Source organism: Cyprinodon tularosa, unplaced genomic scaffold (genome assembly GCF_016077235.1).
Source record: "Cyprinodon tularosa strain WSP-4 unplaced genomic scaffold, ASM1607723v1 ctg204, whole genome shotgun sequence".
Lineage (NCBI taxonomy): Eukaryota > Metazoa > Chordata > Actinopteri > Cyprinodontiformes > Cyprinodontidae > Cyprinodon > Cyprinodon tularosa.
Genome location: NW_024038751.1, coordinates 851,176 through 923,264, shown reverse-complemented (window position 1 = coordinate 923,264; position 72,089 = coordinate 851,176). Strand labels below are relative to the sequence as shown.

Sequence of the window (72,089 nt, the reverse complement as noted above, 5' to 3'; positions counted from 1 at the left end):
TTTATCTTTTGAGTTTTGGCTATTGAAAGTTCAAAATAATGCTGATTATTTATCAACCTAATAAAAGGATAAGCTTTTAAGGATTTGCATGTAAAAAAAAACACATTAAAAGTTGATAACCTGCACATAGCTCATCCACTAACTAGGTGCACATGAATTTCCATTTCCAAAATGAACAAAACAGCTGGCCGAATAAATCGTACTTATTTGCAATCAATAATAGGCAGGAGATATGCAGATCATCAGAATGAGCAAAATACTTGGAGGATGATATGTAAGTCCTTATCACCCACAATACAGTTCATCAAACTTAAAAGAGATTACGGCTGCAGTTTCTGCATCTATATTTAGTACGTCTGAGGGTCGGATGCAAAATCACACAAAAATGTCTGTAATCGTTGCAAGAAGAAAGCAAAGGTACAATGACAGACAAGAGAGAGATAAAATACTCCATGAGCAAGTTAAAAAATTTGGACTGTCAGAAATCAAAATGAGAGGTATCTATTTACCAATGTTATTTTTGGGGAAAATTTGATGCCACACTGGATTCTTCTTGAATCCGGATGGACCTCTTTTGGGCAACTATTGTGGTGTCACCCGGCAACGTTTCTGTGGTGTGCTGTGCAGCAGTGCAGGATGCAATTTAGCGGTGTGGGTGTCTATTCCTACTTTTAATAACAATTATCCTTTTAAGTGGTACCTATTTGGAACAGAATTCATCATTTATGTAACTTACTCCAGTACAGACGAGTATGAATGTGCTGATATTCTGCAGAGGGCTGAAATTCTTTTCCATGGAATTCAGAAGTATCATGGCTTATTAAACTATATGATGAAATAAAAACCTTTGTATGTAGCTATCTTAGCACCATTATTAGCACCTATTATACTTAAAATGCTCATTCTGCCGCAGCTATTTACACCTTATTTTCTTTTTAATTAATGTATACTATAGAAATAATGGCCATTCCTAAGAGAAAAAAATGTCTTCTGTTTTGTCTTTTACTGTCTTTTTATGGAGAACTTTCATTGGAAAACCTACAGTTTTTTTTCCAAGCCCACTGAAACACAAAAACCCCCCCACAGATTCTCCATTAGTTAAAAAAGGGTTTTTATGCATCTAGCGTAAGGTTTTTTTTTTACTCAAGTTTCTGACTGACATTGCTTAAGTTATATGTTGAGAAAATTCAAATAATCTAGATACCAGAGGCTATTACCATGATTTTGCTTCTAAATAATTTTAGAGGCAGTAGATTTTGATAACTTTTTTCATTTCACATGGACAGAGAACATCATTTCTCCTCTCCTCTGTCGACAGAGTTTGAGAAAGTTTGTTGGTTCCAGTAGCACAAGCAAAGTCTTGGTATGCCCAGAGTTTGAACCTGTTTTCCATTGCACATGCAATCTTGGTCGTCCAGGGTTTTATGTTTGTTTTCATTGTATTCATATAAATATATAATTTGAATGGCAAGATAACAAGATGACAGCTAAAAAGAATTTAATCACATGTTGGTCACTGGGCATCAATTGAGGTTTTTTTGCTCTATTGCTTGGTGCATGTATTTACACCGGCGATTTGCCATTGTCAGTGTAAGTATATAACAGTCAAATCAAAAAGTTCAACGCTCAACACTCCTCTAAATTATGATTTCATTAATAGAATTATAGTATTGTCTAGGAACATTTTTTTTTTACAATATTCAATTAATATAACTAGGTTACTCCTTATATTTTAAGAATTATTCTCAAATGATATGCGTTTTATTATATTTATTTTACAGGATATATTTAATGCATGGGCGTAGGTTTGCATAGGGACCATAGGGACATGTCCCTACCAAAATTCTGAACCGACCTAATTGTCCCGACCAATAATTGGATGTGAGCAACATGTTTATAATTTACAGCAGTAGTTGTTGCAGCAGTGGCTTCTTTTCCTCTTGCAGCTCCTCTGCCTGGTCTCTCCTGTCCCTTTCATGTAGCAGCGCATGGAACTGTGCTGCGCGTGTGCTTGGAGCACAACATTGAAAATTTATTCACACTAGAATGCAGCGTTTAATACAATTAATATTAGGCTACAAAACTAGTCCCAATAAAAAAAATGAATATCATGTACACTAAAAAACAAAAACTTTTTTTTTCTTTTATAAAACGAAATATTCTGAGTTAGCCAGGAGTTCTGAAAACTGCTGGAAAAATGGGCAAATAAAGGCTGTAAGCCATCAACATTTCTGATTCTTAGCCACAGCCAACTAAAAAAGAAAATTTGAGGGTTTCCTTTTTACCGATATTTAGTTGATATTACTGTTTTCATTGTTTGTTTTTATTTTTACAATTTTGATATAATAACTGATCTAAGTGGGTTGCTCTGTGGGGAAAGGCACATTTTTCATTTATATTACTGTATGTTTTAAAGTCTCTATACTCCAGTTAATGATGAATCACTCACTAAATTAGTTGACGATTATTGAAATAATCAATTAATATGATTCATTTTTTTCAGCCCCAGATGAAATACATGAAATATCGCTACACAGAGTAATTACAGCCCAGATGTTCAACTTTTATAGTGAAGTTAATATTTTAATGAATGTATTATTTTGCCTGATATAGAGAGAGAATAGTAGGTACAAATATTAGAGTGGGGTTTAACTCTGCACAATTCTATATCTTCAAAAGAAAATACTGTATTTATCTTCTCTCTTAGTCGTTCAAATGAAACCGTTTTCAAAGTGGAAAACAGTCCTAATTCCACATTCATCAGAGCCGGTGATACTTCAACATTGATAAACAGCATCTAATGAGTGTAGAGCTTATAACATTTTTATTAATGGAGCAAAATGTTGTTTTTCTCTTTTAACAATGAATTCCTCTTATCAGTACGGATGCTCACATCGAGCATAAAAAAGGGCATGTTGCATAGCACCAATGACACCAGACCAATAGTGTCCCTACCAAAGTTCAAATCAAACCTACGCCCTTGATTTAATGTCTTTACGAAAAATTATGGAAACAATTCTTTCATTAGTCTAACTTAAAGCAATTTAGTAGTGATCTGGAATTATTTCTGCTTGTGTGTGGAAATAAGATAATAAGACTTATAATGCCTCTCGGACAAAAGCACAGTGACAAAACTCAGTGAGTTCAAGCTACTAGCGGCAGCTTGAAATGGTGACTTGGATTGTAAAAATAATAAATATCTCACACTATTTGCACCAAACTTCTTCAATGAAATCAAATGAAGATGTTTAGTTAAAGCTGTACGTTTGTGTAGAATGAATGAAGAATGACAAAGTACACTGATGTTTTTACAAATTATCCCACTGTTTGTTTTTATGCTGAATTGATCTTTGACCAGGATTTGCATCCAAAATGTTGAAAATAAACATCTTAGATCTAAACAGTATTTGCTTCAACACTCTGCATCCTTGCTTTAATATCGGCATTTTAATTTTTAATGATCGCCTCCAAAACTGTGATGGCAAAGATTGAGGCTTTAGGTATTTCCAAGGTAATACATAACCCTGAAAAAATTACAAAGTAAACTCAAAAAAATTAGTCTCTCTAACAGTAAAATCCGTTTTATGTTTAACTTTAAGAGGAATTTGTGAGAGGTGTTGGGATTATATTTACAAATATATCTCAATACATTTTTGATGATGTGCAATCAAGTTGCCAATTTTCACAATGATCCTTAACTGCTCAGAAATGTGCATTTTGTTTGCTGTTATTTCATTTCTTTAAAAACTACCTCTATTTGTTTGTGCTGCTGGTTTTGTATTTTGAAAAGTGCAGTATACATCCTTCTTCTGCTTAACCTGTTTGCTGTTGTGCAAAAATAAAAATAAAAAAGCATTGATGTCACCCGGTGACGTGATGTTGAAACATGAAAAGCAAAGGTGAATAAATACCTTGAAAAAAAAACTACCATTTGTTTTATTATATAATACAGAAGGAATCAATAAAAACCTTAAAATAACATTGCAAAGTCGACTATTGTAGTGTTTTCTTCCAATAAATGTATATTTAACAGATGACAATAATCGAATGCAGTTAAGCACATTCCCGGTTTGTCCATCCATTCATACAAAGTTGCAACTTTGTACCTTGCATTCCTAACTTCTAAACTTAGGTATTTTTATAGAAATAGAAAGGATAGAAATTTTACTTTATTAATCTCACAATGGAAAAATTAACTCTCATTTAACCCATCCCCTTGGGGAGCAATGGGCTGCCATTTTGCAGCGCCCGGGGAGCAGTGAGGGGTTAAGAGTCTTTGCTCAGAGAGCCAGACTGCAGGCTGTGGTGATCAAACCAGGTACTTGCAACCTTCTCAGAGCACAAGAGCACTGCTCTAACCTCTAGGCCAAGATATATGTGGTCGACAACAAGGAACAAGCACAAATTTTAAATTATTCACTTTACTACTCAGACACATGAAGCTTAAGTAAAAATTCAATCAATTTATCTTTTAGGATCTCATTTTTTAGCTCCTGGCCTTTAGCTCCTCTGTTGACTCTCAGCATCAAAGTCTTCTGCTGGGACCCGAGCGCCACAGAATTCATTTCATTTATGTCAATATCTCTATATCTGCTTCTATCTTCTTGAAATCCACTCGACATCAGCAGATGGCCGCTCACACTGAGAGTGCGTCTGCTGGAGGTTTCTTCCTGTTAAAAGGGAGTTTTCCTTTCACCTGTCGCTACAAGCATGCTCAGTGCAAGGGCTTGCAGAGAGTCACTGCAACCAGCTGGTTTTCCTTAGATAGTAACATTTTGAGCATTCTGTCAAACTCACCTAACTGTGTTACATGTATAAATGCATTTAATTGAACTGAATAAAATTTTTCTACTTGCAGCTTTTCTCTCTGTGAGTCTCTGAAGGTTGAACTACACACATTTTTATTGATAATTATTTTACCCTACGTTAACCCCCATAAACCAAGTCATTAAAGATGTTGCTTTGCTTTAGAGAATTGGGAAATTGGTTGGCACCAACAAACACTGGGAGGGATTTATCAAGATCCAATTTTGCGTGCAGTAATTTGCGCTCGCAAACTGGAACTTTGCGCGAGGGGCTGAACCATGGTTTGCGGGTGATTTAACAAGAGTAATTGCGTAACTGGTGGAAGGTGCAAAACTGTTGGAGACACCCTATTTAAATGATGGTTTTGCGCGTTTTGTGGTTTGCTGCAATGTAGTTTGTAGTTTGTACAAACTAGTGCATTAAGAAATTTTAATCTTACAGTGACACCCTACCCCCTCCAAAAAAAAAAAAATATATATAAAAAAAATATATATATAAAAATATATATATATAAAAAAAAAAAAAAAAATATATATATATATATATATATATATATATATATATATATATATATATATATATATATATATTTGACATGGTCAAAAAAAATGTTTAATTGTGGCCACGAAGTAGTATTTCGTGCACGAAATACTACTTCGTGCGCACGAAATACTACTTCGTGGCCACGCAATAAGTTTAACGTGCGCACGAAATACTTATTAATAATATCAATAAATCCACCCCTGTTTTCAGGCTTATGTTAACTGTAATGACTTATCTTGGACAGGCTGCTATGTAAACGGGCCTTTAGTCCTTCGTTTAGCTTTGCTGCGGTTGTTTACACTACGCCTTTTCCACCAAAAATGGCGTCTTAGCAACAAATGTCACGTGACTGGCGGAGACCGACTGGGTAAGCAAATTGAGCGCGCCTTAGACCTTAGAGAAGATGCGCTCGATTTGCTTACCCAGTTGTCCAGGAATGATATTAATATTATTAATAAGTATTTCGTGCGCACGTTAAACTTATTGCGTGGCCACGAAATAGTATTTCATGCGCACATTATACTTGTTGCGTGGCCACGAAATACTGCTTCGTGCCCACGAAATACTACTTCGTGGCCACAATTAAAACATTTTTTTGACCATGTCATCAGAGGGGCTCCGTAGATCCCAGATCCCAGATGCAAAAAAGTGCAACGTTGCAAGGAGTTTTGTGATATCTGGTATTGCGTGGGTCCTCCTTGTGGCTGGCTCCAAATCCATTCTGAGTTCCCCCAACAGCTCCAAAATGTCAATGCTGGATTAACGAAATGTTTTGATGATCGTTTCCTCGTTCATTCCAAAAATATTCACACGGAGTGAAAAAATGCGTTCTCTGCGTCTCCTTGCTTCATTTCGATGTCTCCTTCTTGCGACAATAACCGCTGCCATGTGTGCGCAATTACGCATACAGACCATTTGCACCTTCTTTTGAAACGTGTTAAATATAGAGTTAGATACCGTTAGCAAAATTGCTTTCAGGTTTGATAAATCACTTTGCGAGTGCTAAATTGATATATTTACATGTTCTCCTCCCACAAGACGCACTTTTGAGTGTAAACGCCCCATATTGCATATTCATTGCAGAAAAAGTACCAAATGGATAAGAGGCGCTATTTAGCACGTTTTAAAGACCAAATCCTTTTAGCACGCTGTTGATAGATCAGTTTGTACATTTTTTAGCGTGCGCAGTGAAATAGCTCACGTTTTTATACACGCAAACCTTTGATAGATCCGGCCCACTGGACCTTAAGAGACAGGTATAAGGATTACCAATCACAAAGGAAGCAATGGTACAGTAGTGTGGGGTGGGGTATAAATACAAACAAAGAAGAAAAGGCATTTAATCTCTCATAGAGTGCCACCATGTGTGCTTCAGGATGTTGGTGACCTTTCTGCTCAACAGGTTTGATGTTGGTTCTGGCTACATCATAAGCTCATACTCCCCAAAGCTCCTGTGGAAGAGCCTATTGGCAAAATGTATCCCCCACAGAAAACTTCAATTTTTCCTCATGTGGGTGAATAAACACACACGCAGCTAAAAGCCATTTGTAACGGGTTACGCTCCCATCTGCTGTTGTTCCAACTGCTATTCACAGCCACCAGAGATTATGTCCAAAAAAGCACACAAAAATAAAGCCGCTTCTTACCATGTGCAGTCATGAAGGGTGGGAAGTGTGATACAAGACAGCAGGGAAATCTGTCACCATTTTTGCAATCAAACGCTATTTCATTAGGAAATTTCTATCGTTTTGCATGTATTTACCTGCTGTGCAGACTAAATTTCTACACAGAAATGCAATTGGTCCAGGTAATGGGCACTTATTGATTAAATACACTATGGCAAAAAATATCCTTTGTAAAGTTAACAGAGCTAATTCAGATGTAAAAATTATATCCTTGCAGGTCTGTCATTTTATTAAGAACGTTGGTTGAGCAGTACCTGCATTGGTGGCCTGATTAATTACCAATTAGGATCCAAATCAAACACTGGAACAGAGGAAAGCTCTTTCAGTTAATGCGTTTGAAGTATGTGAACAAACAAAGCAAGTGGTTTAGCTTAGCAAACAAGAAAACTGCTAATATGAACATTTTAACCATATTAGAAAAACTTTTAATCCCCCCCATCCTTACTTTGGACAACAGATTCTTCACAAATATCCAAAATATATATGAGGACATTTCAGATAAACCAGTTGAAGCCTTACTGGTTAACTTTGTCGACTTTAAACAGCTGAGAACAAAGTCTATATACATGCAGAGGGCAAAAACAAAACTACATCTAATGGAAAAGAGTACCAAGAAAAAAAATGTTGTCCATTTTGCAAAATAATGTTAATTTCTTGAATTAGGATCATAGTATAAAGCTGGACACCTGAAATGAATAATATGTTTGTAAAACAAGGAAAATTATCCAAAACTTTTAAAACTGTTTTATTAGTGTTTTTAAGAACCAAATCATTACCGGTGTATGGCTAGGTTATGGATTTTAGATGTGTAAGCTTCAGGATTAATCTATCTTGAGCAGACACAGTCATGATATGAATATGAATATCAATAGCAATGTTTTTACAAGCTGCGATGCTGTTAGAAAAAACAATAGTGAGCGCATACATTTTCCAATATGTGTCTCTAAGTTTGAGCTTAGAACTACAGATTTCTTTCTAAGGCAGATCTGAACATCCCTGTCTCTGAGTAAAATAAGTTTATTTTTAAAAAGCTGGTGTCCCAACACTATTGATCGAATCTTCTCCAAAAGAAGACTGGGCAAAGGAGAGCCCTCTTACCATGACAGGACACATGCTGTCAGGCATGTTATGGATTCTTGGGTGAAGTGAAGGATAATTTTCCTGTCTGTACTGTTGGATTGCTGGATGCCTGGTCTATTGTGAAATTTTGAAAGTGTCAGTCCAGCTATTAGCACTCAGATGCAGATGCTATTGCATCAGACATGCAAACTGGAGTTGATCCTTGCTGAGGGTTGCAGGCCAGTTGTGGATCCAGATCCAGTGGGTAGAATGGAATAGATCATTGCCATTGGGAATTCCAGTAAGATTTTAGTGCAGACAATTCAATCTGAAAAACTTACACGAAAAGAAAAGACAATTAGAATAATTGTATTGATACAATTGCTCTAGTCTTTGTTGCTCAGACCTTGGCAGGAAACATAGCGCTGAATGTTGTTTGATAACCATGAACAGGTGTAAAGAACAGGGATTGCCCCCCCCCAGGCCCGAAACTGGTGGTGGAGTGGAGATAGATGAAGTTTGTCAGTCTGTAGACTGCTGGTTGGCAAGACGCTATGCTTGAGCTTTATGGAAATATCCAGTGGAGTGAGCTGATACTATTGCTTCACTCAGGGACCTGAATGATGGAAGTCAAGCAAGGATAACACAGGTTGCGAGAACCTGTCCATGATTTGCAAGCATGAAGCGACAGTGGAAAGGAATAACTCCCATTGGGAAGAAACCTCTGGCAGAACCAGGTTCAACATGGCGGTCTTCTGCCGGACCGGTTGAAATGAGACAGGGAACGCAGTAAGAGTCCGGGAGGAATAAAACTCCCTATGAAGCTTAGCTAGGATGGTGGAGGAGGGGCTGGAGGAGGGTTGAAACGGGGTCACCTGAATTGAAGTCGAACATAGCGCAACCACTGCCTGCGCTTGGGTAGCAGATGGAGTGTGATTGACTTAAGATGAATCCTGGATGATGATTGGGTTTTCGTGGAGGTTTGGTTTAAAGGTGATTAGCTGGTGTCAGAGGTGGATGAAGGCGAGTAATCAGTTTATTCATTTGAACTTCCGCCTAGGCTCCATTTCAATCTGAAAAACTCACACGCAAAGAAAAGAAAATTAGAAGAATTTTATTTATACAATTACTTTAGTTTTTGGTGGTCAGACCTCGGGAGGAAATATTGCACTGAATGTTGTTTGATATGCATGAAAAGGAGTAAAGAACAGGGATGTTTCCCCCCCAAAAAATGCTGAGGTTGAGGCCAATATGCATGCACAGAAGGCAGAGACTGAGTTGAAAGCTAAGAAACGTAGAACAGCAGGAGGATTAAGAGGAGATGAGTCTAGAGGGCCAGTGCTGCGACGGCTTACCAAAAAGCGGCCAGTGGCCACGAAGGCTTACCAAAAAGGACACGAGCGGAGAACCCACTGCACATGCAGTGATTAGCTGAGGGCATCATACGAAAGCCACGTTGACCTGAGGATGAGAGACGGGGACGTGATGAACTAGACTCGACCCGCAAGTCGCAATGATCGAAGGATGGAACTTGCAAGCCGTGATGGTTAAGCGTGATGCTTCAATTGAGATGTACACGCCATGATGTGGCAAGGGATTTGAAGCGAAGCGCCTTTCGTGATGCAATGCATTGGATGAATGTGGACATGATGCACCTGGAACACTGAGGTGCCGTGATGCACCTGCTGTGAAAGGAAGAGGGGCCATTAGCACCCGCAGTGATGGAAAAAAGGCACCATAAAGCGCTCGCTGAATAATAGTATTGCAGGCTAACAAAGAACCCGAACAACCCCCTGTTCCTAAGGGGCGTGGGTGTTCTACCAGGTTCAATTTGCATATTTTCTAATCCAAAACAAGGCTTTGTTTTTGGTCCTCTCCATAAAGCCTTGAACTCAACGCTATTTTTGACATTTTCAATTGAAAAACCTTCTTGCATTGGAAGCAAAACGTCTTCAACAAAGTCCAGTGGATTGTTTTTAACTTTTCTTGAATGCTTATGACCTGGATGACTGAGAATTTTCAACAGAATCCTGGACGCAAAGTAAACGGGTGCTCTGTGCCCCTTACCATCTCTTCTCCTACATCTGTGATCTGGTGTCCAGGAGCAATCCGATGGACGCTACATCTTCATGGATCTGGCACTATGTAGCTCTGGGCATTGCTCGTGGTCTTATTTTTCATTCGCAAACATTCTTTCCATTCTTATGTTCTCTATGCAGTTGTTTTTTTCTTTTTGCTACTTCACATTGTGCCTTGCAAGGACATGGTGTGAGAATTCCTTTTTTTAATCCTCATCTACCGCTATGATTGCTATTATTATCTTTCTAGTGCAAGTGCAGTGCAGCCTCTGTCTGCCCTGTGTATATTGAATGGGTTGGTATGAAAACTATTTTGTTGCATTAATTTTGTTCTGTTCAATAACAAATAAAGGCATTCTGAGTTCAAAGTTGATGGTGAACCACATGAGTTGATCTGGGGTCAAAAAAGATAGCTTGCTTTTGGATTATTCTGATGGAATACCCATTTTATAAACTGCTTTTAGTTCAGAAGTCCTGCATTTTTTTGATAACATCATTCTTTTTTTGACGTGAAAGGAATGCACTTTTACAAGGTTCCCATGGACTAAGGGAAAGAAGCTCACAGACATTTTTACCTAATGTTCCACTTTACTTGACAGTGTGACCAAGGTAGTTTTCAGCGTATTCATCATTTGTTGTACACAGCCCCTGCTCAGATATTGATGTTGGTGTAATCTTAGTTACATCAGATCGAAGCTCACACTTCAAGGCAAAGTACCAATATCTTTTTGCTTTATTCAAGTCGCACATGTTTATGTATGTGATCAAAGGCAAGAGCTGTTTTTTTTTCTGATATTCCCAGGCAACAGTTTAAAAAGTAGATCCTTTCTTAAGTTTGTTAAGGATACTTGAGGATGCCACACTTGCCTCGACCTGCCTTTGTCTCGCCAAACTTTGCAGATAATTTCTTTTGACTCATCGTGTTTACTGTGTGGGTGGTGAGATAACTATGCATCTGTCATGATTTTGGTGCTGAAGACTGGCTTGATTGTTCATTCCATTCACCTGGCTAGCTGCTTAGCAGTTTCTCATCACTGTTCACCTGTTTCGCCTGCTCCTATCGCTATTTAACCTGCCTACTTCCAGTCATCAGTGCCAGATTATTTAAGCCTTTGGTGAAAGCTCTCTAACATACCTGGTTGTTTTCTGATAACCTCACCCTGACGCGTTCTGCCTCTGGACCTCTGAGCCTGCCTGTTCCCATTCTGATCTGTTTGCATGACCTGTCTTTGGACTCCTGCTGGATTCTGCCTGTTGACTGAACATGGATCTGCTTCCTGAAACCAACCTGGATTTCCTTTCGGTACCTCTTCGGATATCGTAACTTCTAGCCCAGACTACTAAACCTCTTCGACACCAGCTTTGGCTTCGCCCTCTGCCTTCCTTCATCTGCTTGGATCTGATCTCCTGACTCCTCTACATTCTTCAAGGCTTCAGTGTCTGGAACTCTCTGGCCATGGTTCTCCACGTCGTGTTGGCAGCCGTCCTGCTTGAATCCACCTCTTCCTCTGGGCACGGACTGAACGTTAAACAAGAGGTTCCTGTCTTTGACACCCAAGCTGTTAACTGCAGATCCTTAGTTTTTAAATAAAAGCCCTTTGATATATCTTACTGCATGTGTGTTTGGGTCCTTTGCTCTGAGCCATGACAGCATCACTATCCAGCCATCGTTTATCACAGTTCCAGTTGTTTTACCACTTTTTAACCATAGCTGTGGCAGTTGATCTCTAGCAGTTTTCAGACTTATAAACACTGCAAAACTTGACTGACCTTACTTGACTGTCATGTTGGCATATCTTTCCTAATTTTTAAGAGTGGCTTAGGTAAATGAACTCCCGTTTCACATTATATTAATGCTCCAAGCAGTAGTAGAGAAGTCAAATAGTGTTTTAGCCCTGGCTTTACTGAGAACTCCTATTTTAAATAAAGTAAATTCATTCAAAGAAATGTATTTAGCAAACAGGATTAATTTTCTGCTATAACAAACACAGAATTTATTTCATTTATTTTTCACATTTTTTTCCCAAGATGGCCTGTAAGTGTGGATGGTCCTATGTCAGACAGTGGGCATATGGCTTTGTTTTGACAGCAGGTATGTTTTATTGGTATATTATATATGCAGTTATTCAAGATATGTCTGAAAAAGCACTTTGGGTCCCCGTTCTCATTATAGCAGCCGGTAAATTTTGGTGACAGATGAAAAGCCTCAGAGTCTTTTGGATATGATGCTTCCACACCTGAATGGCTTCAATTTTCTGTGAAGCGTCAGTCCCCAGGAGTGAAAAATACGAGCAGGCTATCATGAGACTGCCACACCACGACTGCCCACAGCAGTAGGGACAGCCATTCAAAGAATTTATAAAACAAATATGTGCACTTAATTTTGCTCTGATAACACATTTATTTGATATTCTGCCCGTGCATTCCACCCCCTCATGTCACTGCAAGGGAAGCAGGTATACAGTAGGAACTGGGTGAATGGATGTCTCAAAACTAAGAAACTAATTTAAGTTTCTAATACATCATTAACACTCTGATGCTGCTGCAAGTTCACATAAACACAGAATTTCAATTGAAAGTTGAATGCCATGTCATATGATGAGGCTCTTTGAGCTTCATGGCACCTAATAATCTGCCACAGCAGATTTTTTTTGCAATTTGCAGCCTAAGCTGCAAGTCATTGTTTGTCGTCCCACCATAAAGCTTGGAGAAGAGGACATGAAACTGACTCAGCTGGAAGCCAAATGAACTTGTCTTTTTAATTTTCTTTACAGCTGGAATTACCGTTTCATGTTTCCTTTGAAATCTGCTTTAGATAATGTTCCCCCTTTTTTTTAGCAAAGGATTTTCTGAAGATCAGTCAGGTGAACATGAACCAGATTAGGTATTTCTGTCAATTAAGGAACCAAGATGTGCAAAAAATAAACACATTTTCTTCAAAGTGCTGCTTTTCAAATCCAAGAACCATTACCATACCATTGCTAAATATAAACAGTACATGTGAATAGTTTTAAAATGTTCTTTCATTTAGCTTTTTTGTTACACTAACATGTCTTACTTCATCAAACCAATTTTAATATCAGACAAAGAAAACATGAGCATATTTGAAATTTATTTTCTGATGCAGATTTTATTGTTCTAAAGGAAAAAATGTCACTTAATTCTGGTTCAGTTTTATCTATTTGATGCTAGATTACTGAATGACCTGCAGACTGATACTATTCCCTTAGACAATATCTGTCTTTCAACTTGAAGTAGGAGGAAAGATCCTAAATGCAATAATGTGTCTGAATCTAAAAAAAAAAGAAATACCAAATTATAAAGTAATTGACCTCTATCCACATAGAAACAGTTAAGAGCCATTATTAGAGACACTACCCAAAAATTGGGAAAATATAAAATGAAATTGAACCTTCCAAGGTCTACCTAAATTATCTCAAGAGGAAATGGTCCTCTTATCTAGAACTTCACAAAAGACCCTGAGACATCTAAAACTCAAGATAAAAAAGAGCCTTAGCAAACATGCTTTAGTCTCAGAGACAAAATATCTGTTTCTGCATTAAAAGAAGGTGAGAATCAACCTTAATGTACCAGAAGGATCCAATGATCCCTTTAACCTTTGGAAACAATTTTGTGAGCTGTTGAGGCGAAAGCCAACATTTTTGGAAAGAGAGGCTGTTGTTAAATCTGGTTTAAAATGAAGAAATTTTAAGAACATATTTTCAGAAAAAAAAAGCATGGTTGTGTTAGTGGGATGACGGTACTTTGGGCCTTGGAAGACTAAACTATGATATGAATTTTGCTTTCTATCAGAAATATTTAAGAATAATTCCCTGCCTTCGTTTGCTTTTATAAGAAGCAAGACAATGATCCAAACAGAGCAGGTTGATCTAGGTTTAATTCAAAGGAAAATGAGGGCTTTCGAGTTGTGTCGCCAATGTTCATACTTAAATTTGATCGAGCTAAATGACAACAATAAAGATGATCAAACCTTTCAAAAGTAGCTGCAATAAAACAAACATTTCAAAGACTGGGCTAAATGGTAATGTCTCCCCTTATATCAGGGTCAGTACTTGACAGCAGTAGTTAACATCAATAAGAACAATTACTTTTCTTCAAAGGGCCGAGTCAGTTGAATAGCTTTTGTTGTTTCAATAATTCAAATCATAATCTATACGTTTTTTTTTTACTGATTAGATGTGATATTTGTTATGTTAACATTTGTTTAATACTAGAAACAAACAACTCTGTAATAGGGCTGGATCTTTCCTGGCAATATTTCCTGGAGTACTGTTGGAAAAAATAAATAAAAGGATCTAAAAGAAAAGAGAAAAAAAGATTATTATTTAGATGTAGCTTAATATTGATATTTATTTCCAAAGTGATGCATGAGTCGTTAAAATGACTGGGAGAAAACATTCAATACGCTTATGAATTACCTTAACCTAGAATTAATAATAAATTACACTACCATAATACATACAAATATAAAGGTTGTTATAAAGGTAAAGGTTTACATACCCTCCCATTAAGGCAACATGATCAATTCACACTAGTCATTCCAATAACAGAAAACTGAAAAAATAATAATATGTACTTAATGGTAATTTATTAGAATAAAATTGTGATTTGGAATTTTTAATTCTAAAAAAATATTTGTAAAAGGAATTTTTCTTATAAATAAAAGTACCTATCTCACAGGGAACCTCTCAAGAGGTGCAGAAATCTGACTAAACATTTCGTGAACATTGCAGAAAACACCTGATTTCTGTGATTGTTTCAAAGGTGTTGCTCACCAACATTTTAGTTCAGGAGCTCCATCAGGAGTGTTGATTGTTGTACTTGATTTATGTATTAATATATGAATATTTATATATAAATATATATATTCCCCGGGCACCCAACGATGGCAGCCCACTGCTCCCCAAGGGGATGGGTTAAATGCAGAGTTAAATTTCTGCATGTGAGATCTATAAAGTTCAATTATTATTATTCAAAATTAATGGCATGATTTACATTTTTATATGTTTTATTTGTCATTACTTTTGTCAGTTTTTATTTACAGTATTTTACTGTCAGCTGATTTTTTTTCTGTGTTTAATGAAATGGTATAAAGCACAACTGTATGTAGAAAAGAACCTCGTGCTCATTGTTACACATAGTAAGGAGTGTTGATGCTGTGGGCCTATAACTCTTCCAAACACAGTTGAATCATTTTTATTTTATTACTTTATTTACTTGACACCTTCTGTATCATGACTGTTAAATAAAAGGACATTTGAAATAATAATATAATGCCTTTTACAAAAAAAATGCCTTTAAATAAATATTTTGAAGGGTGTAAAGGGTGGATGATGGAAAAAAAAATCAGTACCTGAGCTATAAGTAGAAGTTATCTCACTTTATAGTTTATTCCTAGATAGAGTTCTGGGATTAAATTATTAATACCCACTACAGAAGAAAAAGGACTGTCATCCCTCAAAGTTTCAACTTTCAAGCTTCTTCATAAACACTTCAGCAATATTCTAAAAATAGCTATCTCGATGCTCTATTTTTATCTCGTTTTCAATAAGAGGAAATTGATGTTATTGAGACAGAGAGGAACAAGCAGATCCTTAAATACCCTTTAAGTCACTCTTATTGTTTTGTTTGTGCACAGAGAGTGAAGCAGCCTCGGGGAAGGCATAAAAACGAACAAAGAACCCTGATCAGCAGCATGAACCTACTTTGCCAAACCTGTTGCAGCTGTGACTATAGTCATGACAGCAGCCATAATATTGAGCTGTTTTAAAAATCTTTCTTCTCCATCAAGTGTAAAAATGGTTATTATAGCCAGGATGCCAACCAAGGGGGATGTTGCAAATTCATATATACTTACATGTTATGTAAGTTTATATGAAAACAAGATTGAATTTATTGTCTTAATGTGGAAGCATGTGATTAAATAGCTTTTTATTCTAGAGGAACATCAATAGAAGTAAAGCTAAAAAATAAAACAAAAGAGTTGTGCTTCAAACTCTTTAACTAGATTCATTGCTCAGGGAGTTGGACTTTCACTCTAGCTTCCATAAGAAAAGTCTCATAAAGAAAATGAAACACTGTGGGACTTCTTCCATCATAAACAAGCACAACATTAAAGCATGCCCCTGCAGCTTGATGCAGTGATGCATAATCATCTTAGATGCACAGCAGTCGGTCTGCTAATAGGGGATTTTCCTATGCTGCCAATGGTTGAGTGCTGCTTCCTCACAATGAAGAGTTGGATTACATCCACATCTTTATAGCTATGAGTTTTTCCACTAGAGGGCAGTAAAAAACAAGAGGATTTGTAAGGATTTTATGCCCAATTTCTAAAACTCAAATCTGCTGCTGGTTTAAACCATACTAGACACATAACATTTTCTGTACACTTTGGCATTAGTTGATGGTAAAATGCGTTTGTTGTTTTAGACCAGATTACCGAAATCATTCCATTTGCTAAGTGGTAAAATATTGAGAGATAGATACAAACAAATGTTTTGATTACATATTTTTAGATACAGAAGATGACATATTTACTCTTTAGTGGAATTATTTTAATAATGATCTGACTTAGGTAAAATGTTTTGAAAAACATTCCACAACTCTGCTGTAATTTTATCCCAGAGACAGAACACTTTAAGCTGTATCTGGTTTTTAGACCAAAAGACACCCTTTACAACTCTTATTACACTTTTTCCTCAGAAATAAGATCAAGGCCATTCTTCTTCACAAATCTTTTTGGGACCCTCTTCTGCACAGTCTGATCTTTTTTTCTATCTACACTCTAGTTCTACAGTTAAGTTTAAGTTTCATTTAGTTTTTTTTCCCTCAGAACCCAGCTGAGACTCTTCTTGACCACGTGTTTGGAACAATCACGTGAAAAAGCTCTCCTCGTTTTATCTTCGGATTCTTAGCAAGAATTTCCTGACCTACTTCTCCTTTTGTCAGTCTTTAATTTATGATTCCTTCCATCTATCCATCGTTCAAAGCTTGTTCTGTCAGGGTTGCAGTGGTACTGGTGCTGATCTCCATGAAGGTAAAACCCGGAAAGGTACCAGTCTGTCTCAGGGCAACACAGAGCCACAGACATACAACCATGCACACACAAAATCACACCCAAGGACAATTTAGAGATGCTGATGAACCAAACATTCATGTTTTTGGACTGTGGGAGGAAGTCAGAGTACCCAGAGAGAACCCATGCATGCACGGAGAGAAGATGCAAACTCCATGTAGAAAGACCCCCGGCTGCAAGGAAACAGTGCTACTCTCTGCCTCTCCTCCCTTATGATTCCTACCAGTACCATATATCATGATGTGCCAATCTCAAAGCTCCCCTGTTCATATGATGCTTCAGGGCTGAAAAGCAGAAAAAAACAAAAACAAAAAAAAAACATGATAATACAGCATGGTTTTTCTAAACTGCAGAAAACTCTTCTGTGTATATGTATAACTGAGCTTTTCCTGACCTGTCTGTCACAAATGATTTGATGAGCACCTGATTATGGTTGATTTGAGGTTATATCTTCTCCCCCCCTCTAAAACAAATTGTGTTTATGTTGCTTACTTAATCATTCTGAGGTTTTTAAGTACAAAATAACAGGAACTGATGCCAGTAATAAGCTTTGCAGTAATGAGGTCAAGATTGTCCTGAGAGAACTAGCTCTCACCCATCATGAGATTACTTCTAACTTGTTACTTTGGTGATGTGTAACCTTTTCAAAAAGTCATCAATTAATACTCTTTAATCTGATATTAATCTGCACTTATAGAGGGCAGGTTTGTTTTATTAAACTTAAAGGATTTTACTCATTTTCTTGGCTCCTTGTTTCTTTATTTTTGTGTTCCATAATTACTTCTTCTGTCGCTCCATTTAATTATACAAATAAGGTGTATTCGGTTTAATTTTCTTAAGTGTGCAGATTCACATTTGGTCCAAATTTTTATGTCAACACCCCTTAATAACTGTATTTCAATGATGCAAAGTGTCTAAATGGGTTTTTGTTAAAGTGCATTTCCTTCCTTTTCAAAACTTTGAGGTGTTTCATGTTTTCTGCACCATGATTCATCTTTGATGTCGCATCTTTTTTGTACATTTCAAGTTTCCTGATAACTTCATTAAAGCTAAAAAGGAACATGAAGTCAGCCAGCTTTGCTGTAGCTGCATCCTGAAGGAAGGTTTCTAATATGCATGAATACTGTGAGAATCTTTCTTTAGAGTTGGTGCTAATTCTTATTTTAATTGAAAACTATGACAACTGTTAAATCGTGCTGATCACACAATTAAAAACATCTAAAGGGAGTATTGCCCTTGAATTATTTATAAAGCAGTGTATGGAGGATTTTACTTCTCTGTGTCTATAAAAGTGGCAACTGAATCTCTTTGCAGCTGCTGCAGTAAAAATAAAGATCATAGAGGAATCTAATGGATAAATATTCTTGATTACCTTTAAAGTTTCCGTTGCTTTTTCCTAAATCTTATCTTCATCCTGCCACTTTGTGAGTTCACACTGCGAGCCCCACCTGTTTACTGGATGCACCAACGAATGGATTCACACATTTCTCCATTCATGACATCTGTGATCATAGCAGGAGCCTTTTGAAGTCTGAGGCCTAATGTTTATGCTGTTCAAGTCCACATAACTAAAGGAGATACTTGGAGAGAACCAATTAGAATGAAATGAATTTGTCCTTATATACCCATGATGAATAGGCTGCAGGAGTTAATAGCTGCTGATTCTGATTCCCTTTTACCTTTTTAAACATGAAGAGAAATAATATTCAGTAGTACTAATATGTCTAATTTACCCTCTTTTTAAACAAGCCTTGAATAATACTATTATTACCACATCAAATAGAATTTAAACAGAGACCCAGTAAAGGAAACTGGCTACATATCCTGCAGATTGGGAATACATATGGAAGGAATTGGACATGTTGTTAATAGATCCATGAAAGCAAAAGTGAAAACCCCTCGAGGCCATCCGGTTGCTGGTATTCCACAGCTCCTAATTACTTGGCAGGCTGAAACTTTGCAGACAGCGCAGGCAAGACAAATGAATCCTTTAATCATGGTCAACAAAAGCAGAGGAAACGCACAGACCTCCAATTCCTGTGGGATACTTACAACTGAGCTCAATAAAGTATGTAGCAGTTAATTAATATGTGTAAATTTGATTATTGTAACTTAATGGGCACTTGAGAAAATCAGTGGTTGATGTCTGCAAGCATTTTAGTTATGGGTTCCTCACTTCTACTACTACTACTACTGGTCATCCCAGTTTTCTATAACAAGATGATTAACAGACTTTAAGAGGAAGGGATCCTAAAATGTCAAAGTTTTATATCCAGAATACCTTTTTAACTCATTGTATTTAAAGTTAAAGTATAATAGTAACGTAAATAATTTGCTCTTTGCAAATAGCATTGATCTATTTAAGGAAACTTAACTCACCAACTGTGTAGTCATACATTTAGCTTAAGATTATTTTATCAGTTTTTTAGTTTCCAGTTGTTGGTTTTAGTTTAACCCTGACCTCACATTCTGGTATGGCTCATGCTGAAGAAAAAAAAAAAAAGACAAGCTGTAGCAATAAAGTTACTTTTAGTGAGACAGGTAGATTAAATACATATAAAGTTGCAAAATTAAAAAGAACCAAAGAACTAGATGAACCTTAAGACTTTGCAAGCATAAACTCAGTGTTATTTGTTTTGTCTATATAGCATTGTCACTAAAATAAGAAAGTAATAGTGTAACATGGCATTTAATCTAAACGGTTGAGATTTGAGATCTCCAGGTTGAAAAGTTGGCATCGTGCCACCAGCTCTTCTCACAGATCCAAAAAGGCAGCAATAGGACATCATCATTGCACAAATATTAAACTTTATATCCAAATTGAGCTTAGTTTATATCAGATTTAATCAAATATTCTCAGTAAAATTATTGAATATTTGTGAAGTTAGGTACTGGCTACTTTGAAAACTGCTGTAAATTTCAGCTTCATCAAATAAATTGGGTATTTTAAGCCACTGTGCTTTGATGTGTTCCCTACTTAACTTCCTGCTGGAGATGGCTGTCAGCATGGGGGTGGAGGTTGGTTGATGACCCAAATGCAGAGATGAGGGAGGCAGAGATGAGTTCTTGCAGGTTTCATAAAATCTAAAAGATAAGAGAAACAAAATCAAAGAGTCAAACCATAAAGCCAGGAGACGTCAGGAGAAAACAGACATTGGGAGCCAAGTAACAACAAGGATCCAGCGCTGAGGAGCTGCCCAGGGACAGTATATATGGGACACAGACTGGGGTAATCAGCTGATATGAAGCAGGTGTGGATGGAAGTGACTGGAAGGGAGCTAGGGGAAAAGAGACAGGCACAAGGTGTCATGCTGCAGGTCTGGTGTCTGTGTCTCTCTCTTCTCTGCAGGGTGTGATGGGCAGGTGCAGCTCATCTCGGTTAATTTTGGAGCCTACTTAAGGAGCTGGGACCAGGAGGAGGGCGTCAGTTCTTTCTCGCTACCAGCGTGGTATATGACCGACCAGCTTCCTAGATTTGTGTTCAAACCTGATCTAATCCTGTGTCTCTGTTTTTCCCTCCTAGCCACCAACCCAGCCAGTTTGCCGCAGCCCTCCTCCAGGAGCCCACCTGCCTGTCCACCCTCCTACAAACCATCACCTGAGGAGTGCAGAGTCAGTTGCCCCTGGACCCTGGACACATCCTTCCTAGCTCAAGACAACCTCAAGCCCCGTGAGTTCAGCATCCTCCGCCTTCCCTCCACCTCAGACCGGTTGTTCACCACCACCCATCTTTTCCCTAGGCTGTACCAGGAAGATCCTGCCAGACTCCATTTTCTGTTCCCTGTTTCAATAAACATTTTCTTAAACTGATCTAACTGTCTCCGTGGTTGCCCTGATTCAGAGTCGTTCTTCTCACATCATGACAGAAAGAACTGACCATTCTGACTCTGGGGAGCAACTACGGAGCGCGGTTTCACACCAAGGTCTAATGTTAGGACAGCATGAGACCCTTTTACAATCCATGAATCAGCAACAGACGCAATTAATCCAGGCGATGAGTGTACTAACCCATGAGTTCCAAGATCTTAGAGGCCAACTAAATATGGTTCAGCCTACCTCCGCTCCCCCGCCTGTAGTCCAGCCGCCCGCTGATCCTGTTGCTCCCGTGTCGCTGACAGTTCCCTGCGTCAGGGTGTCCGCTCCCACTCCTGAGCCTTTTTCGGGTGATTTAAATAAATCCAGGGGTTTCTTGTTGCAGTGCTCCTTGGTTTTCTGTCGCTCTCCTCAGTCGTTTCCTGATGACGCGGGGAGGATTTCATATATTGTGGGTCTCCTTCGCGATAGAGCCCTGAGTTGGGCGGAATCATTTATCGATGAGACCAGCATACTTGACCTTAGTTACGCTGACTTCCTCACCCAGTTCAAAAGAACTTTTTCCTCCTCGTTAAGTGAGGAGGAGGCAGCGAAGAGGCTGTGGGCGTTGAAACAGGGAAGTCGATCGGTGGCCGATTACGCGGTTGATTTCCGAACCCTGGCTGCGCCGTCGGGTTGGAACGCTCTCGCTCTTAAAGCGGCGTTTCTAAATGGTCTTTCTGAGAGACTTAAAGACGAACTCGCAAGTCGGGACAAGCCCCAAAGCCTGGAGGATGTAATCGAACTAGCGGTACGGGTAGACGATCGGCTCCGGGAGAGAGCTCGAGAAAGGCGGAGTCAGGCTCCACCTCAGGTGCTGCAGCTCGCAGCTCCTGCTGAGATTACGTCATCTAGACCTCGTCCAGTTCCCTCAGCATGCCAATCAGCAGAAGAACCGATGCAACTAGGAAACACCAAACTAACTCCTGAGGAGAGGGACAGACGTATGAGAGCTAAACAGTGCCTTTACTGCGGTGCTTACGGGCACTTCCGGTTAACCTGCCCTGTTCGCCCAAAAGATTTTGCCCGCCAGTAGTCCAGGGGATCCTGGCGGGCGCCTGTTCAGAAAACCCCCCTCTTCAGTTAACTTTACAATCTGTGATTTGCTTCCAGGAATCAGAACATCCAGTTGCTGCCCTTGTTGATTCAGGTTCTGAGCAGAGCCTAATTGACCCAGCTTTAGTTAAGAAATTGCACATTCCAGTTCGTTTACTAACCTCCCCTATCTCAGTTGCAGCACTGGATGGCAGCCCCTTAGCCACTATTACTCATCAGACTATTCCCCTAAAATTTATTGTTTCTGGCAATCGTCATGAAAACATTTCTTTTTTTATTTTTCCCACCAGATTTTCACCTGTAGTTTTAGGTTACCCTTGGCTGACCGCTCATGATCCGCACATAAATTGGAAGGAGTCTCGGGTTGAGACATAGAGTTCCAGTTGCCTGGCTTCATGCCTCCACTCTGCTCTTCCTCGTTCCTCTGTTGATCCTGTCTCCTCCGAGGTTCCCCCTGATCTGTCTCTTGTTCCTTCCGAGTACCTAGACCTCCAGCGTGTTTTTAGCAAAGACTTAGCCTTGAGTCTCCCGCCTCATCGTCCCTACGATTGCCCCATTGACCTCCTTCCTGGGGCTCCCCTGCCGTCTGCTCGTCTTTATAAGTTGTCCCGTTCTGAACAGGATGCCATGGAAAAATACGTTGCAGAATCACTCAAAGCGGGTATAATACGCCCTTCATCCTCCCCGGTTGGGGCAGGATTTTTCTTTGTTGCTAAAAAGGATAAGTCACTACGTCCCTGTATAGATTATCGGGGCCTCAACCAGATAACAGTTAAGAACAAATATTCGTTACCCCTGTTGGCCTCAGCTTTTGAGACAGTTAGGGGCGCCACTGTCTTCACCAAACTCGACCTTCGCAATGCCTACCATCTGGTCCGTATCCGTGAGGGGGATGAGTGGAAGAGCCTTTAAGACTCCACTCGGCCACTTTGAGTACCTGGTCATGCCGTTCGGCCTTACCAATGCCCCAGCCATATTCCAAGCCCTTATTAATGATGTTCTCAGAGACTTCATCAACCACTTTGTTTTTGTTTATCTTGATGACATCCTTATTTTCTCTAAAGAACTCAGCCAACACCAGCAGCATGTTCGCCAGGTCCTCCAAAGACTCATGGAGAACCGCCTGTTTGTCAAGGCAGAGAAATGCGAGTTCCACCGAAAGTCCATCAGTTTCCTTGGTTTCATCTTCGAGGGTGGACAGGTGAAGACCGACCCAGCTAAGATCAAGGCTGTGGAGGACTGGCCTACACCTAGGTCCCGGAAGGACATCCAACGCTTCCTGGGGTTTGCTAACTTTTACCGTGTCTTTATTAAGAACTTCAGTGTTATTGCCTCACCCCTTTCTGCACTCACCTCCACCAAACAGACTTTTTCCTGGACACCTGCTGCAGAAAAGGCCTTCCAATTCCTCAAGGGGAGGTTCTCTCAGGCCCCTATCCTCACATATCCCGACCCAAAGGCTCAGTTCACTCTGGAGGTTGACGCCTCGGACTCCGGAGCTGGGGCCGTTTTGTCACAAATGTCTACCTCTGATGGAAAGCTTCACCCTTGTGCCTTTTTTTCTAGGCGTTTTTCCCCTGCTGAGAGAAACTATGATGTGGGAGACCGTGAACTTCTAGCTATAAAGCTGGCTCTGGAGGAGTGGCGTCACTGGCTGGAGGGAACAGAGTTACCCATCATAATCTGGACAGATCATAAGAATCTTTCATACATCCAATCCGCAAAACGACTCAACCCCCGCCAAAGCCGCTGGGCATTGTTCTTCTCACGCTTCCATTTCACTATTACCTACCGCCCAGGTTCCAAGAACGTCAAGCCTGACGCACTATCCCGACAGTTCTCCACCACCTCAGAGTCCATGGATCCTGAACCCATCATTCCCACGTCCTGTGTCGTTGGTGCCCTCACCTGGGAACTGGAGAGAAGGGTCAGACGGGCACAGGAGATCGAGCCAGACCCTGGAGGTGGTCCTCCCCGACGATTGTATGTACCATCTGCTGTACGCTCCCTAGTGCTCCGCTGGGGACACTCCTCCAAGTTCTCTGGCCACCCGGGCTCCAGCCGCACCATCGCTCTTCTCAGACGATACTTCTGGTGGCCGTCTCTAAACAAGGACGTGTCAGAGTTTGTCTCGGCATGCTCCATCTGCGCCCGCAACAAGGGGTCCTGCAGACCGCCTGCTGGTCTCCTCCAACCTCTGCCAACACCCAGTCGTCCTTGGTCTCACATCGCTCTGGATTTCATCACCGGGCTCCCCCCGTCCAGCCACAAAACTGTCATCCTCTCCATCATCGATAGGTTCTCCAAGGCTTGCCACCTGGTTGCTCTCACCAAACTTCCCTCTGCTCTCCAGACTGCCGGGTTATTGGTCAACCATGTGTTCAAACTCCATGGTCTCCCAGTTGAAATCATCTCTGACCGTGGCCCACAATTCATTTCCCAGGTCTGGCGTGACTTCTGCCAATGCTTAGGGTCTAAGGTTTCTCTCTCTTCTGGTTTTCATCCCCAGTCCAATGGGCAGTGTGAGAGACTCAACCAGGAGGTTGAGAACACCCTTCGCTGCCTCTGCTCCCACAATCCCACCACCTGGAGTCGGCATCTCCCCTGGGTTGAATACTGCCACAATTCGTATATATCAGCTGCCACTGGATTGTCCCCTTTCGAGGCATCCCTAGGATACCATCCCTCTCTTCTCCCCTCTTCATTCCCAGATTCAGCTCTTCCATCCGTCAGGTCACACCTCAATCGATGCCGTAAAGTTTGGGATCAGACTAAGGCCGCCCTGGAGCGCACGTCTGCCCAAAACAAGAGGTACGCTGATCGCAAGCGCCTATCGGCACCTACTTACACCCCTGGGCAGGAGGTGTGGCTATCTTCCAAAGACTTCCCTTTAAAGGCTTTGTCGAAGAAGCTGGGTCCTAAGTTTCTTGGCCCTTTCAAGATCGACCGCATTATCAGTCCCACAGCAGTCAGACTCAAGCTCCCAACTCATCTCCGTGTTCACCCTACCTTCCATGTTTCCCAGATTAAACCTGTATTTTCCAGTCCATTGTCCCCTCCTTCCAGGCCCCCTCCACCCGCCCGGATTATTGATGGTCATCCCGCCTTCACAGTGGACCGTATTGTGGCGTCCAGGCCGCGTGGTCGCGGTCTCCAGTACCTGGTGGACTGGGCTGGTTACGGGCCGGAAGAACGTTCCTGGGTTCCGCGCTCCTTCATTTGGGACCCGGACCTCATCTCTGCCTTTGAGGCATCATCTTCCGGACGGCCGCCAGGGGGCGTCCGTTAGAGGGGGGGTGCTGTCATGCTGCAGGTCTGGTGTCTGTGTCTCTCTCTTCTCTGCAGGGTGTGATGGGCAGGTGCAGCTCATCTCGGTTAATTTTGGAGCCTACTTAAGGAGCTGGGACCAGGAGGAGGGCGTCAGTTCTTTCTCGCTACCAGCGTGGTATATGACCGACCAGCTTCCTAGATTTGTGTTCAAACCTGATCTAATCCTGTGTCTCTGTTTTTCCCTCCTAGCCACCAACCCAGCCAGTTTGCCGCAGCCCTCCTCCAGGAGCCCACCTGCCTGTCCACCCTCCTACAAACCATCACCTGAGGAGTGCAGAGTCAGTTGCCCCTGGACCCTGGACACATCCTTCCTAGCTCAAGACAACCTCAAGCCCCGTGAGTTCAGCATCCTCCGCCTTCCCTCCACCTCAGACCAGTTGTTCACCACCACCCATCTTTTCCCTAGGCTGTACCAGGAAGATCCTGCCAGACTCCATTTTCTGTTCCCTGTTTCAATAAACATTTTCTTAAACTGATCTAACTGTCTCCGTGGTTGCCCTGATTCAGAGTCGTTCTTCTCACATCATGACACAAGGGGGCAACAGAAAGTGACTCAAGACTGCTTACGGTAAATATAACACAAATGGAAAATGAACCAAAGATCAACAAAACAGAATGACTTAGATTCCGAAAACTCAAAGTCCAAAAAGGGAGAACCATAAATGGGCCCTGGACTGGGAATAGGTAACTAATAAAAACTGGGTCACATATTGAAAAAAACATTTGTTTTTTGTTTTTTTTAAAAAAAGGTAAATTTATTATAAAAAATTGAAAACAAGCTCTATGCTAAATAAACTATTTATAGAAAACAAACTTCTCTCACTTCCTACTCTACTGCCACCCCTATTTGGATGGCATTATCATGGAAACCTACCACTGCCTTCCACTTTAGCTTAAGTGTTTAAGCAATTTGAACTATTCGGAATGATCCTTAGGCTGATTATGGAATCTGACCATTTTTAGCTGCTATTCCTTCACCTTTTTTTGCCACAACGAGCACTATCCTGTGTAGGAAAGGACTGCTCTGCTGTGCTGAATCTGGAAAGCCTTAGAGTCTAAGGCTTAGACCATCTTGACATTATTATAAAAAAAAAAAAAACTTAGTAACAAACTAGGTGTTAAAGATTCAGTCAACCTATTGCACTCTAATAACAGTATTTATAATTATAATGAGTGTAAATCAGCATAGGTGTTGGAGTTGAAATATTTGAAAGCCATACAGTGCAACTTTTACTCTATATGGTGTTATTGCCTGTTTTTTCTTCTTGAGTTTGACACTAATATGAGTAAAATTATCTCTGAAAAGTGGACTCTAGCTATAGAGCACATTTCATTCTAATTTAGAGTGTATATTTAACTCTATAAGTGTTAAGTGACACCTTTTTTTTACTGTGTAGTCAAAACAAGGACTACTGCCTTCAAAAAATATATATATTTTTATAAACTCATTGAGTTATGCGACTTCTGAAACATTGAGAACAGCAACAGTAATTTAATCTTCAAAATCCAAACTCTTTTAAGTCTTTTAAGTCATCTGTGTCTGGTTAAATTTTTTATTTTTTTTCACAATGAAGGAAAAAGACTTCAAATAGGCGCTGAAAACAACAGCTTCAGGCAATGCAAATTACTAAGCATCAACTAAACGCCAAGCGGACTCTGATTTTAAACTTCTTGATCTGAAAGCCACTAACACATTGTGATGAAAGTGTTTTTCTCTAACAAGAGCAATCATATTTGATTTATCTATTCTCCTCCTCTCCCACAAGAACTTTGTGATAGCTGATACATCCCATTTGAAGAACCTCTCTCATTAGATTGGATCTGGAGAGGGAAAACAAATTGCATGCAAAACAAGCTGTGTCTCTTTTGTAATGAATTATGCTGCACATCAGGCATGGTTTCTGGAGTCCCGAACCCCAGACGTCAACTCCTCGCATCTCCAGCCAATTGTGAATTGCTGCCATTGACTTGTCTGAATTTGCAAAATAAGCAACCTTTTAATTCGTCTAAGTTAAGATGCAGATCCTTGGCCTTCAGACTGCTCAGTCTGTCTACAGTGACAGCTCAGGGATCTGGATGCTGGCTACCCATTTAATCCTGTCAATCTGCTGTTGGACTGCACTGAACTCAGGACAAGAAGTTCTCTGTAATTAAGGTTTTTTATAATTTAAAATCAGAAAAATTTAAAATAAATGAATATGTACATTTTTTAATAACAGGGTGCAGTTTTCAGCAGGCACGTGCAGAGGGGGGGGGGGGCTAAGGGGGCTTGAGCACCTGCCCCTTTTGCTCCATGATCCCAATGTGCCCTTTTGGTCCCTTTTTTTTTTTTTTTTTTTTATTTGACACATGTACTGAAATTATTATTATTATATTTTTTTTTTGGCAAGAAAAACAATACAATAAGCCCTCCGGTCACATTGTTACCTTTGACCTTTTGCCGGTGACGACACACTTGCCTCTCGCACAGTCAGATAAGGCGGCTAACTGCGGAGCTAAAGGTAGCGAATATTCCACATTACACAGTGGCCGCTGCTCATTTGGCCCTAAGCAAGATCAACCATGATCGGACGGATGGCTATGTCTTCAGTCTGCACCGCCTCTCCAATGTCAACCTGAATAGACATGTAAGTGAAACCAAATGAGCCCCATGGATGATGCAGTATTGTTTGATCTAAAACACTGTTTACTCTTTGCTTTTAGTCTTTTACATTGAAAATTATGTTTTTTAATTCACAAAAAACTGTTCTGTAATGATTACAGAACAGTTTTTTTGTGAATTAAAAACATAATTTTTGGTGAAAATACTGGAGTAGGCTTCCTACTTGTCAGACAACGGAAAACTTTGAACGTTGTATAATTTCTCTACTTTAGCAAAGAGTAGCGGTTTAAACGGAGGAAAGTAGTTCTTTCTCTGAAGAACTACTGAGCGGGAGGAGACAGCCAGGTGAGGAAAAGCTGTTCTTATCTATCGATTCAGTATTTTTATCACACAGACAATACAGGTGCTGGTCATAAAATTAGAATATCATGAAAAAGTAGATTGATTTCAGTAATTCCATTTAAAAAGTGAAACTTGTATATTATATTCATACATTACATACAAACTCATATATTTCAGATGTTTATTTTGTTTAATTTTAATGATTACAAATGACAACAAATGAAAATCTCAAATTCATCACATCAGAAAATTAGAATATTGTGAAAAGGTTCAAAATTGATGGCCCCTGGTGCCACACTCTAATCAGCTAATTAACTCAAACCACCTGCAAAAGCCTTTAAATGGTCTTTCAGTCTAGTTCTATAGGCTACACAATCATGGGGAAGACTGCTGACTTGACAGTTGTCCAAAAGACGACCATCGACACCTTGCACAAGGAGGGCAAGACACAAAAGGTCATCGCTAAAGAGGCTGGCTGTTCACAGAGCTCAGTGTCCAAGCACATTAATAGAGAGGCGAAGGGAAGGAAAAGATGTGGTCGAAAAAAGTGTACAAGCAAGAGAGATAACCGCACCCTGGAAAGGATTGTGAAACAAAACCCATTCAAAAATGTGGGGGAGATTCACAAAGAGTGGACTGCAGCTGGAGTGAGTGCTTCAAGAACCACCACACACAGACGTATGAAAGACATGGGTTTCTGCTGTCGCATTCCTTGTGTCAAGCCACTCTTGAACCACAGACAGCGTCAGAAGCGTCTTGCCTGGGCTAAAGAGAAACAGGACTGGACTGCTGGTGAGTGGTCCAAAGTCATGTTCTCTGATGAAAGTAAATTTTGCATTTCCTTTGGAAATCAAGGTCCCAGAGTCTGGAGGAAAAGAAGAGAGGCACTTCATCCACGTTGCTTGAAGTCCAGTGTAAAGTTTCCACAGTCAGTGATGGTTTGGGGTGCCATGTCATCTGCTGGTGTTGGTCCATTGTGTTTTCTGAGGTCCAGGGTCAACGCAGCCACATACCAGGAAGTTTTAGAGCACTTCATGCTTCCTGCAGCTGACCAACTTTTTGGAGATGCAGATTTCATTTTCCAACAGGACTTGGCACCTGCACACAGTGCCAAAGCTACCAGTACCTGGTTGAAGGACCATGGTATCCCTGTTCTTAATTGGCCAGCAAACTCTCCTGACCTTAACCCCATAGAAAATCTATGGGGTATTGTGAAGAAGAAGATGCAATACACCAGACCCAACAATTCAGAAGAGCTAAAAGCCACTATTAGAGCAACCTGGGCTATCATAACACCTGAGCAGTGCCACAGACTGATCGACTCCATGCCACGCCGCATTGCTGCAGTAATACAGGCCAAAGGAGGCCCAACTAAATACTGAGTGCTGTACATGCTCATACTTTTCATGTTCATACTTTTCAGTTGGCCAACATTTCTATAAATCCTTTGTTTTTATTGGTCTTCAGTAATATTCTAATTTTCTGATATGATGAATTTGAGATTTTCATTTGTTGTCATTTGTAATCATCAAAATTAAACAAAATAAACATCTGAAATATATGAGTTTGTATGTAATGTATGAATATAATATACAAGTTTCACTTTTTAAATGGAATTACTGAAATCAATCTACTTTTTCATGATATTCTAATTTTATGACCAGCACCTGTAGGCTGTTGTTCTTGTGCTATGAGCTAGCTGCTAGCTAATGACTTTGCTAGCAAAGCAAGATAACTAAAAAGCTTCCCTGTGTCGTTAATGATAGCAGGACATTCTTCAGTATTACTTATGCAATAGGGGCACATCGCCCGTCAAAAACCTATCATCTCCATAATGGATGTATGTCTGATTTTCTAATTTCCTTTGCTGCATGATGTACATTTCATTTATTCTAGCGTTAGGTAAATGTATCTTAAAGGAGAACTCATCCAGAACTACCATGATAGATATATGATAGATATAATGTATGAAGCTGGTGAAAACAAAACTGCGCAGCTTATGCAAGGAGGATCGGTTGTCAGACCTTCTTTTGTTGGCAATCGAGAAGGATGTGCCAATCATTCACAGTGAGGTCATTAACATTTTTAAAGACATGGCTAACAGAAAACTGCTGCTGTGAACAAAAGAGAACAAAAATAGAAAAAATGCTTAAAAGTTGGAAATTTGTTTTTAAACAGTTAAATCACCATGACGGAAAATAAGTTTTTGGATCATAATCTTGGATTTAGTTTGGGGGAAAAAGAAAGGCAAGAGACTGAAATAAATAAGACATTGACCTTCACTCAACACAGAAAAGATGAGACAATGAGGAAAAAAAGAAAAGAGACACTGACAAGAAAAAACGAAGAGGAAAGATTGAAGAAAATGTATATAGGTACTTACAAAATACACTAAGACACAAACAGAGTAGGCTTTTCTCATGGTGACATGCATTAATAAAATGTTTGCTTTGTTCTTTTTTTTCTGTAGTTCTAGTTAAAGTTTGATGCAGCAGCTCTGCTTTTCTGAATGGACCGTCTCCATCTCCACTGTCAGTACAGCAAACCAGGCAGACATTCTTTTTTATAGATTACAGTACACTAAAAGGTTGCATTGTGCCCTTGTATGCATTTTTAACAGTTTAATTCTGTAAAGACAAAATATGTCTGGTGGTCCAGCTCTGATTTACATATTTGGCTAAATTGCAGGTTTGAATATTGTAATACTTTCCTATAACAAAATAGACCTGCAGAAAGAAATTACTAATAAAATATTTTACATATGCATAGTTCTATGTTCTATGTAGAGATTTCCCTTAGCTTTGATTGTATGTCTCACAATTTTGTAATTTATCATTGTTCATTAAACTCTGAAAGCTATGTGACTTTGTTAATATTCTGTCCTAAAATGCGATAAGATGTGCCCTTTTTTTTTTTTTTTGAGCACCTGCCCCTTTAGTGGTCTCTGCACGGCCCTGGTTTTCAGTGATATTGAACCATTAATTGTATTCTACTCATGAGAGATTTGGTTGTGGAGGTAAATCCAGAAGAAACTCCTCCCAAGCATCAGGGGAAACATGGTATTCTCAGGGCAAAGGGCTATGAAGTGTTTCAAACAGGTTCCAGGTCTGCATCTGGATTTCCTTTTTCAGATCAGCAGCCTTTGAGTACCTGACAAACTTCCTCTACCCTCACTCTCAGATCTAGATGCTAAAACTCAGAAAAAATGTTTGCTCTCGGCTTCTGTACCTTTTAGGATTGATCATTAGGTGTGACCATCTTATCAGTGCAACATATATGAACTCTTCCGTAGCACTCATCCCTTCAGCACCGCCTTAACCTCCATAATTTATGTTTGCCATTTTCTCTTTATAAAGTTAATTAGAGTTTTTTTTAAAGGTGTTATTATTCTAAATGGCAAAGTTGCTGACCTTGTCTATAAGCCTTAGTTTCAGCACCCAGTAAGGGGAAACACATTTCTGCTCCTGTTTCGTGTTCTTTTGGTTGTGATCCACATCTAATGATTTTATCCAGTGTTAAAATTCCTATAAGTTGCTTGCATCAAGGCAAAGCAAATTAATCGACTGCAAGAATGATTTTTTTCTCTTGGCAGGGGGGTTGGGCTTTATAATTTGAAACTCTCATGAGAAGAAAATCAAAGGCTAATGAGGAACAGCTTTTGACCGCTCTTGCGGTCTTCATAATGGATGAGGTTGCATTGTTTCACATTGCGTTTCTACTCAATTATATATTAATGAGCTTCCCAATAACTGGCTGTTGGATTCCTCCGAGGCTTTAAACCTGCTCTGTGTTCTACGGGGAATGAAAGTAATAACTGCCAGGTGCAAATAAAAGTAAGATATAATGCTATGCATACCAACTGTGAAAAAAAGTAAAAAAAAAAAGAAATATGTAAAAAAAAAAGAAAAGGTTAAACACAAATATATCCTTTTCATATCATTCACAAGGTCCGATTGTGAAATGATTATATTGTTCTATGTTAAAACACTGGTGGGGCATCTATTATTTATTTAATCATTGTAAGGACAACTCGATGGACACATTAATTTTCCCCTTTTTTTACATTTATTCAGATTTTCTTTTGTATATCTGAGGATATTTTCCACAAAAAACATTGTCAGGTATAATTAGTTTATGGCAACATAATTCAAAATCTATTTCTTATTAATAATTAAAGCATCATGAGTTGTATGTTTTTCCAATTCCTTTAGGTTATGGCTACAATCCGAAAAGGTTACTGTTCAGTAGTTTGATTGTTTTTATCCCATGTGTTAATTTATGTCTGTCTTATTTTATTAGCATTGTTTATTGTATTTTCTTTCAATTTTTCCTATTGATGTGATCAGCACATTGGTCAACAAGTTGCTGTTTTTGAATACGCTTTATAAATAAATTGGATTGGTTTTGGATTGATTGAGAGTATAGGCCTGCTTCTGCAGTAAAAATAGTTTACCATGCTGATAGCTTGCTCTGTGTTTACACTTTGAAGCTTTCCCTCTCTATTTCTTTTCCTGAGAAGAGATCACTCTGGACAACTTTTTAAATGACATTTAATATTATGTCTGTATTAAATAACCATAAGACATGACAACAGAACTTGACACTAATAGTAATCTTACTCAGACCAGGGAATTTACCAAGGATTGCAGAAGGCAATGCTTCCCAACATCTCATGAAGGGGCCACAATTCAAAGTTAAAGAAGCATTTTATTTTGTTCTACATGGAAATTCTGAAAAATCACTATAACTTGCATACTCCTGGTTAGCTTTCTAATAAAATCTTGAGAGAAAATAAAATCATCCTTGAGTAAAACCACCGAAAGTATAACACTGCCATCTTGTGGCTACAAGCAGCTATCACTTCAACCCATGTGATGCAGCCTTCACAGGCTGACTATGAAGAGCTGCTCCTGCACTTTTAAAACAGATGTCCTTTGCAGAGTTGTTGTTTTTTTCGTTTTTTTATATATATATCCAAATAATAAGATTAGTTGGATATATATAAAAAATTGAAACTATGAAATTGCAACTATCAACTAATAAATGAAACAATCATGTTTTATTATATCATGTTTAATCGAGTCTTACTTTATATTTCAACCCATTTTCTTCTTGAAGCACGCTATATCAAAGAGTTAACTCACTTATATTTCTGGATTGCCTTATATAAATGTAAATAGTTTAACAAATAGTATTTTGCAAGAGAAAATATGGAAATAAAATAAATTAAATGTTCTCAATAACTCTCTGCTGCCCCCAGGAGGTTAACAGTTGGTATGTTACATACATGTGATTGTAGAAGAAAACTAACTCTGCACTAAAGATAATTACAGGGGCTCAGAATTTATTTATTTATTTACTTTGTTGTTGTTGTTTTTTACAATGTTGGTATAAAGGTTGTTCCTTGCATGATATTTTAACTCGCATATAATACATGAAGTTGGCTTCCCCCAGTAACGATGATGAAAAACGGAACTATTCAGAGTTTTCTTCAAATTTCTTGTTGATTCAAACCAAAAATTAGAAGAAAAAAAAAACAGTTAGTGATGAATTCAATCCCTGCTTTGTCAGTAGTATCATAACCTTTGACATACAGTAGCGTTGCGTAGAGATGTAGCAGATCAGACGCGCGCTTTGGACCATTTTAACATAACACACGTGTCTCTGTATGATTTTTAAACCTGTTCTAAAAAGAAATGAATAAATGAGCATGAAAATGCAATTAAAAAAAATAAAACAAATTATTACTACCATTAATATAATAAAATTAGTAACACGTTTAAGTTATTACCTTATGAATTTAAATGTTAAGTTCAATCTGTAAACACAATTAGAAAGAGATTCAACTCTTTTCATCAGAAAGTTTTGCATGTTCGTGTTCTTTTTTACTTTTCAGGAACAGCTTTGTTGTTTTACAAACAATTTGATCAAATTATTAGGCATATGCTTAATAGCTAGTTTTACATGAATGAGTGCAGCCAACCTTGTAAAAAGTTAAATTGGCCTATAGGCGGTGAGGCTTCGTGTTTTTTTTTTTTTAATCTTTTTTAAATGTATTTATATATATATATATATATATATATATATATATATATATATATATATATATATATATATATATATATATATATATATATATATATATTTATTCACGCCTCTGCTTATTGCTTTAACTTTAATAGGAATATGTGGTGATAAAACATGGGTTAACATTTAGATGGAGTTCCAGGGCCCATTTCCCGTTAGTTTTTAGAAGGATTTAGTTTTATTCCCTCATAGTTTTAGGCTATATTAGTTATTTCGTTTACAGAGATATTCATCTCCAGGGAGAGTTTGCCAATTGGGCGTAATTTAAAATTAAAACCTTTTTTCTTACTTTTTTTTTTTTTTTTTTTTTTTTTTTTTTTTTTTTTGCAGTTTTTTTGGTTTTTTTTTTTTTTAGCAATAATAAAGGGTTTTTTTTTTTTTTTTTTTTTTTTTTTTTTTGCAGTTTTGATGGTTTTATTTTGTTTTAGCAATAATCAAGGGAGTTTTTATTTCTTTTTTTAAAAGTCTTTTTTAACCTTTCCCCAGTGAAGATTTAAATTGATGCTTAAGTTTTAAATTGCAAACCGTCGGCTAGCGCATATAATTATTTGTCAAATTCATTTCAAATGGTTGAGGAAAAAAAAAAAAAAGAAAAAGCGTTATCTTTTTCTACTTTTTTTTTTTTTTTTTTAGATATTAATTTTTTTCCTTCAATTATTTTGGGCCGTTTCCTTCCTATCACAAGCAAATGAAATCACATAAATTAAACTTGGGGAGAAGAGAAGGCCTTGTGAGGGGCTGGAGGTTGCGGATTGGATTCCAAGGGGGGCAGAGGGTTAACTGAGGGGGCTTGCGTGACAAGAGGAGGGAAAACGGGAGCCCTGTTCTGCAGAAATGTTTTCTGAAGGCAACTGAACTTCAGGCTGTGAGGAACCAACAACCCGTCATAAAGCCCCAGTTCAACGACCACGAGGTTTTATTATTATTATTATTATTATTATTATTATTATTATTATTATTATTATTATTATTATTATTATTATTATTATTATTATTATTATTATTATTATGTGCCAGCCATGATTTATCTATATAAGATTATCACAGAGGAAAACCTATTTTAAATTTTATTGAAAATCCAAAGAATGCATTGATCACTGTGAATGAATTTTATATTTTATTTTAGTTTTGTTCAATGTGATTCAAAGCTGAAAGGTTTTCCACCCAATACTATATATGTACTTTTAATGTATGTGTGTGTGTTTGTGTCTGTGTGTGTATTGGTTTTTATTTTCTAATATGCACAAATTAATAAACATAATCAGTTATGTCTCACTGAAATAAACATTTTTAACTTTCAGGCCAATTTTTTTTTATTTATTCATCTTTTTTTTATTAATAATAAATTCCTTGTCTTCTTAAAAAGTCAAAAACTCTGTTGCTTAATTTTCTTTTTCGAGATTGCATCACTTTTAGCAAAGGTCTATATTTGTTTGTTTTTTTTTCATTTCCTCCTTGGTTTAACTTAAATTTAAATTAACAAGTCCTACATATTTTGTTTATTTTCACATTGTATGGACAGGTATTTCTTGAAGCAATATTTACAACAAATATACCATCTGAAAAAAATCAACAAATAGGCTTTATTTCTTTCAAACTTTCCTCACTAGGTAGAATTCAGTGACAGGAGGAAACATTCTAAGAGGCTCTAACAGGCGTGTGCTGGTAGCGATCTTTTGGGGCCATGATTTATTGAGAAATATAGACCTAGATTGTAAGCTAATATGACAGAAGTGCTTTGACCTCAGGGGGAGGAGGCTGTGCTCTCTCTGTGATGGCACTTTGAGTTTTCTAGGCCCGGTTCTCACGCGATTCCTCGATCTGAGGGGTTTTCAGCACAGTGTCCCTGTTGTTTTTATCTACCGCTGATTGGTTTGTGTTGTTTTTATGTAGTAACAACATGAACTGAACCGCCCAGGGTCAGGCTAAGTCCACCTTAAAAATAGTGAAAGAAGGCTTGGAAGCTCTATTATGGGAACTTAAAATGTTTTCACTCTAGTTCTTATCCACACATCTTTCCATATTCCCCTGTAGGCTGCCTTGACCTTTTGATCCAGTCTTTTAGGCCCAGATACACAGATGGCAGGGAGGCTGATGTTTTCATTGATCTGATGATCCATAAACCTACTTATTGTTGTTCTCCATCACAAATGCCCCTTCATCAACCCACAGGAATGCAACCTGCTTCATGTGCAATGCAAAGTGAAGTCCTCACTATTCCCACATGATTCATGATCACTATATGGAGTCATGCTTTCTGCAAAAGTGGACGGACATCATGTAGAAATAGGTCAATGAAAGTGGTTTGAAGCACAGCATGAGTTTTAAGCATCAGTCATTTCCTTTCCTATGTGCTGAACTGACAGCTCGGTTCTAAGAGGGGTTAATTTGGAGTGCAGGGGTTAAACAGACAGCCACTGATAGTTTGTTTCAGCTCTGTCTCTCGCTTTTTAAAGTATTAATTGCAAAAGGTAAAAAATTTACAGTACAAGCAACAATATCAGCCTTTTTAGGTTTTTGTGATTTTATTTCTCTGAAAGAAGTAGTTCACAGTGAATCAGGCTCATGATGCAGTGAGGTGAGAGCTAATGTGGATTAAGCAGGAAAAGTATGTGTCAGTCTCAGTGGCTGGGATATGCAGCGTTTTCTCAGTGTTTCTGAACAGCTTCAAACACACGACAGGCACTGTTTCATGTTAGGTAACAGGAGAAGCAAGCAGGTCTCTTTCAACACAGCACCCTCTCCTGACAACTTGGCATTTTTAAAACCATATCTGAAAGGTCCAGATTTTAAATTCTGTGATTTTCAAAGCCAAAAAATGAACAAAATAAAGGCAAAGAGGGCAATGGCTACAAGAAGAGGGTCTTAAAACCAGGCAGATCTGTCATTATAAGTCTCTTCTGCTCCATGTTGCATAAAGGGGCCTTTCTGGTTGACTGGCTCTGTTGAGATGTCTGAACCTCACTGACCTCATACTCTCTCTCATTCTGGGACATGGCTTTGACCCCAACAGCTAGTAATCACGACAGCAGACCATTAAAGAGCCCAAAAATAATGAAGTCGCCATGAGAAAATTAAAGGTCCCATATTATGCAAAATTCATATTATAAGTATATTTTAACAGGCATGTATTGAAGCCCATGATTTAGGTTCCCAAATGAAAAGAAAAAAATCAAAAAACTTTAACCTCTAGCATTGCCTTTATCAAGCTCTTAGCTAATATGTGCTCAAAATGTTCTATTTGAAAACTACGCTCTTTATGATGTCATAAGGGGAAAATAAGTTTATCCGGAGCGGTCTGTAGCAGCCCATTGGTCAAGCTACGGCTTCCTTCTTGTGCATGATTCAAGACTCCTAGGCTACTTTTAAAAATTCCCTCTGGTTGTCGTGGTTGTGGGTTGTGGTGGCGTGGCCTTCAAGAGGACGTAGGCATGGAAAGCCAAAATAATTTGTCCAGAGGAGGACTGAATAAGGAGATTTTTGGCACATTCTGTCTGCCTAATCTGATAAGAATCTTCCTGCTCAAATGATAAAAACATTTTTTATTTTGAAATGTAGAATAATATGGGAGCTTTATTATAATCCTATATCAAAATATGAAACAAGTCCATCCCATTTAAGATCAGAATCCAAGGATGGCATAAAGGAGATATTCTGTCTGTTTCAAATCCTTACAGGGAATTATGGTTGCTGAGCCCTCTGGGATCCCTTATTTGTGTTCTACACATACCCAGTGAATTATCTGTAAAACAAAAATCAAATGTTCTAAGGAATAATGTGGTTATGAAAAGGCGGAATCATGACATTGCACATGTAGAGTGTGCACACTAATGCATTGCTGAACAACTTTTTACTCAGTGCCTGCATTCAACCATCTCTAAATATATTACTTCTAAAAAACCTGATATGGTTTGAACTGAAATTTACATGAACCAGTAAGGTTTCTGAGAAATTTGTTCATTAGCCTACTTAAGCTAAAGCCACAGTTTTCAGTTATATTTAACAGGATTAAAGCAAATGCTAAGATCAAATTTATGTATAATGGTCCAAATAAACCTGAGCACTGGGCCAGCAAGTCCTTGAAGGCTTAAACAGTTTGAAATAAGTTTTTTTTTTTTTTTTTTCGCAAAAAAAAAAAAAAAAAAGACAGCCAAATTCAATTGTTTACTGAAAAAAATATTTGCCTTTGTTTAAACCACATTACATATTTCCAAACATATTTGGTGCATTGTGGGTGTGTAGCACCTTTTGACCAAAACATATTCCCTGTGTTTGTAAAATATTACCTGACAATAAAGTTTTGTTCTGATTCTAATTTGGAGAGCTGAAACTATACCAGCATGTTTCCCCCAGCATCACCTTACATGCAAATGTGCAACCATTTAACATAATACGCACTTTATGAAAGGAAAATTTAGTTTTGAATGCCGTAGTCAGAGTTTAGAAGGAGCTGAAGAGGCTTGAGGACAGGAGATTTTCTCTAATTAAAACTTTTGCAAGGCAGAGTGAGCAAACATTAAAAACGGTCATGATCTTGGTGCTGATGACTGGCTTGATTGCTCATTTCATTCTCCTGCTTTGCTCTGATCATTTTTCCATTACCACTCATCATATTCAGCTGTTCCAGCTTCTATTTAAACTGGTTGCTCCCAGTCATCAGTGCCAGATTATTCTTGAGCCTTCAGTGAGAGTCCGTTAGCATACCTGTTGTTGTTCTGATTGCCTGATCCTGAGCAGCTCTGCCCTCGGACCTACGAGCCTCCCAATTCCTGTTTCGGATTTGTTTTCCTGACATGTCTTCGGACTCCTGCTGGTTTCTGCCTGTGGACTGAACCTGGATCTGCCTCCTGACTTCGACCTGGATTTTCCCTCAGTACCTCTTGGGATCTCCGATCTTCTGGTGTGGACTCCTGTTAACCTCTTCGACACCGGCTTGGGCTTCACCTTCTGGAAACTCCTGCCTTCCTTCGTCTGATTGGAGCTACTCGTCAGCCGGTTTTGCATTCTTCAGGCTCCAGCTCCTGGAACTCTCTGGGCGGCATTCTCTGCGTGCTATTAGCCATCCGGCTGAATTCCACTGCTTCTTTTGGGCCCAGACTGAACTCTAAAACCGGGTTAGTGACTCACGCCCCACTAATCACCCTCTTTCAGATTTAAGTGGTCACTAACCTGAGTTTTCCCTCTACAGAGATTCTGGCCTTTGATGTAAACAGCATTATCTGGAATGTCAGATGCTGAAATTTTCTTAGTCTTGTTGTTTGGTTTGCCCTCAGGGTTGACAGGGGTAGGACTTACTTTAACCAGCATTTAAATCAGAGGCGAGTCAAACTTTGTCCTCAAATTAAATCCGTCTTAATGAGTTTTAACATCCTTTTGATCATAGACTCATTTTGTTATTGTTAGTATTTGCAAATATAAATTTTGCACTCCAATTCAAAGTCCCAAAAAATCATTGCAAAAATATCTCTATTGATCATATTGTTGAAATAGCATTTCAGATAAATATGACTTTTGAAAAATAATGAACGAGGGTCAGTTCCGTAGTCGTTTATGAAAAATTATTTTAGGTTATTGATAATTGTGGTTCTTTACATTAGTCACAAATACTATTAGCAGTTCTATGTTCTAAAATTGGACAACCAATGTAAAATATTCAGTGTGGATAACTTACTTTCAAAGCTCTATGGAGGTGTTAAACTACAAACGTTCTGTAGACTATTAGCTTCACAGGCGATTACTGTAAAGAGGCTTTGACAAAGTCACTTTAGTGCCGCAGTAGAGAACAACTGGGATTATGTTTTTAAAGAGGAACACGGTGTGTTGTTGTCTCATTAAAAAATTACAGCGTTTGCTCAATCTGCTTATCCTTACTAATGTCCAACATTGGGTTGTGTGAGATTTCCTATGAAAAGTGAGCACAGACTGCTGGATTCAAAGCAGCTGATCAACACGTAGAGCAAAACCATGCAGCCCGTGGAATGTTCTGAGCTTTTGAGCATTTTTTCCCCCTGCTGCTCACAGATGAAAGTAAGCATTACTGTTTAAAATCCGATTACATCTCCATGCACACAGTGGAGTTTTACTCTACTTTTCCCTTCTCCTTAGATGACTAAACATTCCCTACCTTTATAAGTTTAACAAAACACTTACAGTAAGTCCATCTATGGGATTATAGCTCAAAATCTCAATGATTTCTTCACATATAATCAACAGTTTAGAGGCTCTGAAAGGATTGGTTAACCACAGTGAAATACCTCTGTCTCAGCCTGTCAGCTCAGGAGGGCAAACGTCCTGACCTGGTAGCTTTGGTTATTGTTGGGCTTTGAAACTCATCACTGATTGGTTCATTAAGTTTGTCAGAGGAAGATCTCCATTGTACATTTTTAGTCCTATGCAAAATGCCAGTCTTCATATTTCATAACATGAGCTGAAAGTTTGTTTTTTTATATGTAAAAACAGTTTTTTTTTTTTTTTTTTTATCACATATATAGCTGTGTGGTTAAAAAGGTGCAATAATTACTTACAGGTAACATTTGTGATTATTATCATCATAGCTTCTAATACCTCTGTTCTTATTCAAACACACACACACACATCTGTAGAGGACAAATAAAACACACAAGCAGTTGCCACTAAATAAATGAACTTACTTCAAAACAATCCAATAAAAAACAGCATAATTAAATAAAAAAAACACAAACAAACAAAATTTTCAATACATTAGTTTTTCATACACTGCTGAAAATAAAATAAAATGTGTACACTAAAAACTTTATTTACAAACAGACCGACAGACAGAGATAGGTAGATTTTTTTTAATTAAAACACTTTTTTTTAGATCTTCTGTTTCAATATGGCATGCTTGTTTTTTCTGTCTGACAGCAATAATAATAATATTAATAAGATAAAAAACCCAACGACCATAGATGACCAAAAAGGGGAAAATAGGCCAACAAACCCTTCTGCTTCATTTTTTTCTGATATTTTCTATGTATTTTGTCGTAAATAAAACTTAGACGAGTAGTTATTTTATCAGTGCTATAAACTAAATAGTGCATGCACAAATGCAACCAACAGGCGGACCTGTGCCATTCTTCAGGATGCGCTCTCCATCTCCAGACCTGAGGATATTCCTGTATCTCCTTGCCTTCCTAATTGATCCAAATTCACTTTCTCTGCTATCCCTAAAGACACAGCATGCAAAATAAGCTGCGAGAAAACACTGTGGAGTTTCTTCTCCTCTCTCTCTCTCTCTCTTGGACTAGTTAATGCCTAGTTGCTTTTCTGTCCTCACATCACACGAGTTTTGCGCCTCTGGAAGCTCGTCGGGAGCCAAACAGAACCACAGTGATGGCTCTCCCTGCAAGGATGTTATGATAGCCTATTACCATACGAGGAGATTTTTCTTTTTTTAGCGAAAACCAGCTTATCCGTTCATGCAAAGGTCGGGATGTTGGACGATAAATCCAAACTATGTGTTCCGTCTTTTTATATCGACAACCTGCTGGGGACCTCCGGCGGGGATTTGTCTGCAGGAAAGCGGGTGGAGAACCCCGGCTTCAGAGTTAGCGGCGCTGCACCCAGTTTGGTGGGCAAGGAGCTGGAAACAGGACTGTTTCCAAACGCTGGAGGTTAGGTCTCCTCTTTCACCTTTTTCACTAGATTGAAACAGCCATAAATCATCCGTTTCATTCGTTGCTCTTTCCAGGTTTATTCGTTTTTAAAGGCTTCATAGTTCAAATCAACATAATTACATTAATTTTGAGGGGAAGGACTCTATGGAAGAGAATTAGGGCCACTGAAAAACTAAAAAAAGTTAGCTGATTTTCACATTTTATTTCAGTTTAATATGGGAAAAACTTGTTGTTGACTTGTTTCTCAGAATCCTGAATCTCAGAATTCTAACTTTAATCTCAGAATTCAGACTTTTTTTTCCCCACAATCCTGACCTTAATCTGAGAATTCTTACCTTTTTTTTTTCACAATCCTGACTTTAATCCCAGAATTCTGACTTTTTTTTTTCCACAATCCTGACTTTAATCTCAGAATTCTGACTTTAATCTCAGAATCCTGACTTTAATCTCAGAATTCTGACTTTAATCTCAGAATTCTGACTTTAATCTCAGAATTCTGACTTTTTTTTTTCTACAATCCTGACTTTTTTCCCAGAATTCTGATTTTTTTTCCTCAGAATTCTTACTTTAATCTGAGAATTCTGGCTTTAATCTCCAAATTCTGACTTTAATCTCAGAATTCTGACTTTTTTCCCATATTAAACTGAAATAAAATGTAAAAATCAGTTAACTTAAAAAAATAAAATAAAATTAATCCTTAATCCTCTTCAGAGCTGTTTTATTCAATCAGTGTGGTATCCAGGGGTGAATGGCAGATGACAGCTGTTTTTTAAATGGGATGGGGTGGGAAATGGGGTCCAGCTGTCAGCCTAAGAGGTAAGACACCAACACCAAGTGTAAAAAAGAAACATAATTTGAGCATATTTATCATGCTGTGGTGATACAGACTGGGGTTGTTTTGCTCATTTGAGCAGGAAATAAAAAAAATCTATAGTGTTTTTATTCTTTTATTAGATTTCAAGTTAAGCATAGTAAATAATTAAATGGCTTTCTTATAATAATGATAAATTACAGTGAATGAAAATATTAACTTGTTAATTAAGTTATTAAATATTAATTAAAAACTGTCATAAGAGAAAAGTTTCTTTCCTGACATTAAAATTAAAGTTAAGCTAGTTTTCTGACATCAGTAATGTTAGAGTCACTTTCTACCACATCACTTTTCACACATGGATATTTTTTTTGTCACTGAAAATAAATACCACGTTGTTATAGTACATTTAAAAAGCCTAATATTGTCCCCCTTTTAGCTTTTAAGCCTTCATCACACACAGTTTCCATATTTTGCTTCACTTCAACTTAGAAAAAAAACTTTTAAAATGTTTGAATAAGTCTAACTCAGCAAGTTTTTAAAAATACACTTACATCACATGTCAATTGGAATTAAATCCACATCCTTTCTAAATGTATCAAAATCTGCTGAATATACAAAGTCTGCTTCAATGGCTACTGTTAAGAGTTTGTTTCATATAATAAAGGTTAAGTGTTCTGAATAAAACAGCTTACTATTGGTTTTTTCCACTGTGACAATGCAGATAATTATATCTAGGGAGAAGGAAACAGTGGAGACTGTCCAATTCAGACAACATTTGTGTTATAATAAGATAATGAAATGGCCCATCAACCCTTAAGTGTTAAGTGTTTTCAGTAATTTCTCTTTGCAGATAAACAAACCAACACTCCAATTAGCTGCTTTTATTCAGGGAAGTTGGGTACCAAAAATATTAATTATTTTTAGTTTTTGACAACACACTAGTTTAAACCACCAAGGCACTAAAATAACGCGTTTTTTTTTTTTTTTTTTTTTTACTTTTTAAAATTCAATCTTACTAGTTATGATTTTTTTTTTTATTAGTTTTTTTTTCTGTCCCTTAAAAGAAATAAATAAAAACGAATTAGTGTTAAAAACTTTAGACAAGTTCAAGTTGACCTCATTTTTTTAATCTACTTTTATAAGCTGGAAAATGAAACTTATTTTTCCATGAGAGTTTAGCTTAAGATGTGCCAATTATTGGCAACCACTGCCTCAGGGTTAAGAAGCTTAGCTTGCTAACTAGCTTTGACTTTAGCATTAGCGCTGTTTCTAAACTTGCTAAAGTTACATTCAAATTTCAGGACTTGCTCCTGTTCAAAAAAGTTCTCAGCCACAATTCCTCAGCCGCATGTGCTGGACACCTCTAAAGAAAACAGCTGCTTGTGAAAAGCAACTGCTAATGAATACAACTGCTTGCAACATCAATAAAGTTGAAGTTGTAAACAGTAAGTTCTGGTAGGATTTATTACCCAAATAAAAGTAAGATTTGCAGTGCAAATTTATCCATTATTGAAAATTTGCAAATTGAATGGCTAATATTTAAAACATTTCAAATTTCCCTTTATAATTCTCTTTATCTGCTGTGTTTTTGAACCCAAAGTTTTTTCAGGTCCACATATAATGTGAGATTGTTTTGCTGTTGTTGAAGGTTTTGTAGCAGAGCTTCATGGGCTCAGCATTTCAGATGAACAGGGGGCCCATGGACCAACAGTTCAAGGAGATTTCCAAGCTTCATCAGACTCAGCCGAGGAGAGCGATGAATCAGGGAAGAGAGACAGCAGTCTCACTAATGACAGAAAGGAAAAAACGAAGCATCCCTCCTGCAACCGAGGAGATGATATAGGTAAGATAGGTAAGTTAAAGAACACCAAGGAGGTGAATCTCTTTTTTGTTTACAAAAAAACTGTGTCTTCAACTTTCATATTGGCTACTCTGCAAAAATACACATTTAAGGAATTTTTATAAAAAATAAATAAAATATATATATTTTTTTTGCTCTCAGGTGAGGTGAAAATGCTGCGGAAGAAGAAGACCCGCACCGTGTTCAGTCGTACTCAGGTCTTCAAGCTGGAGTCCACCTTCGACCTGCAACGTTACCTAAGCAGCACTGAGCGAGCTGGGCTGGCCGCCTCGCTGCAGCTCACAGAGACGCAGGTCAAGATCTGGTTTCAAAACCGAAGGAACAAATGGAAACGTCAGATCACCACCGACATGGAAACCAGTGGCGCCCTCGCACCGTACACTTCCCACAAGGTCGTCAGAGTTCCTGTGGTGTACAGACAGAACATTGGCATGCCTGTGACTCTGACCAGCCTACCTCAGGTGTCATCACCAATTATTGGGCTCTCAGATCCCATCACCTTTCCAATGACTGGACACCACCTTACCCACCCAGTGATGTTCATGTCACAACAGATGACAGGACTAGTATGATGTATGATTGGAAATAAAGAGAAAACACTAGAAATTCAAACCAACCAATATACCGGTAGATGCCCTGAACTTTTTCACGAAACTCTGGGATTATAATTTCTTCTGGATATCTTTTTCTAATAAAGGCAACACAATCCCATCAAGGTTTTTTTTTCCCCAGCTAATATATCAAGTCTTTTCAAAGGTTAAGACCTATGAGTGAAGATCGTGTATTTCATTTTTTCACATGATAGAGGTGGCCACAAAAGTTCTATTTTTGATTATCGTTTTGCTTTTATGGCTTTTTAACAGAAATAATTTTGTTGAATTGGGAACAGTACAACTTTCAGCTGCAATGCTTGTTAATTATTTAGCTCAGACCTTAAAATGCTGGCAAACAAAGTTTCTAATGTGCCAGAAAATGTTACATTAATAAATGGTTTATGGAGTATGAACAAATAACTCAATGACACAGACTGCAAAAGCACAGTTCTCATCCAGATGTTAAGCAGTGGACTTTTCTAAGTGGACTGGAATGTTGTCTGTCTTTCACATGTAAGCTAACAGTGCTGATTTTCTTTCAGGGAGAAGTACATGGCTCTCAGCCATGGGCTCCATTTTGTTATAGGTTATCACCGGTCAAAAAGAAAAAAATCCCCACATATTTATGTTATTTATAACCCAAAATTAATTTTCTGTTCTGGTTGGAATGTCCATGTACTGTTGCTTGGGTTTCATGCTGTGTGGAGCTCTGTGCAAAATCAAACTAAACTAAGGGGACATGTTCTTACTTTATCAAGAAAATCTGGAATCTTTAAAAATCTGAAATATAAAATACATAGTCCGGTCAGACTTCAATGTGATTAATCTACAATGAACATAAATTCTTTATAAAACACTTAAAGGTATGGTTTAGGATTTTGGAAAGTTTTTCAAAAGACCAGCCCTCTCCACTTTAGAAAAAAAATGCACATGAACAACCCTGTACCCACTTCTGAGAGGGACTGCCTAATAAATGCTTGCAAGAGCGTGTACGAGCCCATTTCTCCTCGTGCAGCTCTATTTAAAAGTTGCCGTCTGCATCGCTCATACAAGCTTACTTTCCAAAAGCAGATTTGTGATTTTTCCACAATGTCAGACTCACCACCGGTAAGTGAAAAAGGGGACGAGCACATAGGACGGCCTTATGTAAACATGATTGACAATTAGGTGTACCACCTATTTTGATGATCCACCCAGAAAAACAACATCCTCCACTATACCTTTAAGCAGGGGCAGATTTAGGAAATTTGGGTCCCTAGGCAAAGACAGGCAGGGGGCCCTCTGATTTGAGAATACGGCACATCAAAACAGACCCATTATACAGATACAGAAATATTACTAGATTAGACATACATTATTTGTTCTACGTTTTGTCCCTCTGTTCTTCTCTCTTTTCTTGTTGTTTTCTTATCTATGTTTTATACTCAGCTGACTTTTCATGCTGTCTCAAATGGAATGAAAGATTTTTTCCAAGCACTAAGCACACTTAGCTGATTGCTTCTTCCTGTGTTTCCATAACACAGTCCTTCTTGTCACTGTAGACAGGCCATGATCTGTTAATCTGTTCTCCATTATTCATTAGGATTAAATAATAGCTGCATGAGTAATAACAGCAGATAAGATAAAGTAGAGCAGGAAGTCGGGTTACCAATCAACTTGCTCTGGAGAGCAGAGTTCGGTGCTTTTATATGTTGTCTACAAAGTCTCGAGTAGCAGAAAAAGTTGCTAGATTTGGCACTAGGTGCCATTTTTTAAATGAAAGTGCTAGAGGGGTCTAAATAGTCACTAAATATTATGAAAGAAGCGCTAACTTTGCAACACTGCTCTTCGCATCATTTGTTTTCAAATGGTTTGCTGCGTTCTGATGGCATTTTAGCGAAAGGATTTTTATCAAAAAACATAATTAATGTGCACAAATAAGGAATAGTTGCATTAAACATACATATAAACAGAGTTTTATGGGGCCCCCAGGAACCTGGGGCCCTAGGCAACTGCCTAGTATTGCCTAATGGTAAATCTCGCCTCCCTGCCTTTAAGCATGTACAGTATGTCCCTCCAAGTATGACGTACAACAATCACACATCCTCTAAGGGTTACTTCTAGCTGGATTATATGTCGTTTCACAAAGCATCAATCTTTTCCAACTGGTTTCTGACCAAATGAAAGGGTTCACTGTACTGCAGTGGCTTACAGTCAAGAAATCTTAATCTAACTTTGGGTTCTTTTGTGGTAAATTCATGTTATTGAACGGCTGTCTTCAAGTCAGGAGCGACTGCTTGGAACTATCATGACACTATGGACAACAGCCTTTGTAAGTATTTTCCAATTCACAAACTATTATTTTGTTGTTTTTTGTTGCACGTCACCACTGGAAATAATGTTGCACATTTTGATATCAAAGACATTAAATGCACTTTTCCAATGATGATTTCATTTATCGAAGGATTAAACTTATTCAAATCAACCAGGCTCAATCTGAGAAAAGTGTATTACTCATTTGTTAAATTGTAGATTTACAATGATGAACATTGTTGTGAACCTTTTTTTAATTCACAACCAGCAAGCCTGAGCACAGATTGAACTAAGATTACATCAACATGAAGTTGAATAAGGTATCCCCACAGAAAAGGCTTAAGCTTAAAAATGAACCCACCTGAAGCCGAAAGCCAAAGAAGGAAGCGAGAAATAGGAATTAAACACTGAACTCAGGAGATTAAAAAAAGGTGTTTGTGTGGACCGACAACTGAGTAACAAGTAGTGTGTATAAAATCCACAATAAATTCTACAGCTTCTAAAATGCAATCGAAAATAGGCTGGTAGGGTTATTCTCATAGGGCTATAAAGGAGAAGCCGCAGGGGTTGGCAGTCGGTTTCCAATTTAGTTGGCTTCACGGCTGCTTTGTCGTACCCCTAACCAACAAAGAAACTTATCTTATATACTCAAACCCGACTTTGTCAGGGGCTGAGATAGGAATGTTTAAAGGCAGACCATGTGACCCAAAGAGTCGACGCATATGAGTCATTTTAAATGATTCCTCAGGCCAATATACAACACTTTACACTATCAGTGCTATAAGCGGGGCTCCCCTCTTGAAATACCGCCTATATAAGTTGGGAGAAGATGTACTGTCGAACATATAGCTTTATGGCCACAGGCTCTTATATCGTCATGGAGATGACGCTTCTGATCTACTATTTTTCCACCGGCTCGACTACTGGTCATGGCATAGGCAATGAAAAAGTTTAAACTTTCTGAGGAGGCTAAAAGAGTCGATCTTGGTAAGTAAACGTGAAAGGAATCATGCATGAGAAAAAACAAGAGTCGATCTTGGAAAGGAGTGTGTTCGTTAAAGAAGAAGCCGAGTGCAAAACTGATTCTCTTTTCTCAACTTTATTATTAGACTAGTAAGTAAGTAAGTAAGTAAGTAAGTAAGTAAGTAAGTAAGTAAACTTTATTTGTATTGCACTTTTCACAGAAAAAGTCACAAAGTGCTTCACATGATAACATAAAAACAACACAAGTAAAAACAGATAAAATGCAATAAAAGCTATAATAAATAAGGGAATAAAACAACACGCTATGTGCTTTGGAAGGCTAGTGAAAACAGGTGTGTTTTTAGCTGCTTTTTAAAGATATCCACCGAGTCCAGAGAGCGCAGGGACAGGGGGAATTCATTCCAAAGACTACTAAGTTAACACTTTGCCGCTAGTATAGTTATATATCTATGTTAGTATTTTCCATGTTTAGTAGAAGCAAAATATGGTCAGTTAGAGGTCTAGCGCCCCTAGTGGCCAAAAATTATACATTGTGCCTCTCTAACTGTAGAGTACTCACAGAGGGGTTAAATATCCTAAAAAGCAACACTTATTTGCTCAATATGCAGAAACTCCAAAACAGATCTGGAAAAAAAAGTTTATGTGCATCTGGGAAGGTTGCCCGCCTAGCAAAATGACTCCAAGAACAGAGCAACAGCTCATCCAGGAGGCCACAAAAGAATCTAAAATTATAGTTATGTCTCTGAAGGTTTGTCTTGAGTTGGTTAAGGTTAGTGTTAAGACTACACGCTAAGAACGAGGATGGAAAGAAATGGCATTCATTGATGAGTACCAAAGGATAATTTTTTTTAAAAAAAGTTCCCCAAAAGTAACATAACCTAGCAAGTTGAATTTCAGCACTAGCACATTTGCCAGAAAACTAACCTACTACCAAAAAGTTGATGTTGAAAGAAAATGAAGATATTCTGTTGATTGAAATAAAAATAAAAAACATTTCAAAGGTGCTCACACTTTTATATAACAAAACATTTCAGAAAAAAATATATTATGGCATCCTTCACAGTGGTGCTATGCTGCTTTATGATGTGGATGACTTGCCCAAATAGATTAAACCACTTTCTACTGGAAAATCCTGACAAGAATGTTTAGCCATCAGTACTTGAGGCAAAACCTAAACTATAGGTCCCAAAAAAGGAAAACAAAAGAATAAAGAATTTTAGAGTGACATAAGTTTGACTTGTCAAAATTAAAACTGTAATTCAGTTTAGATGCTGTGGCATAACAATAACTGGCCATACAATCTTAAAAAGCTTCCACTGTATCTAGATTTTAACATTTTGCTGATAAAAATGGACTAGACATCCTGAAAAGATATTTGATGAGAGTTTTTGCCATCAAGGGCAGCATAAACAACTTAGTTAGAGTTTGGGGGCAGTTTACTTAATAAATGCAGTTTAAAATGGAGCACTGATCTTTACAATTCCTATTGTCACTATGGAAAGCAGAAACAGAGGAGAAAGAGAAAAAGAACAGAGAACACCCAAGGAGGTATTCAGGAAAATCTCCCAACATGATCTGCAAAGTCCAAATTATTGATTGCTCTGATTTGGATTAATTAATATAATTTGAGAGATTCCTGAGATAACTTTAATGCAGAGGTCATCTGTTAAATAAATTTACTTTATTGCGACTATTTATCAATCTGAATGCAATATTATTAGTCTATATAGAGTGGCCTACTGAGGCACACATTCTCCTTACATTTGTGGCAGACCTTTGTACATGTTTAGTAACATATGTCAAGAAACATGCATGCAAGCATTTGATGATGTAATAGAGCATCCATTTGGTATGAATGAGATTGTATGCAAAATAAAAAAATTATTCAAGCAATGTAGCTCAGATTTCAGGGCTATAAAGTTCTTAAAGAAATATTCAAAGAAAAAAATGAATATTATATCTCTATATTTATACAGACTGAACTATTCTTTATAATGTCTTCAGTTTGGCTTTAGAAAATCAGAACACCTTTGAATATTGATGGTGCATTTTATTGCACTAACACTGAGCTCTGAGTGAAAAAAAAGCTGAAATTTGTTTGCATTGTTGGAGAGAAAAAAAATCAAGCGCGCATAAATTTGCATCAATGAAATAGAAGTTGGAGGCTACAATATGGCGAGCAGACGTGAACGCTGATCCCGCCTCTCGTCGGCTTCCACGCAGCCACCAATCAGAGGCTGCAGATCCCGCAGCCTTCCGGGATCCCCGGCTCCTGTTCGCCCCAGTCTCCGCTGTGGAGGAGAGCGATGCGGCTCGGAGAGTCCGGAGAGGTCGGTGAGTGTGGAACCCAGCAGGAGCGCATGAGATGCCCGGGAATATGAGCAAAGAAGACGGACCGAGTCGGAGCTCATGTTTTACTTTCACCATCGACAGCATCTTAAACCTTAAGCAGCGGCAGGACTGTGCGCGTTTGGACGTTTTAAAGGACACTGAGTGTAAAAATGATTTTCAGAGATGTCAGGAAGTGTGGGACGTCCCGAGAAAGCAGCACATCGATGAGACAGGTGACTCACGTGTTTATGCTTCTAACAAACAGAAAATGTTTTATTTTTTATTTTGAGCACATGCGATAGACTAAGGGAAATCAAAAGTGCGCGTTAGGCTTAAAACAGTGTCGCCTCTATCCACAGATAATCCCGCAGCCCGTTCAGCGGATCGGGGGAAGACCAGCGCGTCACCCACCGATCCATCCTCTCCGGGTGCGCACATTGCGCACGGTCCGGAGCACCAGCCGTCTGCCGCCGACACCAAAGCCACGGTCAAGAAGAAGACCCGCACCATCTTCTCCAAGAGGCAGATCTTCCAGCTGGAGGCCACCTTCGACATGAAGCGCTACCTGAGCAGCTCAGAGAGGGCATGCCTCGCCAGCTCGCTGCAGCTCACGGAGACCCAAGTAAAGATTTGGTTCCAGAACCGCCGCAACAAGCTGAAGAGACAGCTGTCCACGGACACAGAGAGTCCGCTGGGCGCGGAGCATTTCACTGAGGGGGGGAAAAACACGCAGTTGGCGAGTTTTTACAAAGACAGCAGCCTGCTGGGCGGATGTTTGTTACCGATGCCTTTCCCCGTCGTTTATCCGACTGCGAACGCTGCGCCTTACATCTACTTCTCCAACTCTGGCAAATATTTTGGCCTGTTTGATACAGACTGATGTTTTCTTTTTTCTTGGACACTACGGGCGACAATCATCTGCGATCAGCATATTATTCTATTACTTTATTTTTTGTATTTTTTGCGGCCGCTTTGGGTATTTTTGTTGAACATACATCTCAAAAATGCATGTGCCACTTTTATTATTATTATTATTATGACTATTATTTTTATTATTATTATTATTGAATGGCGTTTAAAATCATCAGAGCAAGGATTATATCGCATCAAGTCTCTCTGATTGAATGTACCAAGTGAGAAATCAGCTTTCTTACTGCGCGGTACTTGTGTGCGTTTTTGCGCGCGCGATTCTGAACTTCTGTATTTATATAACGACTTATTGTTTAGTTTTTTTCAACGGTTTATGCTCACTTGACCTTCAATAAGACTATTAAACTGTGAACGCAGTTTTGATCATGAAAACAAAAGGTTTTGCAATTAAAAGTGGAATATATGCAATCCATACAGACACTGAACGGAAATAAAAAAAATTACTATTAAAGCTTTTTTTTGTAGTTTTTAGGTAATAAGTTGAAGGATTTTTTTAAATATAATTTTTATAATCTAAAAATGCTGTCTGCAAACTTTACTAAAAGCAAACTCCAGCCATTTTAAAGGTTTTCTGATTTACTGAAAGCCTGGTACTTTGATATAGATCTGTGCAGCCAAATATGTTACAGAGGACAGTTTATTTTACTGTTCCGAAAGAGAAGTCCGTAAATACTTCAAATAAAATGTAAAGCAAATAAAAAATAACAAATATTTCTTTATACTTATGCATGCGTTTTTACTGTGATCTGCATTTTTGAGTTTGTTCAAACTTTACCTGTCACAAGTCTATTAGAAATAAGCTCTAAGAAGCTTTTTATTTCATTAAATTATTGATTGAATACTTAAAAAAAGCAATTTTGTGGAAAATTGACATAATCTTCAAAAATCATTAACTTTTGTATACATTTAGAGATTCATATGGAGTTTTCAAAGTAAGGTAGAAAAGTGAAAAGGGTTTAACAAAGTTAGAATATTAACCAAGACAGATGTAGAATAAAAAAAAATTCTGTGATTTTATTAAATTATTTATTTGCATAAAAAACTGTGTCAGTTACTAACAACAGGTTGGAGCACTTTTTTATGGTAGATTTGGCTTTGAGTAACTTCAGCCACCTGTGTCTAAGTGCTAAAAATAAAATGATGTTATTATAATTAGTCCTCCAAATTCTGAATCTTTAACTAAGCTTTTTAATTTCCAGTAACTGATATAAATACATATTCTGATTTAATGTCTTTTTGGGGAGAGAAACAGCTAACTGTGTCACCTTTCATGATAACTCCATTAATGTTAATGCTTTTTGTTGTCTACAGGGTGTAGATTTTTATGCTGCAGCAGTAAATCTGTGCTATCTAGAGAAAAATGAAGAGCGTGGTCCTTAAGGTGGTCTAAGGCCATTTATATTCCAATTAGCTGGTATTTTATGGAGTTTAAGTGTGAGTTTGTTTATGTTGCCAATACGTGTGTGCACAAAAGGGTGCAGAAAAACAAACTCCTAATCACTGTTTCTCTGAGTTATGCATCACTAAAGAAACACCGAGGGATTGAGCGAAATGTGTGTTTAAGCAGATTCACCTCAGTGCCTCTACACAGATTTTTTTTCTCCTTTTTCTCTGATAGGGCCCGGCAAGCTGCACTTTACTCAGTGTTTCCGGGTCACTTCCCCTCTCAGCGCTGGAGCCTGTCGCTGCTTTCTCCCTGTCACAGCCATTCAAGGCCCTGTCACCATTAACCTGCTCATTCACCCACTTAGTCTGCCTGCAGATCGCTTGTTGTTTCTGCTGAATTCCAGTCTTTTACCTTTGCTAGAGCACACTCTCAACTTTTGCTAAAAGATAAGAAAATTGTTTGTCTGGTGTCAAACTGGGGCTAATTGGAGCATATGGGGGTGATTTAAAAGGTAAGAAATTGTAAAAGAAAAAACAACAAATAATTTGGTTTAACTTTTTTTTTTTTGGACAAATGTTTTGATAACCCACATGTTTCTTTAAATACTGCATTATACACAATACTACAACAGAAAAAAAGTGAACAGATTGTATAACCCGGCAAAATTGTTGACTGCTTAAAAAGAACTAAACCCACAGCCATCATTGTCTAAACCACTGACAGGGAAAGTGAATACACCCCTTAGTGAAAATGTCCAAATTGTGCCAAATTAAACATTTCCCTCCAAGGTGTGATTAGTGTTACAAGATCTTATGTATGAATGGGGAAGCAGGTGTATTAAAGTTGATATTATTGCTCTTGCCTTCTCTCATAATCACTGGGAGTCCAACATGGTACCTAATGGTGAAGAAGTATCAGCTGCCCTTGCTTCACTACACCTGATTTCCACTGATTGCTGATTAACATGCTTCTGGTGAATGGCATTCATCAGGAGGTTGAAATATGCAGGGGAACTTTTGTGGACCAACCTTTGACACCCCTACTTTACATAAAGATAGAGGAACAACTGGGAGAGGAGTACAAAGATAAGTGAGTGCTGCATACAGTAGAGCACAGTGGTGGTGGTATCATGGTTTGCAGACTTGATGAGCATTGCTGGCTATTGGAAGCTACAGCTCATTGTGGAATCCATGACTGACCATAAATATTTAGAAATACTGAAGCAGAGTTTGATCTGCTCTACTTGAAAATTGGGCAGGAGGTTAGTGTTACAAAATATTATCCCCCCCCCCCCCCCACCCACCCACCCACCCACACACACCCAAAAAAAACCTCACAAACGGTGCTGAACGGGTCAAGCAGGTGTTCAAACCAGCTACATTTTAAAACAAGGTGACGACGCAGAAGATGACTAGAGGCCATCAACCTGTGAAGTTCTTGTGAACTGCCTGCTCAAACAAGTTAAGGTTCATGCATAATATCATTTTAGAAAAAAAATGGTCATTTTCACATAAGTGTGTATTCTCTTTTGCTGACATCAGGAGAACAGGAAATTTACCCTACAAGCTGTACACTGACTGATTTACATTAAATTAAAGTGTCATCTTTTCAGTGTTGTATCCTGAAGGGATATAAAAAGATATTAAAAAAAATGAACTTACTTTGGCCCGCTACTGCATACGCTACAAGAAAAATAACTTTTCATAAACACATAAATTCGTCCAGGTCTAGTTTACAGCGTATGACCAAATGCACTTTCCCTATCATATTTTTTCAATTGACTTTATTAGAATAAAATGCACAACATATAACTTTTGTCCACTAGGGGCGCTAGACCTGTAACTGCCTGTATTTTGCTTCTACTAAACATAAAAAATATTAGCAAATATATATGACTGAATACTAGGAGCTAAGTGTTAACAGTGTAATAATAATGTTGAGAAAACAGACTCGGCTTTACATCTGGTTTCTTTCTTCAGCCTTCGCCAACGAACAAACTCCTTTCCATGATCGATTTCAAGAGGGGAGCCCCGCTTGTAGCACTGATAGTGTCAAGCACTTCACATTGATTGAGGAGTCATTTAAAATAACTCATATGCATCAACTCTAGTCACAAAGTCCGCTGAGTGTGTCTTTAAAAAAACAAACCAATCAGCATTCTACTCCAGCTAGCTTTAATTGAACAGCTGAGGTCAAATATTTTATTAATTATTTTGTTGTCTGCTTTTCATACATGTATTTATATGAAGTTTAAATGAAAAGCAACTCTAACTCTCCTAGCAGGTTCATTTATCAATTTAGGCTGGAGGTAATTTTTAATCTACAGTTTTCTCATCTTTATTGACAGCCCTATTAAAAATGTGCATATGAGACATATATTAAGTTGTTTATTTGTTTTTATCTGAACATTTTCCTAAAAGTGTCATCACCGGGCACTTGGGTGTTGGGCCTCAGTTAAAACCTGCCAGACCATCCAGAGTGTAAAAAGTGTTTTTTTTTTTTTATTGTTTAGGCTTCTCAAAGAGCATGATTTTGGTCTTCCTACTTGATTTACGTAATTTGTGGAAGGATGCGAATATTAGCTCAACTTGATATCATCTCTAACCTTGGTAAATTCTTACTCTTTGAGTACGAAACAGGGAAAAAATTGTGAACGAATCATGGCAGACTGCTTATGTTGCTGACGCTACACCCATATCAACACGCATACACACAGGTCAAACTGTGTGTAACCACGCAAGAAAAACCATGGGACATGAAAATTGGTCCTATTGTATTTATTTTTTCTCTTAAAAATGATAAAATATTAGTTTATAGTTTATCTACCATGTATTTTACATATACAATTTTTTTTAGAAGAATTGGTTTCCTTTAGAGCTAAAATTGTACTTACATATTATTTTAGTGGCGTAACCTTATAAAATGAATTATGTGAGAAAATGTCTTTGGTGCAGGAAAACTTATATTTCTATAAACCAAATCACATTAGTCACATTCATTGAAACTCTTGAATTTAATTTGAAATCTAAATTGATTCACTAGTAATAATCACCAATATGTTCATTAGAGCACAAAGACCTTCTGATTTGTAGAGGAATAAATATAATGTGGCACAAAGGCCTATTGACACTGAAAATACAAGCAAGTCAGATCCACAGCTACGGAGGCATAACTACTACTTTAAATTTGCCTCCCTTGACCCATTGATCTACTGTATTGTCAATAGTGCAATAATACCCCAAAAATATATAAAGCAATGTTTATGTTACTAATGTTTATAGTGCAGTGGTAAAGCAGGTGAAAAGAAACAAAAAAGAAAAACCTTTAAAGCTCCTCACTAAGGAACTGCAGCAAAGAGCATCCGTTTTTTTGCCAAGTATCCAAAAACAAAAAGATACTAAGGGTGTTGTGAACATCTTTAACAGAAGTGTCAATAACAATGGAATTATGAAACTGGAATTGGAAACTATAATATAATAATGTAACTCAAATTTTTAGGTAATTATAAAATCCAAGCGTCATAGAAAGAGAAAAAAAGAACCGTAATGTACACTATGTCATGTTTTAGATTTTTAGATAAAGAAATCTTCAAGACTAAATATCATTTTTGCCACAGTGGTAATATTACCAAGCTTTTCCAATTGAATTTATTGAGTTTATTGAGTATTGAGTTTTGTGAATTCTGTCATAACTCCAAGTGTTTTAAAATCTTGTGAAAACCTTTAAACTTAATTTTTTCCAGTCCAACTACTTTCTAGAATTTTTATTTTATCATGAATTTAAACCATTCAGAAATACATTCTATAACAAAATAAACTAAACTAGATGATGCAAAAAAAAGTCTAAAATTTTTTACCTTGTATTTGCTTTGCTGATCAAGAATTTTACATCTGACATTGTTACTCCTTGTATTTAAAACTTGAGGGCGCACACTGTGTACTATATCACTTCTAAATGTAGCTGGATCACCAGGCATAAGGGAAATAATTATTAATCAATAATCTAAACTTTTAAATGTGAATTTGATTATTAAACTGTCATATTCCTATATTTATATTTGAGTTGAGGGTATTAAAAAAAAGCCCCTTGATATTTTTCTTTTGATTCAGACTGGTAAAAGCTATGCTTAAAATGTCGGTGCAACAATATTTTTCATAAAGCTGTAATTATAAGTTGTTAAACTGTTGTTGTCTGCTGATAATACATATTGCAAATGTTTTGATCAAGGTTGTAATAAGGTTTGTATTTGCAAAACTATCCTAGTGTGGGTTACAGTGTGTAAGTTTGAGTGTGTGTGGACGGTTAGTGTGGATGCTGGATGGTGTTTACAGTCGCCAGACTTCCTGACTCTCCCACTGTCGGCCACTTGTGAACACAGCTTTGGCTCTTTGCTTCTCAGTGCTCTCTCATCTGCAACCGCAAGGTTCAAATGACCCCACCGGCTGCTCACAGTCTGCGCCGAGCCAGACTGAAACCCCACAGCCTCATCTGTCACAGGCGAAAAAAGATCCATTAAAATCTGGGTTTGATAGTTTAGACAGCTAAGGGCTGGAGTCTCTGTGTGCTTATTTGGAGCTATTGATCAGTGGGAAATGTTGTGATGTAGTTTAATACCTGCAATTAACTAATTGTGATTAGTAAAAGCAAAGATTGTTTCAAGAAAGAAGTCAAACCTTGTGGTATTTTGGTCTCATTTACTTTAACATGTTTTTCAACTTTTAATCATGAGCCACAAGGCACATGGTTCTGATATTATGTAAAATGTACAGTATGGATAAACATTGTGTATTAGTACACCTTTAGCAGGAATCCTCCTGGTAAAAACTAAACTTTCAACAGTGTAAAAGACTAACACATTTGCTTTATTTCTTTAAAAGTTGGTTAAGCTCCGTTGTGTAGGATTGGGAAGCGTCAGAGGCGTACTCTACTTTTTCAAAGCTGCAATAGTTGCTCAAAAGTAGGTTTAGAATTAATAGACCTTTTTAAAACAGGATTTTGTTTTGATCTCTCATCTTTCTCATGCTGGAAGGGGGAGTTTGTAGCAAGGTTTTCTTCAGAGGTTGCTCTGCATTAAGCTCTATTTATCTTCCCTCGTCCTGTTGAATAAACCTACAGTACTCTCACAGGACGATGTTGAAACCACCATCTTTCTCTATGTGATTGGTGTGTCCAGGGTGATGTTTGGTAATTGTCTTTCTCTACACAACGGGCTTTGCCTTTAGAATAGAGATAGACCCATACAGGTGTTATAAGGCGGATATTGATAATTTTGACATAAGTCTAACCGATCCCTCATATGTGCTGCCGAAATTTTGGGGCCGATTCTTGAAGCAGATATTGCCTTTTCTTCCTGATGCCGATAATAAAAATAGCCCTAAGATAAAAAAAAAAAATGTAAACATGTCTTAAAATAAAAAAAAATGAACAATTATTAACAAATAAATAAAAGCAGCAGTGGATCCTAAATGGAGGGAATGCCATACATCAGCTTTAAATGACTCAAACCATGGCTGCTGAATGCAGCAATGACTCGACAAATGCACCCATTTGTTGATACAGATACAAGAAGAAAACCTGAACAACTGCCAAAAATATTGGCCGGCTATCCTTCTACTATAGGCCAGACTGTTTTGTTTTCATTTGAGCAGCTTCCTCTTCCATATGACTTCTGAGGAGTCACTTAAATCAAGTCATTTAATCCAGAATCAGAATTAGAATCAAGTTTATTGCCAAGTAGGTTAGTACTTAAAAATAATTTGACTTGGTGTTGATGGTGCAGATATATCTATATATATAGATATATAGATATATATAAAAAATTTCACAAATCATATATATACAAATAATCCGTATATATATATATATATATATATATATATGCAGACAAATTAGATATGCAGATATTTATAGAATATAGATATATTCTGCATCTCCTTCCTGGCTTATAATTGGATTAATTAATTTAGCTCATAATTAAATTGCAAATGGGATTTTGTTTTTATATATATATAGATTTTTTACCTTCACTGTAAAGGTCGATTTAAAAGAAAAATGCAGATGTTTTTTTTTTTTTTTTTTTTTTTACCAATTAAAATGAATTGGCCACACTGAAATAAGATAACGGAGATGTTTCATTCTTATTTTAAGCACTCATACCACTTAGACAAAAGTTTACTGACCTATTTATATCATGTGTAAATAAACGTATTTAAGAAAATATTATACTTTTACTTCACTTTTTGCATTGCAACTCATCCATTAAGACCTGTTTTGTGCCAATTGCTGCCCATTTAAAAGAGTCTGTCTGAGCTGTGGATATCTGCAACTCCCCCAGAACGACCAAAAAATAGGTTTAAATCGGGGGCAATTTTAGCTTTGTCCGGTTTTTATGAAATAGTTTCATATTTTTTAACTCTTGTGGTTTAGACTGAATAATCTGTAGTTTGAGAACAACCGCTACGCAGGGAATGTATCTCAGTGGTAGAGCCCATGCTTCATGTATAAGGTCCTAGGTTCAATACCTGGCATCTCCAATCAAGAGTGGCCTGTGTGGGTCCTTAGGCAAGACCCTTCATGCTAATGCCTACTTTGTAAGTTTCTTTGGATAAAAGTGTCTGCTAAATGCATAAACATAATTTATTCTGCTGCATTCTTGAAGTATGTTTTTTTATGAAAGTTTTGTACTTGTGCATTTGAATAATGATGAGACTGTTTATTTGATTTGTTTAAATGAGCTTGAAGAAGGGGTAAAATACTTGGGAGGTAAAGCTACAGTCCCCACTTTCAGTTTACGCTTTTCTACCTTTGAAAAGATGGCTTTCTTCATCTCTTTCTCAAACCATCTGTCCCTTTGGTTTAAGATCTTAATAAAATTATCATATTTAACTGAGTGTCCTTTGATCACCCGCAAAGCAACCAAGCTTTTCTCTGGTAGATGTTTCCTGCCCTGTGTCATACCACTAACATTTGAACATGATTGAACAGGACAGTGTGAGACTCTCAAAGCTTGTGAAATTATTTCATAGCACAACTGTGCTCCACACTTTTCTTTCGTATTCCGTAGTCTCTGTGATGCCCTTTGCTCCCTAATGTTTGTTTCTTTTTGTTTTTATTTTCTCAGTTCTTCAAAGAACTGTTGAGTTTATGCTAAGATTAAATGGCAAACATTGGGTTCTGTTTACTAAATTAGGTGTGTTCTGAACAGAATTGGTTAAACTGGATTTTACCGTGGTGTATCAAAGAGAAGGGGACCATACACAACAGCACTTCACCATACAAGCATATCTTACATTGCTCTAACATTTGATTCTTATAAGATACATTAAATCATTTTTTTTGTAAGATTAAAGAATGTGAACAATCTCAAACAAAATAAGCACTTTTGCAACATATTTTTAAATATTGTAAATAATTAAAAATAGAAATATTCAGACAAGAGTAATTAAGGTGTACAAGAGATTTCTTCCATTGAGCTTTGGGTATAAATCATTCACGAATAGATTTTTCTTAATAAGACGAGAGCTTTGGGATAGTTGCTAAACAGCTCTGATGATGAGCCACACAGCTACAATTACATAACTGGGAAGCAACAGCTAAAAAACATAAAGCTGTTTAGCCTGGAGCTTTCAACATGCATTCTCAGATGGGATTTGTAATGACTACCAATTATGTTTTATGATGCCTAGAGAAAGGCTGGATCAGCTCCAGCTACTAACTACCATGACTCAACTTAATGGTGTGTTAGACTAAACCTTAATTACTGCAACACACTGCAGTGTAAAGGCTATTAAGTCAAATTTAAGCACAGATTGTACAAATGCTGGGTGGTGTCAAAAAACCAAGAGACATATGTTAAATTATCAACATACAGTACTAGGCTTTTGTCTACAGTCAAAACAAATATATGTATTGTAAGATTAATTTACCAAAAGGTAAAAATCTGCAAAGGAATTTAATTATCTGGAAACAAGTCTTTATCTGAACAAGTGGTTGTAAATATTTTTTTTCTTTTTAGTTGTGCAGAAAGGAAAGTGCAGGTATTCAGATTTTTTTCCTCCACATAGCATTTGTAAAAATAGTTAGCCCTCTTAAGATTTCTTTTGTTTTGTCTTTCTCATTAGAAAAAACACAATATATTTTATATGGTATGATATCAGTTCATACTTGAGGGGAAAAAAATCAAAAGGAAATTATGAATTTATGATTTAAGGGAAAAAATATTCAAAACCTACTCAACCTATTGTTAAAAAAGGAAACCCCTCTTATATTAGAAGGTTGATTTTAAATAGAATCACATCAAGGCCTAATTTAACGAAATTCATGGTATTAACATCTGTAAATGTTTTCTTTAGTTCCAAAGCCATTATTAAGGTTGATCTAAATGAAAAGCATTACCCTTAAATGAAGAAAAAACAGAATAGTGAGTACCTGGCAAACCAAATATACCAGTACATAGACATCCAAATAACCTATAAAAAGGCCTCAATTACTTCAGTAAAGGTCCAACTTCATGATTCGACAATAAGAAAGAGAGGCTTGGTCAAAGACAGACGTAAGCTAAAGGGAAAGCTCTTGATGTTTCGGTTTGGTCTACATTCCGACATTTCGAATCTGGATCATGACCAAAAGAACGAGATCCCAGATACAAGCGGCTGAAATTAGCCTTCTCCAAAGGATATCTGGGAAGTCCCCTAGAGGTAGGGTGAGGTGTTGGTCATTCGGGAGAGGCACGAACTCCACATCTAGAGAGGTCAGCTGAGGTGACTCTGACATTAGTCCTGGATGCCCCATGGATGCCTCATTTGGGAGGTGTTCCAGGCACGTCTTATCGTGCAGAATCCTATTGGAAAGTTCAAGGAAAGAACCAATACTGACTAAAGGAAACCTAGGTGTGTCTCACATTTATCAACATCCCGCTGATTCCCAAAATTTGGGGGGGAATTACCCTGTGAACTGATTCGACAAAAGTGGAACACATTGAAAAGGATGCGTTGTTGTACATCTATCCAAAGATAACACATCATTTCAGAAAAGCAACATTACACTGACATTCAGAAATGGAGGCAGTGTGTTTAACGACCTGAGCAGCTTGCTATAACTTGTAAAACCAGAGAATATGGACCTTCCCAGGGAAGACTTTTCAAAACATGTACAAAATGTGCCCAAGAGTAACTTTTTTCCCTATATAGATAATTATTCAGATAATTGTTTTTATTTTTACTCAGGTTAAAGGTCAAAGCTACATATTCACCAAACTAAAAATCTAGAGTAGTACAGAATAAAAAATGGTAAAAAATTATTTGGGACATTTTGATGGGTCCAGAATATGTAAGTATTTACTTCTGATTTTGATGCCGACATCGATATGAAAGAATTCTGCTCCAACAGGAACAGTAGGTTGAATTTACCTGACATGGAGCTCAGGTACAGCCATATCCTAGTAGCTTGGTGATAGCTCTCAGAAATTGAAGCCATTTCTCAGATTCAAGCTAAGAATAAAATAAAATATACAAACACACACACACACACAAAAGAAGCAAAACAATAACAAACACTGCTCAAGCTTTTGAGCTTTGGTGCCGTCTTAAGAGAGCAATGGGTCTCCGAATTCTTGCAGAGGTTGTTGATTTTCTTCTGAACTGTTAAGTTGAATGTTTAATTTGGTGAACATTAGCATTACCAAACCTGGCAACTGGTTGGCAAACAGTACAGACTGACCAGGAAAAGCTAAACTTGTAGTTATTTTAAACACTAAACGTTTTAATAACACTTCATGTATTGCTGTTTAACATTTATACAATTAACCAATAAGGCAAAAATATTGTCCTTATTATTCTAAATAACATATTTTAAAATGAAATTTTTGTATTTATTTATTCATCTTATCTTAATGATTGTTGTTTATTTTAAGTTGCCTAAGTCAAAAACATGGTGAGGGTTTTCCATTGATAGTTTTACATCTTAAAAGGACAGAGCCATGGATAGATTTTCAGCAATCCTTAAGTATCCTGACATTGTGACATTGTGATGAAAATGGCCACTGTTTTACTTTAGCAAGTTTATGACTACACAGAGGTACATTTAATTTCTTATTAAATAATTTCAATTAATATGTATATATTTTTCATTTTATCTGATCTCTGACATCCCTGTAAAATCTGTAGTTGTCACAAAGCTGTGCTTTGGTGGTTTGTTCAAAGAGCTCAGTGACGTTGCACTTTACAACATAAACAACACCCCATTCATTATGACCCGTAACTGGATAGCAACTGCTGGGACCAGGACGGTCCCATCAGGCTTTCAAAGGGCTTATTGATCCATTAATTTCGTCGGCTTTAGTGGTCTGCAGTGACATGGTGCCTCTGCAAATTGAATAGGGGCTCAGGGATTCCAATGACCATATCTGATGAAAAGGTCCTGCATGAGTGTAATGACACAAATAAAGCCAAAGGTCATCCCTCTTCTTCCTCCAGGAACTTCTTCACTTTGTGAAGAAATATCTTTATTAGCTGCAACAATTTCTAAGATGTCAGAGCAGTGAACAGTGGCTAAAAAAAAAAAGTTTTTAGAAGAGCCAGATGTCCAGTGAAAGAGAGGGAAAGACAGAATGTAGCGTCTACAATTTATTCTTAGGCAACCCCTAGATGATCATCTATTCTCTGCAACAATGCCAATATACTTCAGTTTCTTTAATTGCGCAAACCCAGAATCTACCAAAAGGCTAGAGACCAGATTCTGCTGCATGGATCATTTTGCTGAAAAGTACCATAGTGGGGCTGTGCAGTGTGTAGCGCTATTGCCTTCTAGCAAGAAGGTCCTGTGTTCAATTCCTGGCCCTTGAGTCATTCTGCATGGAGTTTGCATGTTATCCCTGTGCATGCATGTGTTCTCTCCAGGAACTCTGGGTTCCTTCTAAAGGTCAATTGTTGTCTCCAAAATTGTCTTCACTGTAAGTGTGTGCTGCATGGTTGTATGCAGTAGAAGATGGGGGTGTAGATAGCTACCACACAATTTTGATGTAAATGTTATCATTTACTGTAAGAAGTCCTCTTCTCCTCCACAATGTGCACAAGTGTGACTTGGCCACTTCAATTCAAAGTGTTTTAAACAGCTTAGACATGATATAATTTTCAGCCAAGTGAGGGCTCAGCAATGTCCAGCAATCAAGGTGGCCTGAATAAGTGAAATATAATGCTGGTTTTGGATAAACCAGGGCTTTATTTTCAATTGCCTAGTGGGGCTCTGGAGCTGCAAGCAGATGGACCAAGGTTGATTTAGGACATTTGGTTTTAAATTAAAGTGGGGGCAGACAAAGCATTAGGCAACCATGTTTATTTCTTTTCTTTTTTTTTTTTTTTTTACAACCTTTACACTAAGAGGAAAACTCTCAGCAATTTCACTTTAATTTCTTAGTCATAGAAATTCCATTTAATCCCTACAAGTAGTTTATACCTGTGTAGTGTCTTTCGGTTTTTATTTTAGCCTGCTTTGTGCATTGTAAATCTTTGTTAGGGAAATATAATTTCTTATTAATACTAGAGGTAACTATGTCAAGAATTATACCTTCATGTTAAAATGGAGATTAAGGGACTGTCTGAATTTTGACAGATCATAAAGCTGATTGGTTAATGCATGCTTATATAAAAGAATTTTGACCTACACTAATTTCAAACTCATACTAAGTGCATTTTTTTATATTTGCATACATTTCTGTGTGTCCATTGTGGGGTCTGGGGGGCCATTGGCAGCCTTTGAAAGGAGCCCTACGATAAATGGCCCTGATGAAAATTGGCCGTAAATGTAACATTTTTTAAGAGAGATTTTCAATGACAAATTTCTATATTTTTAAATAAAGTCAACTTTGTTAAATCGAAAGGATTTGTCTTTGTTTTATTATACATATCTAAACAGAATTGCAAAACACCCCCTCTTTCACATAATACTATTATCCTGTTTCCTAAACCATTTGCTAGCAGATGTAGATGTATATGTCTCCAGGGATATGAGATGCTGTGTTGTCCCTCGGTATGACAACAGGTCATATCTTTGTGGCTCTGAGATGAAAAGCTCTGACCTTCAAGGGCACAGCTCTGACCTCTTATGTCATCTGATCCACATCCAGGAGTCTGCTTTTAAGAAACTTGGCAGAAACAAGAGAGAAAGTGGCATATACAAGCAGGAAGAAGTTACTTAATTAGCAGACTGAGGATAATTTGTGATGTCTCAGTGAAATACTATGGCCATATGGAGTGGTCCTTGTCTTTAAGATCCTTCTACATGTTTTGAACACAAAGACACACTAAAATCAATAGTACAAGTTGGAGGAAAGAGATACTTGAGACTAATGGACATCAGGATTCGCAGCTGATGGGTGCAAAGGGATGAAATTCATATTGATACGCACATCACAGGCCGATGGGCTCCAAGGGGGCGAGAGGAGGTCACAAGTTGCTTTGACATGCTTCCCCTCCTAATGGAAAACTATTGACTGAATTGGGGAGAAGCTAAAGGGACCGAGATGGCACAGGGAGGCTCTGTCTTTAGACCCTTTATACTGAGCTGAAAGGGCCTGTTTGTGAGAGGGCTTGTACTTCTGCACATTTCATATCTGTAAATACGCACCTATCAATTTCTCGGTGGTCCTGTGGGATTCTAGTTCCTGATCAATAATCTAGTCAATGTATTTCACTGGTGGGGACCAGGATGATATAATCTCAAGAAGTAAAATGAATGATGTTCTTTTGCTCTTTGTTCAAATGTTGCCGTTTGACTGACATCAAAAGTTTATTTTTTTAGTCCTGCCCACGATTTTTAATTATCACTATCCCTATGTGATTTCTAAAACCCTAGATCACAGCCTTTACTATAAAAAACCCCTTGTTTTTGGTACCCGCATATACTGTCCGTGACTGACCCAACATCTAATGTATTTTTTTGTGTAAAAAGCAGAAAAGAAACTAGTTGGGATGTAGTCAAGGTTACATTCTATGTGTATATATAACTCAAATTATCCAAATAAAGGTGGTTCATGATAAAATAGAATACCAATTATAAGTTAATGTATTACAGTAACTGAATTGTTAAACTTATATATTAAATATAAAGACACATGTTTGGAAGTTTTAAATACAGAAATATGATGTTATAACCACCCTGCTTCTCGTCTGTAGACAGCTGAAGATAGGCACCAGCACCTCTTGCGACCCTGCTTGGTATAAGGGCAATGGAAAATGGATTGATGGATGTTATAGCTAACTTAATCTTTGTTCTGACTTGACAGTATAGCAAGCCTCCACCAGGTGACTGAGTCCCACAATGGGGTTGCTGAAACACCTGGCTGTTTGAAGAGTGCTGTATACAGGATTTCGTGGAGAGTTAAGTGGAAGGAAAAAGTATGGTGTAAAAACATGAACAGGTCAAGGTTACAGAGCCTTTAAAGGATCAGGAGGCAAAACCAGTTCCAGAGTTTGGTAGAAATTTACAGGAAGAAGTAGAAGAAGGTAGCTGCAGTCAGGGCTTCAAGAGTCGCCACGCACAGATGCAGGGCATGGTTTATAAAATGTTGCCTTGAATGTGTTTATCAAGCTCTGAATGTGAGACAATATCAAAATTGTTTTATTTAGGCAAACAAGAGGAAGGACTCTAGCCTCTTTAAGATGAAAGTGAATTGTATCACTTAAAGGTATAGTGGAGGATTTTCGCAAATTTTTGAAAAGACCCGCCCTCTCCACAAAAAAAATGCACATGCACAACCTTGTACCTGCTCCCGACAGGGAATGTCTATTAAAAGTGTGCGAGAGCATGCACAAGCCCATTTCTCCTTGTGCACACTGTTTAGATGTTCATACAAGCTTACTTTCCAAAAGAACATTTGCAATTTTTCCCACTATGCCAGACTCACCACCGGTAAGGGAAAATGGGTGCGAGCACATAGGATGGCCTTACTCAAACTCATCACCAAAATGATTGACAAATCATAGTTCTACTGCTGTTTTCTGTAATAGAAGACTCTGCTAGAGAATGATGCACATTACACACAGAGAGAAGGGCTCTAAAATGTCAACTAATACATTGTAAGGGCACTTCATACTCCCATTGGATGACAAAAGTATCAAAACCTGACATGATCTACACTTCAAACAGAATCTCTTTAGTTTTTGCACTTCTTTACCAATTAGATCCCTCTACTGCTATCCTGTAGATTTCAGATGTTTTGGCTTAAACTGAAGCAGGAAAACATCTAAAAGAGCAGGATGCCTGCCCTCAAGGATTGACTATGGACATCCATTCAGACAGCCAGACAAAGGGTCTTCAATCAGGTCCCACAGTCCTGCATGATTTCATCACTGCATATAAATATGTAGGAGAGTGTGCAAGTTTTTAACCATACCTCCACGAAAGCCAATCAGCTTCCAAAGTTCATATTAAAAGGTCTCCAAATCCACATCTCATTTTGCTACCCAAAGCACAGGCAGTGGTTCCTCTATGTCAGACTTCGATTCAGATTACCCCGATTCAACCCACCTCCGGCCCCTCCTCCACCATTGACTCTTATTGCGTTCCCTGTCTCATCTCAACCGACCTGGCAGAAGAACGCCATGCTGAGCCTGGTTCTGCCAGAGGTTTCTTCTCAAAGGGGAGTTTTTCATCTACACTGTCGCTTCATGCTTGCTCATCATGAACAGGTTCATGCAACCTGTGTTATCCAAGCTGGACTTCCATCTTCCAGGTCCACGAGTGAAGCAATAATATCAGCTCATGCAGTCCATTGGATCTCTCCTTACAGCTCAAGCACACCATCTCGCCAACCAGCAGCCATGGACTGAACCAACTTCATCTATCTCCACTCCACCACCAGTTTCAGGCCTGTTCTTTACTCCTATTTATGCATATCAAAGCAAAATTCAGCACTGATGTTTCCTTCCGAGGTCTGAGAGACAAAAACTAAAGTAACAGTATCAATAAAATTCTTCCAATTTTCTTTTCTTTCTGTGTGAGTTTTTCATATTGAATTACCATCACACAACATAGTTTTAGATTTCAAACAGATAGTCTGTCATAAAATGCCAGGTTATGCTTTTGAGGATACTATACAGACACTGTACAGACACTGCCAGAAAATATGAATTAAAATTCAGCCATTTGCATTGTGTAAAAAGATTAGAAATGGGACCCTGGAACTAAAGTAATCGACCTGGTGTATTTCCAGGTGAATCACCTCCATTCTTTTCCAGGTAATCAGCAATGGGATGAAAACACTTCCCCACCTCAAAACTCCAACAATCCCCGGTTCCACCATTTTTTTCAATCCTATTTTGAATTATCAACATGTGCCTTTAGCACAGCTCTGCCTAAGGCCTTGACAGCTGTGTATCAGTCAACTTATCCAGGGTGACAGTTTGAAATTATGAGTACAGAACCTATCATCTGTATACTCACATATCACTGAACAATCAGTGACTGAGCCTTATTGGGGTTGAGCTGCAGTGAAAAGGACAACTATTCCCCAAACAGAGATCACTGAATTGTTGGCTAACAGCCTGAGTGGCAGCGTGCCATGCACCTGGGGCTCCTAACCAGTTTGTGTCATCAATGTGATGCAGCTATAATATATATAGCACCCAGAGTGTGAAGGGAACTATTAAACAGCTGCTGATAATGTCTAATAAAAAACACAAACACAGTATAAAGTATCCTAAGAAATTATTTTCAAAATCCAATCAATATGAGGATCCCATCTGTACTATACATTATAATCCTGCATTTTCTCAGGAGATGCTCAGTAGTCAGGTTCATGCCTTTCTCCTAATGAGGGTTTCAATAATTAGCCTAGCATTGGCTGAAACGCTTGACTTGTCTTAGCATCTTCATTTTGTTTTTATTTTTATTAGTTTTTTTGTTAATTATGGATAACTTGGTATCTAACATAATTCAATGTAATTCAAGTTATTCCTGCTGAAAAACTTATAGTTGCAATTTAATCAGAAGCGATTGGCAGCGCCCCACTGTACGGAAAGTGGCCTGAGCAAAGCAGATCCGACCTCTGACTAGAAAACCTTATCAAGAACACCCTGGAATTATGAGTTGGTCAGGGTGAAAAGACCCTCCAATATTTCACATTCAATACAGCTCCTACTCACATCAGCAGTGGTAAAACATTTTACAGTAGCTAGTTATACATGTTCTGCCCTAGACACAGAACAGCGTTTTTGTAGTTTTTATTGTTGTAATTATGTCTGTAGAGGCCATATACAGACAAAAAAAAAAAAAAAAAAAGAGTGCCCAGTGGATAATCGGAATGTAATTTTCTCTGAGAATACATTACTCTCACTATCCAGTTCTTAGCTTCAAGGTTTATGCTGTGTTGGGGTCAAGACCACACCAACAAAGACAAGAAGTACCAAGATCGAGACAAGGCCAAGTCCTTCAGAGACCGCCTCTATTGCTGATTGATTGATTGACTTTATTGATCTCACCATGGAGACAAGACTAAGACCTCTAAAGGTCTTGGCTGTGCCTCAGTACTCCTTTATGGAGCTAGAAGATTCTCAATATCCACAAACTCCTTGGACTCGGTTGTTGTGATCTTGACTACAACATTACTTAATGCGACACAATCTGATTTAAACTTTGAAACCCATTACGTTTTAGAGATGTTGCGGCTAAAACTGCAAGTTAGCTCAGGATACATAAATGCCGTTCTTTAATGGTGGTATTCAATGCTTGGCATAAACCAACCCAAATATGTTCTGAAATCTTAAGACTCTCTCTAAGACTTGTACCAGCCACCCTTATGTTGTGAGATAGAGAGAACAGTCCCAATAACTTATCTTTTAACTAATTTGGCTGTATGCCAGGGTTTTGTGGTCTAAATGAAACACCCTTTTGCTTCCAGACTTCCTCCGAAGCTGATGTTTTCAGATGTTGCTTTTCTACATTATTTAGTTCTTCTCTCTTGATGGCTCTGTGTCTTCAAAAATAAAGACGTTTGGCCCTGCATTTGAAAATTGAAATCAATTTTTTTTTAGGTTGCTGTCTAAAGCTAATGGCCTCTTCTTCCACTTTGAATACCCCATTATCCCACATTAAATACATTTTAAATCACTGTGGATATCATACTCTCTGTTACCAGCTTTGGTTTGCAAAGTTTTTTGCTTTTGTTCTAACACAATAATTTTGAACCAAAAAACATAAATCTTCGCCATGAAGAACCCATCTAGTTAGATCTCCTGCAAAAGAGATTTTAGATCTCGATGGGACTAACCTGGTAAAATAAAGGCAAAATAAAAAAATACATGTATTAATAAAAATCCAGTATGTTGGTTCATGTTGTTTGTGGCAGCAAACAACTGTGTACCGATTAATTGTCAGCTTACCTGTTATCTTTTTCCTTCAATCTCACACAAGGAAGAACTTGGTTTGAAGTGTGGCTTCAAAGCACGTCTAAATCTGGGCATCCACTTGTCTTTAAAGTTTTAAATCACCCCTCAGAGGCTCACAAACGTCATAGATCGTTATTTGGGTTTGCTTAAAATATTTAAAGGCTTTCATTGTTTGTGGCCTTAACTACTCAGGTTTATTGTCGGATGAAAGACATCCATATGTGTCTTCTTACAAACATAAGCAGATAAATATAGGTAAATATCAGGCTTTATTGGTGGGAAAGATCTATATTGTGTTACATTAGAATCTGGCAGGCTCTGAATTACCAAGAATAAACATCTGATACCTACATAAGTTTTCTCTGTAATACATGCAATAAAAATGTTTACAGTGTAATATAAGAAAGTAGAATTAATGGGTGGCGTGATTAGGAAGCCTCAGATTCCCTCATCATCATAAAGGTAATAAATGTTCCTTTTGAATGAGGAAATATTTTATATAACATTCAAAACGTGTAACACATTATAAGAATAATATTATTATTTAAGTATTTTTAAGGGCAGTAACTCCAAATAAGGTTAACAAACAAACCAACTAGACTGTTTTTGATTAATGTGTTGTTGTTTTTGATTCACATGTTGGACTTCCACCTAACAAGATTGTATTATTGCTTCTGATTGCTTGGCTCACTGAGAGACATTTGGTCACATGCAAGTGGTTCAAAACTGACAGAGCATCAGGCTTGATGCTGAACTGTATGCTATTATAAGCTCAAATCTAAGACCTCCTTTTTTGTTTGAAGTCTGTGTTACTCTGTGATGTAAAAATGTCTTCCTTCACTCTTTTCTCAAACCATAATGTTTTGCTGTCAAAAAAAAAAATATTTGCAGAACATCACAGCCTTGTCCCTCAGAGCAGCCTCTCCTGTGTGGAGCATGTATTGTGGAGAGGCTAAGCTTCTCCAGTAACATCCACCTAATTTTAAGTAATACTCTGTTTTGCATACCCAGATGGAAAAGCAAATAACTAAGGAACTGTAAGCCCAAATTATATGTGTGATACATCATTTGAATTTAAAAGCTAAAATGAAAATAATGTGACTGAAACACAGTCTGCATCAGTTCAAACAAAACTCATAGTAGTTTTTTTTTTTTCTCTCAAAAATAATAGGATTTTTTAAATAGTGGTAACAAAGGCATATTTGACAGTAGGGATGTGTCATTGATAGGGCTGGGTATTTTCGCCAAAGTCTCGAATCGATTCTATTTTGATTCATACAGTTCTAAATTGATTAATTTCGATTCGATCTGTTTTTACAATAATGAAAGTGGTTAAACTGTGTTTC

The 72,089-nt window shown here is 37.8% G+C and overlaps 2 protein-coding genes and 2 long non-coding RNA genes across 5 annotated transcripts; all 4 read left to right on the top strand.

Annotated features, from left to right (window-relative positions):
- Positions 1-20,620: 20,620 nt before the first annotated feature.
- LOC119783416 lies at positions 20,621-21,044 on the top strand. Its single transcript, XR_005280789.1, has 3 exons — positions 20,621-20,716; positions 20,791-20,937; positions 21,008-21,044. It is a non-coding gene; the product is annotated as an uncharacterized LOC119783416 (long non-coding RNA).
- A 4,480-nt stretch (positions 21,045-25,524) lies between these two features.
- LOC119783417 lies at positions 25,525-25,948 on the top strand. Its single transcript, XR_005280790.1, has 3 exons — positions 25,525-25,620; positions 25,695-25,841; positions 25,912-25,948. It is a non-coding gene; the product is annotated as an uncharacterized LOC119783417 (long non-coding RNA).
- Positions 25,949-41,639: 15,691 nt separating this feature from the next.
- On the top strand, positions 41,640-46,514 carry LOC119783399 (homeobox protein HMX1-like). 2 transcript variants are annotated; one of them, XM_038284903.1, is made up of 3 exons: positions 41,640-42,167; positions 44,633-44,827; positions 44,987-46,514. In XM_038284903.1, exons 1-3 carry the CDS (start codon positions 41,987-41,989, stop codon positions 45,415-45,417), a joined length of 807 nt encoding a protein of 268 aa, XP_038140831.1. In that variant the 5' UTR covers positions 41,640-41,986; the 3' UTR covers positions 45,418-46,514. The 2 variants fall into 2 exon arrangements, with proteins under 2 accessions (XP_038140831.1, XP_038140830.1); XM_038284902.1 differs by having other exon boundaries at positions 44,633-44,836.
- A 4,452-nt stretch (positions 46,515-50,966) lies between these two features.
- Positions 50,967-52,684, top strand: LOC119783394 (homeobox protein HMX2-like). Its single transcript, XM_038284897.1, has 2 exons — positions 50,967-51,278; positions 51,405-52,684. Exons 1-2 carry the CDS (start codon positions 51,080-51,082, stop codon positions 51,923-51,925), a joined length of 720 nt encoding a protein of 239 aa, XP_038140825.1. The 5' UTR covers positions 50,967-51,079; the 3' UTR covers positions 51,926-52,684.
- Positions 52,685-72,089: the final 19,405 nt, after the last annotated feature.

What these genes read in the sequence shown, in the direction of transcription:
- LOC119783399 (XM_038284902.1), top strand. Translation starts at nt 41,987, where the DNA reads ATGTTGGACGATAAATCCAAACTATGTGTTCCGTCTTTTTATATCGAC. An exon ending in ACTGTTTCCAAACGCTGGAG is followed by an intron (nt 42,168 to 44,632) that starts GTTAGGTCTCCT and finishes CTGTTGTTGAAG; the next exon opens with GTTTTGTAGCAGAGCTTCAT. An exon ending in AGATGATATAGGTAAGATAG is followed by an intron (nt 44,837 to 44,986) that starts GTAAGTTAAAGA and finishes TTTTGCTCTCAG; the next exon opens with GTGAGGTGAAAATGCTGCGG.
- LOC119783394 (XM_038284897.1), top strand. Translation starts at nt 51,080, where the DNA reads ATGCCCGGGAATATGAGCAAAGAAGACGGACCGAGTCGGAGCTCATGT. An exon ending in GCAGCACATCGATGAGACAG is followed by an intron (nt 51,279 to 51,404) that starts GTGACTCACGTG and finishes CTCTATCCACAG; the next exon opens with ATAATCCCGCAGCCCGTTCA.